Here is a 72,089-nt window from a genome sequence, read left to right as displayed (position 1 = left end):
CCAGTATCCTGTCTGCTGGCAGTGGCCAATGCCAGGTGCCCCAGAGGGAGTGAACCTAACAGGTAATGATCAACAGATCTCTCTCCTGCCATCCATCTCCACCCTCTGACAAACAGAGGCTAGGGACACCATTCCTTACCCATCCTGGCTAATAGCCATTAATGGATTTAACCTCCATGAATTTATCCAGTTCTCTTTTAAACCCGGTTATAGTCCTAGCCTTCACAACCTCCTCAGGCAAGGAGTTCCACAGGTTGACTGTGCGCTGTATGAAGAAGGCCATGCCCTTAATTGCATACTTAACTGAAACTGTCTTGCTTATCCACACTCTTCCAGTGTCCTGTGTGGTGTCTGGCTAACGGAGGTTAAACTATAAAACTGGAAAGCGTTAATGAGAAGAGTAGTTCAGTGGAGTGCAGTGACTGAGAAGCGCATGAGACTCCAGTCTTAACTCTTTCAGTAGAAGAGGTTGCATTTCCACGACTGCCTTATTCTCTTTAGAATGGCTGTCCTGAGACTGGACCACAGTTGTGCTGCTTCTGTTCTCATTTCTCACATGAATGAGGTGTCACAGTTTCAGTGTCTTGCATGCCATGTTCCCACATCCGTAGAAATATCTGCATTTTACTCACATCTCACAAAGAATAAAGATACAGGAAATTAATTCAAAGTATCTTGTATTCTCAAGGCTTTCTGAATTCTTTTCGTATGAAATTGCTGCCCTCTTCGCTTTACTAAAACTCTCCTATAACGAACCGTCCCCGTCCTGAAAATGCAATTTGATCTGTGAAGAGACACCTCGTTGTTCTTAGGGTACATTGACAAGTTGATTAAACAATTTGGAAATTGGTCTTGTTAGAATAAAAAATAACTGAATTGGAATTATTATTATTATTATTATTTTGCTTTATTTATCCTTTGTTTTAAATTAGGGTCTAGTATTGTTATAGATCTCTTACACAATGAAGGCATAAAACTATCTAAGTACTTACATGGCCCGCATCATCACCATAGTGTGGGAACTTCTCCAAATTATTTGCCATTGTAATTTCTGATATTAATCTCTTTTTCCAGAATGAGCAGAAGCTCTGCAAATCATGCTCTTCTTTTGGCTTCTTCTGCAGGAAGGTCAGCAATCTCTATTTCTCTTCTTACTCCTCCCCTCCCCTGCCCAGGGGAGTGGCCATCTCCATTTCGGCTGTCATTTCTATGGCCCAGGTAAATAATAGAAAGACCTTGTTATTAATGTTCTTATTTAAAAATCTGTTATGGTACTTAGAATGATGAGGTCTGACAATAAGTCAAAGGAAGATTAATGATGTGACACTAATAAAAATAGAATGTGACAGTCTTTGGACTCATATGACTAACCATCCCAATAAGTCTGAGCTTGCACAATTGCCATTACAAACTGCGCTCCATGAGCAAGCATTCAAAACCTTCTTCTGTATCCATAAACAGCTACCAGGATGCCACTTAATTACGTCTCCTAGCTAGGCACTATAGAGGGAGGAAAGGAGTTAATTAATCCAGCCTTTCCCAAGGAGAGGGGCACAAGGTAGATCTCCATACAGTAGGAGATTGGGTCAAAAGTCTCTTTCCTTCTTATTTTCTGTTTCCCCTTTTTTTGGTACTGGGAGGAAGATGTTAGCACCCTCTGCTCCTGCCCACAGCTCCTAATCATCAAGGTAGCCACTCCACTTACTCCACCCCATCACGTACTGCCCCTGCCTCCTTCCCTTATATCAGCTGTTGCTCCCAAGAGCTATGCAGTCTTGTTTCTGTAATCTGCACTGGTTGCCTGTGGGGTTTGGGTACTGGTTTTTGACATAAAAAGCTCTGAACAGCCTGTCTGTCCACTTGGAAGACATCCTCTCTCCCAGTGCCATACCGCTGCTGTGGAGATTAGGTAGATGCTCAAGCTTCCTGAGTATATAAGGGCCTGATCCAAAGCCCGTTGAGGTCAACAAGAGTTTTTCCCTTGAATTTGGTTACCTTTGGATTTGGTGTTAAGTGAGGGAACTGCTAGCAGAGCACTCTCTGTGCAGGGCCGCCCAGAGGATTCAGGGGGCCTGGGGCAAAGCAATTTCAGGGGCCCCTTCCCCTTCCCTGTCTCAGACCTCAGACATTCTCGTGGGGGCCCCTATGGGGCCCGGGGCCCTATGGCAAATTGCCCCACTTGCCCCCCCTCCCCGGGGGGGCGGCTCTGTCTCCGCAAGCACCCTCTGCTACGTTGTTCATTTGCATTTCTACCCACAGGTACAAACTAACCAGAGCTAATGAGCTTTGATAGAATAAATCAAGCAACAGTTTAGCTTTTCTTAAGGCTTTAAAAGGTGAGAGCTCAAACTACTCCTCTTCCCCAACTTCCCATGATAAGTGAGGTAAGCATTGAAAATCCATTTTAAAAATAGTCTGAGAAACAGCTGCCTCCGTCTCTGAAGACATCTGAGCATTTGGAAGAGAGAAATTCTTCTCCACAGGTGGAGAAGCACCAAAGATACTCTCCTGCCACTAATGCTGCCTCTGGGCAATGGTAGCTCCCTGATTTCTATCTCTGTCCATCTGCAGGGAGAAATAGCCAGTGGATCGAGGGTTTATATACCCATTGGCTCCCTCCCTCCCCTCTCTCCAGCCCAGTCCTGCACAGCATTCATGGGGCATGCAGGCTTCCCAGTTCTGGCCCTCTGTGCCGGGAACAGGGGGGCACCATTCATTCTTACATGACCAACTGAGTTTCCCCATCTTTCCCCAAAGAAAAATAATAAATGAGCTGACTTGGAGCAGGATGGTTTTTGAATGTGATGCAGGTCACTGAATTTTGAGAATAACCCTCGCGGTGAAAGCTGCTGTTTGTGACAGCGATCTGGAGAGGGTGTAAATCCGATGAGACGGATCCTCTTGGGATCAGTGTGTGTCAGGCCAGGTCTCTGATGTGCCTGAATTGAAGGCAGTGATGAGCTGCCAAAATCTAGGTTCCCTATAAAAAGTTCTGATGTAAGGGATGTGCCCCAGTAAGTATTTTTTGTACCAACAGGGTTACCATACATCTGTATTTTCCCGGCGATTTAAGAACCAAAAAGCCTGACCTGTCCGGGTCAATACGGATGTATGTTAACCCTGCTTAAAGTTCTTTTTTAAAAAGATGGGCCTGAACTAGAAATGAGCTCTGTTTCACATGTGTGGGTCCCCGCCACGCCCTGGGGGTGTGCTAGGGTGACCAGATGTCCCGATTTTATAGGGACAGTCCCGGTTTTGGGGTCTTTTTCTTATATAGGCTCCTATTACCTCCCACCGCCTGTCCTGATTTTTCACACTTGCTGTCTGGTCACCCTAGGGTGTGCACATGTGTGGGTCCCAGCTGCTCCCTGCCCCCCTCATTGAAACAGGTGTGCAGGGTTACTGCCCTGGGAACTGCAGGGCACCAGTGGACGTGGGGCCAGCTGCAGACAGGGGCATGGGGCAGGGCTAGCTGGAGTCAGGGGGTGCAGGGCTGGCTGCGGGCAGGGCACAGGATGCGGAGCTGGCTGAAGACAGGAGGGTGCAGGGGTGGCTGGAGGCAGGGCAGGGGGTGGCTGGAGATGGGGGCTGGCTGCGGGCAGGGAGTGCGGGGGTGGCTGGAGGCAGGGCAGGGGGTGTAGCGGCGGCTGGCTGCAGGCAGGGGGTGTGGGGGTGGCTGCAGGCAGGGCAGGGGTGCGGGGGTGGCTTGAGACAGGGGCTGGCTGCAGGCAGGGGGTGCGGGAGTGGCTGGAGACAGGGCAGGGGGTGCGGGGGTGGCTGCAGGCAGCGGTGGCTGGAGATGGGGCTGGCTGGAAGCAGGGGGTGCGGGGGTGGCTGGAGGCAAGGCAGGGGATGAGGCAGGAGCTGGCTGTGGGCAGGGCGTGTGGGGGTGGCTGGAGACGGGGGCTGGCTGCGGGCAGGGCAGAGGATGCGGGGGTGGCTGGAGGCAGGGCAGGGGGTGCGGGGGTGGCTGTGGGCAGGGGGTGGCTGGAGACGGGGGCTGGCTGCAGGCGGGGGGTGCGGGGGTGGCTGGAGGCAGGGTAGGGGGTGCAGCAGGGGGTGGCTGCGGGCAGGGTGGTGGGTACTCACAGGGAGAGCAGCAGGACGCAGCCCAGGCCCAGCAGAGCATCCGGGGACCCACCAGGCAGATCGGGAGCCCCAGGGCCAGGGGAGCAGCAGCAGCAACAGGGCTCGTGCCCAGGGCCAGGCAGCAGCCCACATGGCTCCCGCAGCGCAGCGCCCCCGACGGCCAGAGGAGGAATTACATCACTTCCCGGCCGGAGTCCATCAAAGCCTCAGCGCCCCCTGCAGGGAAGCGGGTTAACAACCGGTTCTAAAACTGCTTCAAAATTTAACAACCTGTTCGCGCGAACCGGCTCCAGCTCACCACTGATTTTAGTGAATTTTTATTTGAAAAAACCTTCGCTGGAGGAAACAAGAGTGTTCGTTTGTTAGCAGTAATAACGGCCTCACACATCTTGTTCTTGCTTTAACAAAAGAATAGAGGCCCTTAATCAACTCACATATCTACCTAATTGAAAGGTAGAGAATTCGCATTTATCTTCTTAAAAGTAAAATTAACATTACCATTCCTCCTGAAAATTATTCATAGCTGCTAAGAGCAGTCAGAGGAAGTGAGCCTGGCCTAATAAAAGTATTGAACAAATGTGTTTTCTCTTAGAAAGGAGAATGAGAGATGTATCTCTAGGCAAGGAATTCCACCTGGCAGACTTCCAGAGTGACATAAGAGGATGCTGGCAGCACAATTAGGCCTGAATTAGATTACCTTAACTGGAGGCCTGGGCACCAGGATATAGTGACCACTAGGTACAACTGGTTGAAACTTTGATTCGGGGGGGGTGTGGGGGGGTGTTAATGGGGATGGTTGTTTTGTTTTTCATTAAAATGTCAGAAGAAAATGAATAGTGTTTGTTTTCCTTTTGATTTCTTTTTTTCTATTTTTGGGGGTTTAGATGAGAATTCTAAATTTTTTCTCAATAAAACAAAAAGCTCTCTTGCTGTGGGGAAGGGAGTTCTGCCTTTTCAACACTTCTCTTTTAATCTTTCCCCAGTGGGTTGGGGAGGGGGGGAAGGAGGCAAAACTAGAAAACAGAGAGTGGTGGGAATTTGCCCACTATTTCAAAATGAAAAAAAACATGATCAAAGCTGCTTTTTTCTTAATAAAACTCAGTTTCTAGAAACTGCCTCCCCCCCCCCCAAAAAAAACCCCTACTATCAGTCCTATTACTCATTTGTTAGAGAACTTTACAGCATATCATCAGAGGGACTCTATAGGTGAGTGTCCCGAGCACTCCCTTGTGGCCAGGTGTCATTCTGCAGATGGCCTGCCTAAGTTTCTCCTCTTGGACTGCTCAATAATTCTCAAAAGGCTTCTCTCTGTTAAATAATAACTCTCCTTAGAACATAAATAACAAATTAAACACAAAAGGTCTGCTCTCTGGGCATGCCCCCTTCTCCCTCAGGCACTATCTGAAAACTCCTCTGGTGTCTGAGAGTCTTCCCAGCTTCAGCATGCTACTCCCAAGCCTTCCTAGCTGGAGCAACTTCCCTGGTCTTAGGTTCTTTCCTGCAAGAGTCTTTCTCATTCTCTGCAGTTCCTCTACAGCCTGCTGAGTTTCCCCACTCTCCACAGCTTCCTCCTGTTCTTTATAGGAGTATCAGCTCTTCCATACCCCAGCTAATTAACCTGAGAACCTTAAAGAGGCAGGCCACCCCATCACAGTGAAGTAATCTAGTTTTAACTGAGTCCTGGTACCTCTCGTAAGTGCAGGGTTGTTAGCTCTTGTGTGCTGGTCAAATTCCAGCTTTTATCATTGCCTCAAGTTCCGAAGTTATTCATACTATTCATGGAATCCTTGTTGAACACAAGTGACCCAGAGCTTTATTTTGTGACTCATCCAAACAGGGTGAAGCTCGATGTGTGTATTGCACATTCTTTTTTAAGAATAATGTTTTTACTTCCGGAAAGATGTTTAATATGCTCCTTCCTCAATGAGGAAGGTAAAAGTGCTTTTCTTGCTCCTGACAGGTAGTGTAGAGCTGTTGGCTTGTTTGCATGAGTGGACAGGCTGGGTACAAGTGAAATATAAGAAATATAACCTGGTTATGATCACAGCGTTAACAACTTATTATTGTATCTCTCAAGCATACGTGAGAGTTTGCGAATGTATATGACGTGGACCTATAGAAGGGAGATGACAAGACCACAGAAAAGTGAATATACCATACAGCAGTGTTCTGGCAGTGGTAAAATAAGGATTCCTTCCTAGATAAAACATGGATCTTAAAATGGACTCCAGCAAGACACCTATCATTATTGCTCTGCAAGTGTATGTGGTGCTTAAGGCATATGATATGTTGGGGCAGAGTCAACACTGCTTTTGTAAAGACAAACCATTCATCACCAATCTTTTAGAATTCTTTGAGGGTGTCAACAATGTGCATGAGGGTGATCCAGTTGATATAGTGTACCTGAACTTTCAGAAAGGCTTTGACAAAGTCCCTTACCAAAGGCTCTTAAGCAAAGTAAGGAAGGAGTCATGGGAGAAGAGGGAAGGTCCTCTTATGGGTCAGTAACAGGTTAAAAGATAGGAAACAAAGGGTTGGAATAAATGGTCAGTTTTCACAATGTAGAGCCGTAAAGAGTGGCGCCCCTCAGTCTGTACTGGGACCAGTGCTGTTTAACATATTCATAAATGATCTGAAAAACAGGGTAAACAGTGAGGTGGCAAAGTTTTCAGATGATACAAAACTACTCAAGATAGTTAAGTCCAGAGCTGACTGTGAAGAGTTACAAAGGCATCTCACAATACTGGGTGACTGGGCAACAAAATGGTAGCTGAAATTCAATGTTGATAAATGCAAAGTAATGCACATTGCAAAACATAGTCACCACTATATACACAAAATGATGGGGTCTAAATGAGCTGTTACCACTCAAGAAAGAAATCTTAGATCTTGTGGATGCTTCTCTGAAAATAGCTGCTCAGTGTTCAGTGGCAGTCAAAAAAGCGAACAGAATGTTACGAACCACTGGGAAAGGGACAGATAATAAGACAGAAAATATTATAATGCCATTCTATAAATCCATGGTATAGCCACACCTTGAATACTGTGTGCTGTTCTGCTCACTACATCTCATAAAAGATATATTGGAAAAAGTAGAGAGAAGATCAACAAAAATGATAAGGAGGATGGAACAGCTTCCATATGAGGAGAGATTAAAAAGACTGGAACTGTTCATTTTAGAAAAGAGACGACTAAGGGTGGGTATGATAAAGGTCTATAAAATCATGACTGGTGTGGAGAAAGTGAATAAGGATGTATTATTTACCCCTTCACATACCACAAGAATCAGGGGTCACCTGATGAAATTTATAGTCTGTAGGTTTAAAACAAACATAAGGAAGTACTTCTTCACACCTTGCACAGTCAACCTGTGGAACTCATTGTGAGAGGATGTTGTAAGGGCCAAAAGTATAACTGGGTTCAAAAGAGAGAAACTCATGGAGGATAGGTGCATCAACGGCTATTAGCCAAGATGGTCAGGGATGCGACTCCATGTTCTGACTGCTAAAAGCTGGGATTGAACAACAGGGGATGGACCTATGATAGTTGCCCTATTACGTTCATTCCCTCTGAAGCATCTGGCAATGGCCACTGTCAGAAGACAGGATACTGGGCTAGATGAGCATTGGTTTGACCCAGTATGGCCATTCTTATGCTTTTAACAGGACAACATAATGAGCAAGGGCGAAATCTCACCCCATTGAAGTCAATGAAAGTGGCTACAGAATTTCACCTCAAGTTCCTTTTCTGGGTAACTCACCTACAATATATATTCTAAATGTAGATAGCAGGGGAGTGGGAAGCCAGCAGCAAGCAATAGAAGGGGATCATCATCATAATAATTTTGCTAGTAACAAGGCTCTTTCCCAGGGAGAGGAGGTTGTATAATTTGTTTTGTGTTGGATATTTCCAATCTGTTCATGTGGAATCTACTTCATGTGGAGGTTTTTAAGAACAGGTTGGGCAGATACCTGTCTGGAATAATCTATGTTTACTTGGTCCTGCCTTAGTGCTAGACTAGATGACATTCTGAGGTCTCTTCGAGCCCTACATTTCTATTACTGTATAAGTCTATGTTTTTGTTTTATAACAATTACTCTTTTTTTTCTTTCTTTTTGTTAGGTTTCAGAATAGCAGCCGTGTTAGTCCGTATTCGCAAAAAGAAAAGGAGTACTTGTGGCACCTTAGAGACTAACAAATTTATTTGAGCATAAATTTGTTAGTCTCTAAGGTGCCACAAGTACTCCTTTTCTTTTTTCTTTTTTGTGTGACTTGTCATTGCAAGACTTTCATGGAAGAAACATTTTGTTGGTTTGTTAAGTAGAGATGGGCTCTGTCATATTTTGGAGATGACTGAGGCGGTTTTTAGGATAATGTTTTTATTAATGTGAGCAGGATATTGACACTGCTGTAATCTAGCCTGGCTGTATTCTCTTTCTCTGCAATTGGCTCCTATCTGAGTGTGGGAGAGGGTCTGAGAGACAACAGGAAGTGTGAAGCTGCATGGAGTATTGCAAGATCTGTAGGAACTTTTAGTTTTTTGGGAAGCTGAAGTTGAAATCCAGATTAGGGTTCAAGGTTATAATTCAAAGACGATTTAGGGTTGTGCACAACTCTGAAAATGGTATAGAGCTGCTCAAAGGAAGCCATTTGCTCTGCACAACAACAAGGCTTACTGGCCATACAAACTCAGGAAATACGCTACATATACACAAGCACCATCTACTGGCACTCCGTCTAGCCATTAACTAGTATTTACATATATGCAAACACAGAGTATTCTTGTACCAAAAGTAGCAATTAGCTCCATACAAAGTGCTCATCTGGTAAACACGACAGTCTCAATTTCTTTTAGTGATGATGACTAGTGATCACTTTGTGGTAAACTCTTTGGGGCAGGGACATTCCTCCTTGGATGAGGACAGGGTCTACTTCTTTGTGGGCACTACTGGAATACAAATAATAAATAATAGTGGGTGTGTGGGTATGTGTGTGTATAAAATATATCATTTCATCTCAGGTTATTGAGCCATAGGATTTTATAAGCCCTAATTAAAATTTTGTAACACTGCTAGGATGGGACAAAGTGTTCCTATTCCCTTGTTAAAGATGAGTGAACTGAAATGCAGAGATATTAGATGACTTATCCCAAGTCACCTAGTGAAATCTGACCAGCAATAGAACCAGAGTCTAGACTTTAGTCTCCTGCTCAAATCCATAGATACAACCTCTGCTTTATGTTTTCCCCAGGATGCTACTCTTAATGTCTGCTTTCAGGGCAAGAGTGGTTGGAAAAAATTTTCTTCAGCATTTTTTACTGTTAATATTAAGTCTCTCAAAAATCTTTGCATAGAAATTGTAGTATTTTTGTGAGTAGATAAGAACGTAGATGATTAAAAAGCTTTGGTTTCTGTAATAATTTTAGAAGAAAATAAGGGAAAATGCATATTTCATGCATGAAACATTTTAAGCCTCTGAAGTATGCATTTTTCAAAGGGTAGTGTTCAAAAGAACCCTGGTTTGCATTCATCACTTATAGCAAAATTGTAGTTTTGTATCCAAACTCCTGTGGAGATTTCTTTAGTTTTGGCTGTGTCTGCCAGCTTTCATTTTTCATTGCACTCATATATATTACCATTTAATATAATGGGAATACTCTGAAGAAACAATCTGTAGTATTTTTAAAAAACAAAAAAAACACAACAAAACTTGCCCAGCTTTAGAAAGGATTGTTCTTTTGAAACTCAAGCATTTGAATAAACATACTTTTGATTTATCCTTTCCACGTGACTTTAAAAATAGTTTCCTCCTTTTGGAAAAAAAATTAATTCTTTTAGAGTTGTAAGCAATCCAACCCTTGCCTTGTGACTAAAAGGCACCAAGGTCTGGCATAGGTTTGCATAGTCATTCTCTGAGTGTTTTTTAAATCTATCTATATATCTATCTATCATGTGGTGGTTTGGCATTTCTCAATAAAGTCAATTCATGTAGGTCATCTTGGCTGGATAGGGAGCGATATGGATTTTAAGATGTTCCACGCATTTTCAGCTAATGTTGCCTACATGATTTTAACATGGATCTGTTTGAATGTTGAGCAAAGTTGAACTCAACAAAGCACTTGTTTTCCCTGAAGAAAGACAGTTTACACTGTTGTTTCAGTAACCCAACATTTTGTAAAGTGCATGAGAAGTTAGAGGGTGAAATCCTGGCCCTAATTAAGTCAATGAGAGTTTTTTCATTGACTTCAATGGAACCAGGATTTCACCCAGAATATCTACTATATTTCCTCATATATAAGCCGAAGAATGCATACTGGCATTGTAAGTCATTAGGAGCCTGATTCAAAATCCACTTAAATCCATGGAATAGCTCTCATTGACTTCAACGGGCATTGGTTACAGTCTAATTGGAGGTCAGTTACATGCAGGTCAGTGTACAGGGTCAATAGCAAGAAATGCTTTAGCTCCCATCTAATGAGTAAGAGAGATAGAAGTGAGCAAAGGAATGTGACAAAGTCCTGGGAGGCTGGGAAAGAATTGAGAGTTTGTCATCGTGGCGTGAAGCAGCAGTGATGGCGAGACAAGCCAAGGTGAGCTAAAGTCAGGAAAGCCTTTAGGGAAAACATGCAGTGCATGGAGTTTTGAGTAGGTGGGTGAGCTGTAGGGAGTTTTTTTTATATATGAGTATCTTCTGTTTGGGGCAAATTGTCTAAATAGTGATTTTGCAAAAGTGCTAACGTGTATCTCAGGCAATTGTGGTTTATTGAAAACTGTTAAAATTAGAAGCTATCACTTTAAATTCTCCTGGGGTTTCCTGGTGCTGCTTGCAGGCTAGGGGGCTCTGTAGGGAAGTGTATGATCTAGGTCTTCAGCAGTCAGTCAGCAAAAGAGCCAGTCTAAAGCAAGGTGGGGTGAGTGGTGTCTCTCTGCTTTAGGGAGAAGCTTGCTATGTGCCTGACTGTATTTGTTTGTTGTGCGTTAGAGTTTTGGATTCCTAGAAACAGAACAGTGTTATGTTGCAACCTTCCAGGAAGAGTATTTATGTTTTGTTTCTACCTGTGTATATGCCATGAACATAACAGTAATAGCATTGGGCTGGAACCATATCTGACTACATGGTGAACTTTAGACGGAAGACAGATTGAAATATGTATTTGAATCTGAATTTTGCAGATCAGCCCCTTCTGTGTAAGGTGCCTCAGATGTATAAATTAGCAAGAAGTAGAATAATGTTTCTTCAGATTTCCATATTATTTGGCTGATGCTGAACTAATAACTGAAAGCAAAATCCTGTTTGTATGTGGGCTCAGCCAAGAAAGGTCACATTGCCCAAAATGTGTTCTGCTAATCTAAAGCAGCAGTGCTTGGCAAGTAAAGTCCTTCAGTACCCAAGCGGTGCTTGGAGATGACAATCTTATGAACATAAAGGTGCTTTTTGTGGGGTTGGTAGTTATTTTATTTAAATACTGCAGGGAAATAAGGATTGCATATACGGTATAAGCTCTCTGCACACTAATTCCAAGTCCAAATTGACCTTTTTATACCTTCCATTTACTGTTTATCCAGTTTTCTTTATTTTAGGTCTCCTGAGTGCTAGCATTACTGACACCTGCTGGGAAAGATAGGCTGGGGGGGAAAAGCACGTTAACCACTGATTTCTGCCTGTCAAGGTCTGTTCCAGGTCACCTGTGCACATTGGGGACAATAGCAAATGAGGACACATGCCATTTTTCTCTTGCTCAAGGACAGCCATTCATCTTCTCTGAGATTATCAACCCCCTAAACCAGTGCAATCAATATCAGGAAATTCACTGTAATCTCTCCCTGAATGTGAACCCCCTTTGGGACCTGAACTGGTCAATGCGTTTTGATGTATCCCTAGAAGAGTGAGAAGTGACTGCATTGGGCTTTATGACTAAACTACATTGTCTAATCCTTGGCTTGTAGTCAATTTCTTCCATTTAAAGGCCATTTTATACACACTAATCTGCCAGACTTTGAGGTTTGTGAAAAAATTGAAAGCTAGGCAAGCTTCAAAGGGATTTTTCTTAATTCCTTTGCTGATCTGCATAAAACAACAATTAAAATAGGGAAACAATGTATTTTCTAATCTGGGCTAAATGCCTTGTATTTGTTTAAATGTACATGACTCTTGCTATCAATTTTACTTTCATTTGTAACATTTGGTAATGTGATGTAATTCTTTGTCTGGTACATTTAAACTATTGTTCTGGTTATAAAACCAAAGCTAGTTTTATAATGTTGTCCTAGGGGCGGCAGCAGAGTACATAAGAATAAAAAATGCTAACTCACAAATGGGCAAAGTTGTGTCTGATTAGGAGCTCATCTATATAAGACCTAACTAAAAGTCTTCATTGAAACGTAACATTAACTTAAATAGCCAAGAGGGAACGTTGGTGGAGCTTTGAAATCGGTATTGAGGGGCAATAGTATTAGGGTTATTGCATGTTCAGGTCGGGATGAGGTAACCAGACTTAAAAAAATCTTCCCTTGTTGGAGAGCAGTCGGTGGAGCTAACTGCGTTGTACATCACAGATTTAGGGTAAACCTAGACTAAAACAGCCAGTCGAATTGGCAAACTTTAAAACAAGACTGATGCACTGTGACATATTAATTGAAATGTACTTTCCAACGCAACCACTTAGCAATTTATATAAATATGAAAGCTTTTGGTTTTACTGTCAGTCTTTGTTTCGGAACGAGAAATTTATAAGAAACATATGTTTCTAACTGCCATTGAGAGTATGCTCAGAAGATGTGGCCACTGAATTAGATCAAGCTTTCCTCAGTGAAATCACTGAATGAACCCGCTAGGAAGGTTTTCTGTTAATAATGTCTCTTTTCAGTAATAACACATCCCACTTGCTGTACACCAGGTACCGCTATGAAATTAGCAATAGCAGTCGGCAGAAAGGGTACTGCATCACTGTGAGAGGAACAAAGGCTAAAAGCCTGCCCCTGCTGAAGTCAAGGGTAGTCTTGCCATATAGCTTTCTCCCAAAATGACAAATGAAAGGGAATGAGGTCTCTCCAAGAACTCATCTGCAATTAAAAAAAAGTAATAAATCATCTTGCATAAACTCGCTAAAATAAATTTAACTTAGAATTTACTTTGCCACAAACTTCTGAGCTGAATCCAGGATTCCCAATGTTTGGGCTCGTTTAGTTCCAGGGCTTTGATTTCTGTTCTTTTGATGCATATTGAGGTGTTAAAATTGCAAAATAATCTTGTCATTTCCAATCTACAGTATTTCAAAACATTTGAAACTACAGCGTGAGCCTCATTGTGCTAGGGTACACACACACACACACACATGCACATGCTAGGAGACAGACCCTTCCCTAAAGAGCTTACAGCAGGGGTGCTGGAACTAGGGATGCTGGGGTTCAACAGCTAATAACAATCAAATACATGGTTTCCACTTTCAGCACCCCAATATAAAAATTGTTCCAGAACCCCTGGTTTACCATCTAAGTAATCAAGGCAGATAAAGGTTGGGAGAAAGGAAATATCTCTATATTAAAGATGGGGAAACCGAGGCACAGTGTGACTGACTGACCTGCCTGTGGCCTGGGAATTGAACCTATATCTCTTTAGTCCCAATACCGTGTCTTAACCATCCTTCCTCAGTAATTTCAGATATAAAATTCCAAGGAACTCTGAGCCTCACCTATGAAAACTTGAAAGTACCAAATGGGCTCTGGGCTATGGAGTTATTTCCCTAAAATTAGAGATGACAATTAAAGCTCATTGTCTAAGGCAAGGATGTCAGAATACGTTACTGTCGCTCTCTGGTGTCGGTTAATTGCTGATAATTTTATGTCTGCACAGCAACCTGTGACACTGCTGCGAAGGATGCTGTGTACACTGAAACTGCAGTTTCGTAAAGGGATTTGTCTTGTTAAAATGCACAAGGTTCTTACACATTTAACGAAAAATGAACATCAGATTATACTGGCTCTACTAAAATATAGCATCAAATCCTGTAGTCTTTATTTCAGCCGGAGTTTTACCTTGATAAGAACTTAGGGCACTGATCAGTCTAGTGAAATCCATGACTGCTCTCCATGCCATGGAAGAATGGCCTCCATAGAGAATGACATGAGGAGTGGCAATGGGGCTGAACCAGGAGAGGGGAATTTATGGAGATTCAGTGGCCCTATCATGCTGCACCAGGTCATAACTGGAATAGCAACTACAACCTCTATATCTATCTGGTACTTGTATGGCTCAATTACCATAGCATCTGGGCTCCTCACAACACTGCTGTGGGGTGGAGAAGTGCTACTGTCCACATTTTACAGGTGCGGAACTGAGGCACAGAGAGACTAAGTGACTTGCCCAAAGTCACATAAGAAGTCTGTAGTGGAGCAGGGACTTTAAACCAGGTTTCCCAAGTCCTAGGCTAGTGTCCTAACTACTGGATAATCCTTCTCTCATAGGCTGGAATAGCAGCCATGAGGGCTGAATAATACACGTTCATATTTTTAAAACTGTCTGGGGGAAAATGTGCATTTGTCAGAGTTTTAATCTCTGGGTCAGAGTTCTGTATGTACATATGCTTATGTGCAACTATTATTTAACGTCTATTGGACGGTTTGCACATAATGCAGATGCAGTCTTGCAAACAGAATTCTAAAGATATGAGCTTGTATTCAAGCAGCTAATTTTTGCCCATAATGATCTGGCTCACTGAGAGAGACAGCTTATGATGGAAGATGGCCAAGATTTTTGAAAGCGATTAGTGATTCTTGGGTGCCACAACTTTGGGAGTTTAGACAATCTGAACAGACATTGATTTTCAGAAATGCTGGACAGCGGCCCTCTGAAAATCAAGCTCTTTGAAGGGTCTCAAGTTGGGAACTAAAAATTGTGGGACCCAAAGTCACTAGCCATCTTTAGAAATTGTGGCCAATCCATTTTGTGATAATGATAGTCAAATAACTTCCGCTGGAAATTAACATTCTACACAAACATGAGCTATCACACCCCTTCCCTGACTAGCCCCCGATAGAGAGAGACATACTGATTTCCAAATAACACCATCATTTCGTAGGATAATGGCCATGAGCAATTTACAAAACACTAGCCTATAACCAGTTAATATACCGTACCCACGTAGATGCTTCTGGAATATTCTAAAATGTTTTCCTGACTATTAATATATAAATTGCTGGTTGCTTTAGCTGAAAGGCCTAAGCACATAGAAAAACCTGTACAGAAATATTTGTAAACCCCCTCCCCCAAACCTCAGTTGATCAGCCAAGTTCTCTGCCTTTCATTTCCAGGTAGATAGTTCTGCTAAATTTTTTCCAAGGCTTTATGGTTTTCAACAATATATCTTTCATCACCATATCACCAAAAAGCAGTGGCTGACCTGAAGTATCCCTTAGGATTTGGACTGGATATCAAGGATTAGTTTATAACTGGTAACTTATGAGCTGCATAGTGTTGTACAAATGACTTATTTTTCTCAATTTAATGGTAAAAACTATGAAATCTATTACTGAGAACTTATTTCTGAAAGGATATTTGCATGATACTTGAGCAATAGTTTGTACTTTTATACCACAGCAGGGTTGGCCTTTTTAAAAATAAGACATTTTTTCCCCATAGAATGAGCTCTGAGTGACCACAAATCTCTAGCATTTAAATTTCCACTTGAATCCATTTGTACTTGGATTAAAAAACAAAACAAAACCAAGAATGTCTGAGTTAAAATTTTGGCTTTGATGCAGCGAGGATTTGACACTATAGCACAAGTAACCCATTATTTATACAACAAGATTCACAGCACATATTGGCAGAATATTGCTTGGGAAACTCTTGAGGTACATACTTTACTGACACCTGCATCTACTGAAGTGGTATGTGTTGATAATAATCACTTTAAAAAAAGTAAGCTTTTCTTTTCTTTTCTTTTGAGCACATCTGTTTTATTTCACTTCAGTATGATGGCTGTAGGGGGAAGGGGATTTCTGCTAAAGATCATGCATTTTAGTTCCAATTTTTAGTAAACTTGAGTCAAAAGAAGCCATTTCAATTAAAAAAAAGTCTCTCCAAACAGAGCTACATCCAATTTTCTAACCCTTAGCACAGTTTGTTTTCAGGACAGTGGAGAACACCAAAGTAGCAGGTTGTTCCATAATTGCTTCATGTAGACTATATTTAGATTAACCATTCCTTTTATTTGTTCTAGCATAGCTCTCAGAGGTCCCAGGTGAAATGGGGAGGGGGGGGGCTCATTGAGCCAGTCGCTGTATAAACAATAGCAAGAGACGGTCCTTGCCCCCAAACAGTTGCAGTCTAAATAGCCAAGGCAGACAAAGGGTGGAAGCGGGAAGCAGATTTTCCGATGCGTGAAACACCATGGCCAAGCTCACGCAGCAGGTCAGTGGCATTGCTGGAAATAGCTGGCCCGTGATCTTCCCACTTAATGTGGTGCTAATGAGCAGTTATGGATGGAGAGACAAGTGTGTAAAAATGGCACCTTCCTACTAAGCAGATCTGTGTTTAAAGTCACAGCTGCTGACTTTTTAAGGAGCAAAATAAGACTTTTTCCCCCTAGATTTTTTGCTTCTCACAACATTACAGAGCCATCACAGCAATGAGAAAGTGAGCTGGATGGTGTTTTGGCATCATCAGCAGAGTTGTGTGCTCAGTTTTGATTGGACAGCCTTCATTATAGGTTATGAGCACTCCCTCTCCCCCCTCTCCAATAAACCCAGAAAACAGCTCCACCTTGTTGGGTGTTTATATTACAGTAGGGCCTAGAGGTCCCTAACAAGGTCAAGGTCAGACACTGTACAAACCCTTAGTCAGAGACTATCTCTGCTCTGAGGAGCTTGCAATCTAAATAGACACAACAAAAAAAGATGAGAGAAAGGCAGTCTTATTGTTCCTCTTTGTTAAATCTCTCTGAGCTTCTGCACTGGCCTATCTGTGTTCCCACTAATTTAACGGGGAGCACAGTTAGGCCAACATTAAGTGCTTTCAAAAGGTACCCCCTAAGTGACTTGCCCAAGGTCAATACAGAGTGTTTGTGGCAGAGCTAGGAATTGCACCTAGCTCTCCTGAGTCCCCATCCAGTGCCTTGACCACAAGACTGTTTTTCCTCTCCTTAGCCCAGCTTGAGTGGGGAGGGCAGGAAGTTAGAAAAAAAAGTTAGTTTTAAGTTTGGCACATGAGGTAGGGAAATCATTGCATCAATTAACATGGAACCCCAGAACACTACTGATAGCGTACATCATCGGAATAGTAGCACATTTTCATCAAAATATTGTTTATTGCAGTTCTCAGATGTACATAATTCATGGTACTTGTGTTTTCAGCCTTTATGTGTTGGTGAGCGTCGCAGAAGACCTGATCCAACTCCCAGGGAAGTCAGTGGGAATATGATAGGGACCACAGGACAGAAAGTGAAGGGGATTTTGTGCGATACAAGTACTAAGACAGATTTTCAAAAATGGCTTTTAATTATTAGCAAGACTTTTTTTTTTTTTTGCTTGCAAATACAGTTTGACGGTACAAAATGAGTTGTTTGGGACAGGGGCAGAATCTGGGCCAGTTATATTTTAGTGCCCAGGAACATTAGCCTGTCATATTTGCCTGTGTGGGTCAAGGGGTGAACTGTGCCATTATGAGATGCTTGGGCCTCTTCTCTCACCTGTGTCCTCCCAGATCATGTGACCGCAGTAGACAGGAAGGCCTGTTGGGAAAGGGGCCGGCTACCAAACAGTTCCCCTCTTTGCTCATTGTGAGGAGAAGTACTTCTGTTATGATGCTTGGCTTGGAAGGACTCTGCTGAAGGTGTAGGAAATGGCCCTGGGGGAATAACTAAAGCAAGATAACTTGGTCTCTGGGGCAAACAGCTGCTTTGTACCCTACAGGTCTAGAGCTGGTGCCTCCAATGAAGGGATGGTATATGTTCCTCTATGATGCTACACATATGTGGTGTGAAACTCCTGTCACCAAGGGGAAGCTAAAGGAGGACTTGTGGCATCTTAGAGACTAACAAATTTATTTGAGCATAAGCTTTCGTGAGCTACAGCTCACTTCATTGGACGCATTGGTAGTAAAGATCTTTTTGAACCCCTGACATAAAGGAGAACATTACGCAGATGCTAGCACGAGGGCTGTGGCCCAAGGATAGGAAAGGACTTCCTTAGGAAAGCCTCTGTTCAGACTTTCCTTTATGCAGGAGGGGGAGGACCTCTTGGTTTGGCCAAAGAGGCAGGCTGACTCACTGACCAGCATGAAGGAGACTGATCCGTACCGAAGGCCCAGCGGCCAGGCCCAGCTTGGGCAGTTCATGAGGTAAAGAGCTTCTTGCTCTGTGAAAATTTAAAAGGCTGAGGCCATGTTGAGCCAAATCCTAACATCTTCACTCAGGTTGTGGTTATACCCTACAGGAGAAAACATGCAAGGCGGGAGGAGGGGGAATGGAATTCTTGGAGGATTCCTTTATGGAATTTGCTCAAAACTCTTCCATCAGGGGCGGGTCAGATTCCCTGCATAGTAAATACAGAGTTGGCCCCTGAAATTCTTCTTCAGCTCCCTGATGATCTGTCAGTGGGCCATAAGATAGTGACTTGCTGCTGGGTTCCCTACCCCTCTGTTCCCCCCCCACACACACACACATGTGCGTGCACACACATTAAAGGGGTGTGATGGCCCCCAGTTCAGAGGGTTTTCTACTGTGTTACCACCACTTAAGCATTTTCTGCATACTTGATGGGGGAAAAAACACATTCTGCACAGCCCCTATGGTGCTCATGATCACTCAGTACTTAAAGAGCTCACAAGAGCTCTGCTTCATTCCGTGTCTGGTTCCAACTGGCTGTGCAGAACAACAGCCAGAGCTTCACAGAGCCCCCATCCAGACTCTCTGTCTGGGATGCTCAGACCTTAAAGGGACAGTTTCCAGTACCACACCATCCTCCGACAGTCCCACCTGTGAAGCCCTGGTCCAAATGAGATCTGCTGGAGGGTACCACTCTCATGTGGCTCTCAGAGATTAAAATCCCACCCACCGACCCTGACTCAGTTTGTATTGGCAAAAATTCCTATTGACCATCAGTCTGCATTTGGCTCAGTTTACTTCTCTAGTAATCGAAACACTGTGTCTTCTTCCTGCTGCAGGTATAAGCGAAGTGGGAAAGTCCACAGCAGCCTAAAAGTGGCTGTTCTGTATCCCTCTCTTGCTGGCATCCTCCAGCTCTGCTCCAAAGTGAAAACCAAAAACTTTATGATCCAGCCCCTCCGTGCAACAGCTGCACAACAGCCCCCCTGGGAAACTCAATATGGTGACAAACATAGCAACCCCTAGGTCATATGCCAGGGAACTCAGTTTACATCTCATCTATTAAGTGAATATGATGTGAAAATAGTTTCCTGTGTCTTTTAGATGTCAGAGCGCTGAGTGGATGGCAGGTAATGAAAGAGGATTGTCCACACATTTGTTTTTATGGGTTCATCTTGTCATCTCAGTTCAGAGAATAATTGAAATAAATCCTTTTAAAAATACTGTCATTATGCCAGTGCTGCTGAGCATAAGGACAGCAATCATTGCTCGTGTGATCACAAGCAGCAGGTTTCTATTATTATTTTATGATTATCTTCCAAAATAAGCTAATCTTCAGATTGATAAAAGTTTCAAGATGGAGGGGGGGAGAAATCATAAATATTACGCTTGAAAATAGGACTTGGACGTTTATGAAAACTTAACCTTAGACCTTTTAAACCCAGAGTTATGCCGGTGGACCCCCCTCCTCCCCGACGTCAATGGGGACTGTCTGACTGAATGAGGAATCCATGTGTGATGTGAAAAAGGATTTTCAGCAGAACTAGCTGAAAATTCTGCATCAAAACGTTTTTGAATGGAAAACTGGATTGTTGACCAGTTGAATTTTTGGTAGAAAGTGTCTGCTTTCCTCAAAAACTTTCAAGGTACTACCCTCCCCCTCCACTACTTCACCAAGAATATACTGGATTTTCAACAAAAATTTGAAATCTTCCGACCAGCTCTACTTTGTGGGCCCAGGTGTGGGCCTTAAAAGGGGTTGTAGAGGTGGTGGTAAGAGTGCTCCAATTTCTTTGGCACCGACTCCATGGGTGCTCTGGGGCTGGAGCAACCATGGGGAAAAAGTGGTGAGTGCTCAGCACCCACCGGCAGCTGTCCTCCTCCCCCAGCGCCTCCTGTCCTCCAGCGGGCCCTGCCAATCAGCACCTCTCCCTCCCTCCCCATGCCTCCTGCCCGCCGTGATCAGCTGTTTCACAGCATGCAGGAGGCTCTGGGTGGAGGGGGAAGGAGTGAGGATGTGGTACACTCAGGGGAGGGTGCGGAATAGGGCAGGAAGAGGCGGAGTGGGGGCAGGAAGAAGCAAGGTGAGGGTGGGGACTTGGGGAAAGGGGTGGAGTGGAGGCGAGGCCTGGGGCAGAGCCGGACGACAAGCACCCCCTGGAACATTGGAAAGTCAGTGCCTGTGTCCGGTTTCATCCTGGGATCGCTGCGGATCATGGTAAAAATAACAAATCTGTCATTATAAGGTATAATGGCATGGAACCCAGCATTGCTGCATTTCTTATTGATATATATAGATAGATAAAATAAATTGAAACTTGAAGTGAAGTGAGATCTTTAGGGGTGTTGATCTGGTGGGTTAGATATTTTGAACAGAAGTTCTAATGCTTCTTTGTTAATTGGGCCATGACAAATTCTTAGTATTCTGTAGAGCTGAATGGAAAATATACCGGTATGAAACATTTCATTTTTCAAAATTGGAAACTCTTCACAATTCCCTCACCCCTTACCCCAAATGTTCTTTTTTAATTGGCAAAATGAAAATATAGTGGATGTTTTATTTCTCATTTTTTTCTGCCCTCCCGTTTTTTTCAGTGTAGGGGAATACGGGTGGGAGCAGGAGGAAGAAACTGAAAACCGAAAAAATGAAAAACATTGAATTTTTTTTTTCACAACACGGAAAAAATGAAAACCTGTTCAGTTTTGAACTGTGTGGACCAAATAGGATTTCCAAATTATTTGGAAAAATGTATTTTTCCCAGTGTTTTCAACCCATTCTATAGAGATACCAGAAGGCTACTGCACACCTCAGAATATGGGTATCTTTTGAGATGGTGAATATGATGATTGATAATTGGTCTGATTGTAATGCTGAGATGCAGGCATGTCTGTTCCTTCCATAGGGAAATTTGCTCAGCTCAGGAATGCCTACTCAAGCTGCTGTCACACCCAGTGATTGCAGTATAGACATACCCTTTGAGGGTGTTGTAGGACCTGGTCCCAATGGTAGTAATGATTTGAATAAGACCTTAATTAACAGCAGTGGGAGAAAAACAGCATCATAATGCTATGCAATGGGCATGTAAAAGTTTATCAGTAAGAATCCAGAATGCTTGGCTTACTGCTTCCGGTTGGTGCATCTGCACCAATCTATTTTCTTCAGCCTTAGTGCTGGTCACTGTGTACTTAAACTCTCTTTTCAAATAACTGGCTTACATCGCTACATATCTGAAGTAAAGGATTTTTTTTCTATTATTACTTTCTCTTATGCTGGAACAAAGCTGTATGTTTCTCCTGTCTCTCCACGCCATAGTATGGGTGATTTTACAATCTAGGCTAGTGTGTACATGTTCTCAAACAAAAATAACAATAGGCAACCCCCTCTTCATTCCTACATACATTGTGTGTGTGTGTGTATATGTGTATTATATTTAGACAGGTGTATGTGTATTTAAATCAGAAAGGGCAATGTATTTGCCTCCATCAGACATCTGCGTGTGCGTAAATGTATTTATAAAACATAGTGCTTTCCAGTAACTGGTTACACCGTAGGACAGAAATCAAGACGACATCTGCGAAAATAATGTTTTTGCCTACAGAGCCTGCTGTGGTTGCTATTTCAGCTGTTCATTAAAGTTATATAGCTTCCTTTATCTCTTGTGCTCATGGAATACAAGCACCTCCATAACGAGCTTAAATCACCATAAGCTAAGAATAGAAACTTGCTTTCAGATCTTGGGAGGTTGAGCTACTGATGGTGTATGGGTAATCAAGCAATATTAGCTGTATAATGGTGCCAGGACACCCAAGGGCAGGGGTGCTGGAATGCTTTTATGGCAAGAAAGCATGGAAAATATCTGCTTCCCTTTTTTTAATTCTCTCTCCCCCTTGTTTGTACCTTTTGTAAAAGATACTCACTGTTGCCAAATGATCATTTATTTGCCCTTTGTGGAGCTGTCGTTACCATGAACAGCACTGCTTATTGTTCTAAGGATGTAACAATTAGAGAAGTTAGAGATGGAAAAAGATCGACCGCATCATCTCACCCAATTACTGCTGGACAGAGCCCTATGTTCTAGTGTGGTGTCCCGTTCTGTTTTTAACTGTCTTGAATGTGGAGGTGACATCACATATGGATTCTATACATGTAGAAATGTACAGAAAGCCAGTAGCACCCTCCTCTTGGCATACTATACAAAGGCCAGGCATGAACATAATTCATTTCTCTCTCCACAGCATGATGTTAGTGCCCAAAGTATTGCTACCTTCCCCGAAGGAGTAGGGCCTTAGCTCTTGTCCTGCTTTCACCCTGGCCTGGTGCAAGCAAAGCACTCATGCCCTGAAATAGGAGGGCACAGGGGTCATGTTTACCTGAGATGTGACGCCTTCCCAGAAGTCCCTTCACTACTCCTGGGGGAATTCTGCGCCACTGTGCATGCAGAATTTGTGCAGAAATTAATGGGTTTTTGCACAGAATTTCTTTTTTCTCCACAGAAATAGGCTGCAGAGCTGCTGGCTGCCACTAGAGGCCACTGGACCCGGCAGAACTCAGCTCGCAAGTAGAAGACACTGCCAGGGGGAGGGAGCTGGAGGGTTCCTGGCAGCTGCGGTTCTCAGTATGCCCCAAAGGAAAGAGGCAGCAACACATAGGAATTTCCATACAAGCCCAGGACCCAGCATCAGACTGTTTCTCCCTCTGGATCCCTGGGCTCTGAGGGGGAGAGGCTGTGAGTGTCTGGACTGGGGGGGCCTGCAGCTGGGGTCTAGGGTGTGTGTCTGGGCTAGGGGGCGTCCTGTGGCTGGGCTCTGGGAGATGGGGGGTAGGGGGTGTGAGTTTCTGGACTTGGAGGGGACCCCACAGCTGGCCTCTGGTGGGGAGGGGGTGAGTGTCTGTCTCGGGGGCCATGCCTGGGCTCTGGGGAGGGGGGAGGGAGTGTGTGCCAGTGTCTGGGCTGGGGGTCGCCTTGCAGCTGAGCTATGGGAGAAGGGGATGTGGGTGTCTGGCCTGCCTACTGGGCTCTGCTGGGAGGGGCCAGAGAATCAGGAACTGGGTTGTCAAAGGGGTTTCCTTAACTCTCGACTCCTGGAGGAATTTTTTTGTGTGTTTGTATTGTTACAGACATAGTTGCTGATAGTTATTTTTGTAATTTATTTTAAAATAATTGAAACTGGCATCGTTATGTAGGATTATTTTGACAAATAAAATATGCAGATTTTTGCAGAATTTTAAAATATTGTGCACAGAATTTTTAATTTCTTTTGTGCAAAATCCCCCCAGGAGTAAGAGTCTTCTCAGACCCTATCACAGGCCAGTGCCCTCTGGCCCCAAGATAATCCATGGTGAAATTACAGCAGTATGTGATTAGATGGCAGGATATTTTATGTGGGTCCATCCTGACGCTCCTGGGGGTTGGATGCAAAGCCCAGTTCTAATGGCAAAATGTTATGGGAGTAGCTGCTTTGCTCTGCTCCAGGGGGTGGGAGGAACTCCTGGCCTCAGTGAAAACAATGGCAGTGCTGTCACTGAAACCAGGATTTCACCCTCTAGCTTCTGCACAAGATTCTCTTCGAAAGTTTCAGAAGAGGTTAAACCTACCTTTATACTTAGCTAACTCTTTTTTCCACAATTGCACAATCAACATAAGTTCAACTTTGAGCAGTGAATGCCTCCCCCCCCCGCCCAAAAAAAAAAGAGACATCAGTGAACGCAGCAGCTAGATAAACACTTCACAGTGCATACAGCTAATCTGCTTCAGTCCACCGGAGGGCTCGTATAAAGTATGCAGTCTGAGGTGGGAGATTTGCTTACTAACCCTTCAAGGTCAAGTGGAACACTACATAAATACATGCTTCAGCACTCCAAGTGATCTCTCACACCTAAACTGGCCTGCGGACCTCATGTAAACACACCATCCATGAAAATAGTCCTCTGTAGCATTTTGTTCAGAGAAATCCATATATATTTGTACCAAATGACTTCAGATATTTTTCCCCAGACTGTGGACTCTCTCATCTCTCCATGAAGTTGCAGTTCACATTTGTCTTGGAACACCTTCCTTTAAACTCTTTCTAAGGAGTTAAATCCTATCGTCTAAGCATGCCTGAAACCTCCTTTATGAAGCAGGCATTAACCAAAGGCTGTTCCAAATGTGGTCCTGAGGATTTGCCACCTATCATAAAGGCCTGAAGTGTCCTTCCCCTGTATGCTTTGACTTCTAGGCACAACCAGTAATATAGCATTTGTTCACGGGACTCATACACATGGTTACATTTATATGTGACATTAGTGCCTCTCAAGGGAACTGGTACTTGAGATTCTCCACCCGTCTCCTCCTGGATAAGTTCCATCAGTCTAAGCAATGAGAAAGTCTTAGGCTGTTTAAACACGTGTCTTCTGTGCCATAGCATTCACTGCAGCTGCCAAACTGACAAGTAAACCCCCAACCTCTTCTTGAATTATTCAGCTGCTTTTTTTTCCCAGCTAATTACCATATCTTGCTTTTAAACCTGCAAAAATAAATAAATTAAAATAGTAACGTCTAGTCAAGACTACATTGCTCAGTTTTTGGCAAGTTTTAAAGAGTGTTTGCATAAATATGAGCATTCTATTTGCCCACAAGGAAGGCAAATTTATTCACACCAAAGTATGGGTCAAATTGTCTCCTGGCATAACTCAATTGACTTTAGTGGAGTGACACCAGTAGAAAATTTGGCCCTAGTTTTGCAAGACTTGTAGCCAATTAATTGAAGAGCCCAATCATAGGTCAAAAAGAGGAGGTCAAAAGAAGCCATGTCTATTGACAAACTTTGAGATAAAAAGAGCAAAATCAATAGTGAAAGTAGCTAGAAGTCAAGAGGCAGGTTCTCTGCTAGCATACCTCTACTAACATAAATACATCTATGGCAATTAACCCCAGGAGAGATTGTGTCCCAGTATATTTTCCCTCATTCTTGCTATTAGCCTGCACCTAACCAGGTTCCTGAGTAAAATTTTAGTTTGCAGTGCATGCCCTTTGAAGGATATTTATACCACTGAAAGTAAATTCTGGCATCACGAAGGTACAGGTCTCCATTAAAAGCTTCAAAGATGATGGAGGAATCAACAACCTTTTGAGACCACACACATGGAATAGAGGGAAGAAGCACTACCTTGAGGAAACTGAGAAAAGAACTCCCTTTCCAGTTAACTCTTAGGTTATGTCTACACTACCAGTTATGTCAATATAATTTATGTCGCTCAAGGGTGTGAATTAACCAAAGGGACTAATCACAGAGGAAACTACTACTCATCATGGATCATGTTGGTAGAATTGGGCCTATATTGATTAGAAGTTCCAGTTCAATTGTAAGTCATTAAGAGATCTCATTAGCATACATCTAAAAGGGGTCATTGTCCGATATCATCATTAGTAGGGCATCATTAGCAGGTTTAGCAAAAATATGGAGAGAGGGTGAGGGCAGAATGGCAGAGTATAATTTATTCATAACTGATTCAGACAAGGTTGGATTTCTGTCCGTGGGTGTCAAAGCTGACTTGTGATAACCCAAGAAGGAGTCTTGGTATCTTTGATAATGGAAGACCAGAGAAAAGGAAAGGATGCCTCCTTAATTATGGGAACTGAATTTTAGCACTTAGTTCAGGTATCTCAAAAATAATCATGAAAGCCAGATTCAGGATACTAAAGAAACATTCACGTTGATCAATATAGGTCCTAGTATACCTGGATATACAGGTACAGTATACTGGTACACTGAAGCCTTCAGTGTAAAAGACAACTTTTCTGTAAATACATTGCCCAATAATCACTGTATTGGGATAGTTTCCTGACAGCCTAGGTCAGTCTCCACTGGTCTTCTTTTGCTACTGCCTCAAAGCTGATGACAAATAACCTTGGTTGGGATTTTCATAGCAGTCTGAGGGAGTTAGGTGCCCAGCTCTCACTGTATTTCTATAGAATATGGATGCCAACTACCATAGGATCCTTTGAAATTCCTTGTATTCTTGTTTAACCTTATTTGTTCTTTTACGGTTTGCTAAGGAAAAGGAACAATTTGGTCATGGTTTCAAAGGGGGCTACTCAAGACCGGTTGGTTTTCATTCCACTGAAACCATGATCAAATTACTTCCTTTTAGAAATTTTCCAGTGGAATGTTTTTTCCATCAGAAAATGCCAATTCATCGAAAGCAAAACATGTTGTGAAAATATGTCTCCTTAGACAAAAATTCATTTAGAAATGAAAATTGAAAGAAAGCTTTTCAATAAGGTTGAAATGTTTGATTTCAAAGTTTTTTGGAATGGAACATTTTGATTTTTCCACTTCAAAATGAACTTGTTTCAATTTTTATTTTACCTTATAAAATGAAAGAATCAAAATCAGAACAAAATATTTCAGTATGTTGAACCCAAACATTTTACTGAACCAAAAAAAATTTGTTTTTGTTTATGGGGAAAATTAAGTTTTTTGTTTTGTTTTGTTCCTTTCTGGGATGGAAGAAATTCCAAAATCTCAAAATTGCCCCTCAGAATGATAACTCCAATCCCTGCTGCTTGTGCATTGCAAATTGTAAAAGAGCTGTATAGTCAGAGAAGCTATTGGCAAGTAGCTTGGAGGCTGTGCATCTTACATCTGGTTATGCTTGCCAGATCTGCTCTCCTTTCAGAATTGCTGATGACTGCATTTGACTTCTTCCTGGAGGGGAAGTTCACTTAGATGCAATATGGAGAGATCAGATTTTCACTAATATTTATTAACTTTTTAAATGAAGATTGGCTATTAGCAAATAGCATAGTTCAGTTGTGCAATGGAACAGATGGGAAAAGGATAAAATGACTTGTTATCTTGATATGTTTTATCCATGTTTGATCTGTAACATTCATTATAACTATAGGCCCAGTCCTGCAGCACTGCAGGACCAAGTGTTTATTGCTGTGAGTAAAGCAATTTATAGCAATGGGATTGCTCAAAAGTGTGTACTATGCTTGGGAGTGTTTGTGGGGTTGGGTCATAATTTTGTTGCAAATTATTAGGTGCCTACCTTTATCATAGGATAGCAGACTAAAGGGCCCAGCTTTTCAGAGTTGTCTCACATGAAGACCCAACTTCTCTGCTGGTATAAATGTTCCTTTAGCTTCAGGATGGCTGTGCCCACTTAAGCCAGCAGAGAACGTGGCTCCAATGAGGCACAGCGAGACCCGGTTTCATGCATGAAGTCTGCAGTAGAGCAGGAAATTGAATCTGGGTCTTCAGCTAGCATCCTAGTCCCTGACTCATCTTTCCTCGCTGCAAGACTGTGAAAGTTAGACTTTGAGCAGAGGTGGAGCTGGCTTGTATCACATTCAGTTTCACATTCAGCCAACAAAGCCCTAAGATCAAGATCTTCTATGTGAAGGATTTTGAAGCACTGGACAATCCTTCCTCACTAGCATGTGCCTAAATGCTTTCCTGAACTGAGGCCTTAATTTAGAAAATTGTTAATGGAAAATGTAACAAATAAGGGTTTGTTTACACATCCTATTTCTGACAGCTGTTTGAAGTGCCTCTCATGAAATAGGCTTTTACTCGTATTAGTCTCCCTAATAAGGTAAAAAACATTAAAACTAAACAACTGTACAGTGTCTGATCATGCAGTTGACACAAGAAACTGCCCACTCTAGTCAGCGGGCGCCTCCCTGAGTAGGGAGTGCAGGATTGGTCCCTAGAAGACAAATGAACAAAGTAGACCTTTTCAAAGTGATTTTCTAAATGAAACACAGTAAATTCCTCTGTAACGTGATTCATGAGAACAGGAGATCAAAGCATTACAAGAGATTTATCAAAAATAAATCATACTTACATGTAGTATACGGTAACATCAGATAATGTCATGTTTTTCTAATGATCATATGAAAATGATAAAAGAATGGTGCTTGAAAAAAAATTCTGGATCCGTCAAAAATTTAAGAGGAAAAGATGGCATCAGGAATCAATTTGCTCTTTTCTCATGTTTGCCTTAACATTTCAATGCTGATGCCTTCCTGTTAATTCTACACACTTAGTTATACTCTGCATATGAATGTGTATGTAATTCTACTATAAACACTCAAATTTCAAATCGTCTGCCCTATAAATCTGGGAAAACTCAGTGAAGTGTGAATCTGATAGCTGTGATTAGTAGTGATCAGTGGCAAGCCTGAGTTGTGACTGATTAGTCTGACATGCTGAGCATTTCGTTATACATGGCTAAAAGATCACATTCGCATGGTGAAGAATTTATGTTCGTGTTTGTGACTCACTCCTTTCACATCTGGTCCATGGTGACCCTCTGGGAATGACATGGGTAAAGAAAAGGAGGGAAATGTGATTTTTTTTTTCAGCAAAAGCCAAGGCAGAACAAAGACAAGATTTTCTACTCTCTGTACAGCTAAATAGGGACTAGGTTGTCATTATAGAGGAAGCAGAAGGTCAGTAATTACAATCTGGCAATCTATTTATTTATTTTGCAAGGGAATGCCATTTTCTCTTTCACATATTTTCTCTGTTTTTCTCCATACAGCACTTATTACAGTAGATAGCTGTTAAGATGCTTTATATCTGGGGTCTTGAAGAGATGGAAATATTGTCCCATTTCTTTTTGCCTTGTCATTGCAAGAACCCTCCTGCTTGTCATCCTCATAAGCATCCCACTGGACCTAAAGACACAATATAAGAGAAGAGGAATTGAAAAGACGATTGCTTAGAGAGAGAAGAGACAGGAAGTTACAGAGGAAATGATTATTTTGATGTTCAAAGAATTAATGTTGGCAATGGTGCAATATCAAGCCAGTAGAAAATCTTTGGGTAGCGCATACTGTAACATTTTGCAGTTAGTCCTCTTTTAATAATTTAAGGCCTACATAACACCACGGGCCACATTAATCCCTAATACAAAGCACTTAAAATCTATGGCGATACCTCCGGACTGAACTTCACCCAATATATAAATGTTGTATACGTAGTCTGATAGGGAGCCATGTAAATGTGCATGTAATGTATGTACATGTGCTTGAATTCTCTTGCATTTTCAGTCCTCTGCTTTCAGTTTAATATTTCAGTTTGGCCCTGTAGAAATGGGGTGCATGATGCTTGGGAGGACAGCCAAATTCAGCTCAGATGTTAGTGGAAGTAACTTCCTGGAAGAAAACAGAGTTATAGCCATCACTTCTGATGATTTATCTGGCATAGGGGCATTCAGTGTGAAAGGAACCACAGGTATAGTCTTCAGGACTAAAAAGAAAAGGAGTACTTGTGGCACCTTAGAGACTAACCAGTTTATTTGAGCATGAGCTTTCGTGAGCTACAGCTCACTTCGATGAAGTGAGCTGTAGCTCATGAAAGCTCATGCTCAAATAAACTGGTTAGTCTCTAAGGTGCCACAAGTACTCCTTTTCTTTTTACGAATACAGACTAACACGGCTGTTACTCTGAAACCTGTCTTCAGGACTAGAATTTTTAAGAAAGGGGCCTCTATGCGAGATGACCTTTTCTTTTTCCTCTTCTCTCTGAAAAATTATATGAAACAAAGGAAGGTGGTGGGGAATAAAAGTGCCTTCCTGAACCAAGTGGTAACTTCAAAGCTGGTGAAAGTCTTCGGAGCTTGGAGTGGTTTTACTTCCTTGAAGTATGTTGGCTCTTCGTCCTGATTTTTCTTCATCTTGATGACTGAATCTCCCTTGCTTTGAAGAGCTTGCAATATAATCCTGAATCACAATTCAAGAAGTGTGTGCAATAAATAAACAATAGCAGGGGATGCAGGACAGAGGAGCTGGTAACTAGACCATCCAATGATATGGGCTAGTTATATACACAACTTGATGGTTCAAGAGTTTAATAATAATAGAATCCCCAAATGTTGCTCAGGGTAGTCATCATTAGTTGTCTTTTTTTTTTATTTTATTTTACCACAATGTAGTTTTAGTTTAAATATTATTTTCTTTTTTCCCTAGGTTCCGTATTTAATGCAAACAATCTCCACATGTTTCTATTTCATATAATCAGAGAGTCCAGTATGTCAGATTTCCAGCAGAATCAAGGCTGCCCTGAAATTAAAAGTGGTTGCAGAGATAATGATGTTCTGGGTTGCACCTATGTAGATCAGATACATTCTCCCCATTGGAGAGGAATGTGCAGGGCACATGGGCTACTTCAGGATGTAGTAGTTGCAACAGAATAGCCTGGAGTTGGGGAGAAACTCTTCATTTCTTGGAAGATATCCAGTGCCCAGCACAGCCACCCAGGCTGGGTCCAGGATTTGGCCATCTGTGAGTGAATGGGTGTGTATGATCAGCAAGGCTGATGACCCCAGAAGATGTTAATTTCAAACATATCATGATTACTGAAGCAGATGGAATCAGATCCTGTTGAACCAGCTTGTGGCTATGTTCAATACTGAGAAAATTCACAGCTAGAAAATAGGGTTTATACAATTCCTGACCTGTTGAGGATAGCTGACAAAGGTGGGGATGCCCAACCAGCCAGTGTGGTCACTCCCCAGCTGACAGCAAAGATGTAGATTTGGCTTTTATTGGTTATAGGCTTAGCTTTTATCATCAGTTGTAATTTGCTATTTTTTAGGACTATCAATTTATCGCAGTTAACTCAAGCAATAATACAATCATCATCATCATCATCATGTTCCTATTATGCCTCTGCCATTTAGAGCCATGACGAAGCTCCTCCACTCCTGTCTGTTTCTGGCGAGTCTTTCAATGGTTCCTCAGCTGTGCCCCAGGTTTTTCAACTCAGCATCCACAGCTCTTCGCCATGTTGTTTTCGGGCGGCCTTGTTTTCGCTTCCCTTCAGGTGTCCATCTTATTGCTACTCTGGTGATGGAATCAGTTTCCATCCGAAGCACATGACTGATCCATCTCCATCGCCTCCTGGCAATGATGGTGCTCAGATCCTCTTTGATGCACTGTGTCAATAGATCTTGGTTTGAGATTGTTCTGAGCCAAAAGATAAAGAGGATTTTTCTGAGGCAGGTTGTATGGAGTGAAGACAGTTTGGGCATGTCATACTTTCTCATTCCCCAGCATTCTGCCTATAAAACAGTATTGAAAGTACGCAGCTCTGATGAATCTTGAGTTTGGTCTTGGTGTTGTATTTTGATGATTTCCAGACTATATTTAAGCTCCTGAAGGTGTTCCTGGCTTTATTGATTTTGTTCTGGATGTCCTAGCTTGTTCCACCATCCTGGCTGATGGTGCTGCCCAAGTATGTGAATGTTTCTACGTTGGTGAGAACATAATCCTCTATCCGTCTGGTGATGGCGAGGCAATATTAAAGGTCACGAGATATGTCTTATTGCGGTTGATTTTCAGTCCAATTTGCTGGCTGAATGCATTGAGTCGAGTTGTTTTTTCTTGTATATGGTGCTGGATATGTGATAGGAGAGCGACATGACCTGCGAAGTCCAGGTCTTCAGGGGATGAGAAGAGTGTCCATTTAATGCCTCTTGTCTTCCAATTTAAAATTATTATAAATATTTTTGATGTTTCCCTAAATTTTAAAATATATTGATTGCAATTGCAACACAGAATACAAAGTGTACAGTGCTCATTTTATAGTATTATTTTATTACAAATATTTGTACTGTAAAATTGATAAAAATACTATTTCTTTTCTTTAATTCACCTCATACAAGTACTGTTGTGCAATCTCTTTATTGTGAAGTGCAACTTACAAATGTAGATTTTTTGTTGTTGTTACATAACTGCATTCAAAAATAAAACAATGTAAAACTTTAGAGCTTACAAGTCCACTCTGTCCTACTTCTTGTTCAGCCAATTGCTAATTTGTTAACATTTATGGGAGATAATGCTGCCCGCTTCTTATTTAAAATGTCACCCAAAAGTGAGAACAAGCATTCGCATGGCACTGTTGTGAGAAAATGTCAGAGGGAAAGAAACAGGACTCTTCCTTCTGAGAAGATTAAGCAGTTGAGTAATGACTTGAGTACCTAGTTGTGGGGGGCAATAGAGGTGATAATTTCTATTCCCAGTGCGGAAATGGTGGTGGCATGGGGTCAGTATGGTTCTGGGGAGAAGGGGTATGGCCGTGGTATTGTTACCAGTATCTGTTTGTTTATATTGGGCTAGCAGTTCAGAAGACACGCTCCTTTCCCCAAAGAGCTCACAATGTCAATGGCTGTCATAAAAATGCAACAAGGGGGATGGAATGCAAGAAAAGAAGTGATCAAATGGTGAAGTCGAGCACTGATCATGTCTGGTTTTGGATGTTTTGTGCTCATGATTTTCAGGCGTTGGCACCCCACGTTCCTGTGGATAGAACTAGGGTTCAGAAACCTTTTGGAAGAATATCATTGTTTAAGAGGGTCTTGAAGGAGGAGTAAGGGGAGCGAACCATTTGTGATCTTCATATAACCTTGGTATTGCTGCATTAATGTGTCAGGTTACTAGATGGTAGATGGCATTCAGTTGTTGCTTTTGTTTTACTCTGTTGTACCGTTTGGAAGTGCCAGTCTTGTTGTGAAGCAGATGTGCACTTCAAAGCTGTGTCATTATCTAATAAGACTCTCCTTTAGGGCTTAACTCCGATTCAGTACTATAGATAAGAATTCCTCCTAAGAACTCCTCCTTTGTAAGTTGATTCCTTAACTATCTGTGTGTGTGTGTTATGTTTGAAACATTCACAATTTTCATTTGCTTTGCTTCCATGTGTTGGTAACTAGACCTTGTGATTTCCAGCTTCTAGCCCACGTGGCAAGTGTAGAGATCAAATTACACAAACCATTAACCAAGGACTTATCACTCATTGCCTATTCTCCCTTTGTTCTTAATACACATCTCAATTCTCGTTCTCTCAGTTCTTCCTGTGCCTTGAAACAATTCCATTAGTTAGGGAGGTCATCCAAGATAGCCTTGTAACTACCCATCTTCTGGCAATAAAGGTGAGATCTTCCCGTACAAATTGTCTGGCACCTAGAGTAGCAAGAAAAAATAACTTGAACATGAACAATTTACACCATCTTTGGTGTAATTGTTGCACCCAAATCCCTTCAGTTGCAATCTTGTCCAATCTTACAAGGTAAGCAGAGCTTTTTTCTCATCAGTATAAAGATGGGAGACTTTCAAGGAAAACAGGTAAGTCATTTTTTTCTCAACGGCTGCACTGTATTATCTGAACTGGTACTGCATCAAGGCCAGTATACTGTTAGAGGTCTATGGCCTTTGTGTTCTTTAAAAACCATATCACATTTTGCACAGAAGTTCGGTGCCCAGCTCAAATTACAATTTAGTTAAATTGCCTTTTCCCTCCCAGAATTTCCCTTGCAGCTTCCTCTGGATATGCCATTCATCTCTATTTCCTATCTGATACAGCTGGTTTAAAAATCTGAACTTCAACCATTTCTCATTGATGTTTCAAATCTTGATGGAAATAAAAGGATGACATTTCATTCTGTTTTTCAATTTTGCTATTTGAGGCCCTGATGCTACAAGGGATTCTCCTGCATGGATCATTACACATGGAGTTCCATTGGTTTAATTGACACTCCATAAAGGACCATAAGAAGTCTGTGAGGACAAAATTGGCACATGTTTGTTCTGCAGAATTGGAACTCAATCTGTTGTGTAGTGTAACTGCATTCATCAGAAGTTGCTCTAGCCCAGCCCAGAGGTGGTTGCAGTTCAGTCATGGAGGAAGTGATTTGTGTACATGAATATAGAATTTTAAAGGTACATCTTCGTATCCTTTGAGATCTCATACATCTAAAGTGGAGCTAGTTGAAAAATGGAATTTCTTTCCTAAGGAAATTGAGAGATTTCAAAATTGGGTTTCATCCCAAATTGGGACAAAAAGTCAAAATCTTGGATCTTTCTGTGAAACAAAATGTTCTGAAAATATTTTGTTTTGACCTTAGCCAAACTGTCAGATTTTATATTTATACAAGTTGAAATGACAAGATCAAAATGTTTTATTTTGACTTTATCAAAACTCTTTGTTTCAATAATTTCCTGTAAATGTGATACGTTGCTGCAAAACATTCTGATTTTTGTGGAATCAGCAGTTTTTGACAGAAATTGTTCCATGGGAAAATTTTCAACGAGCTCTAATTAAAATTATTTTTTAAAAAAGTCTAGAAAGAATAACTGAAATTATCTAATTAAGAGAAAACCATTGGGCTCTGACTCTGACTTTTGCTGAAATATGATTCACAGAGCTCTCTGAAAGGTTCATACTAAACTTGCAGCCCCATCAGAGTTGATCCTTGCATTCTAGGTTTGATGCATTTAAGACCTTCAGTCCATATTTGCAAAAGTTAAGTAAACACAACTGAGGTCGCTAATAAATCCCCCTTCTTTCCACTGAGTCATTCTTCTGTTCTCCACCATTAATTGTGACCTCTTCTCCCCAAGACTAGGATGTACCTAAGACAATATGTACCACTAGCAATTACCTAAGGTGTGTGGGTGTTGAGTGGAGAGAAGGTTGTAAGCTGGGAAGCTGGTTGGACAAAAGAGTAAGCAGTGGGAGAGAGGAGCCATTTCTAAGATTTTTGGTTGGAGCTTTGTGTTCAGCAAAGCTAAGCCTCCAAGTAAGACTGTGGGGTCTTGTTCCTATCCAACCATTTCAAAATGAAATGAAGCTTGCAAGCCAAACAACAGGGTCATTTCACTTAGTGAACTCTTTTGCAAACCAAATCTTGATGATTTCACACAGCCCTAATTCTACACCCATGTGTATGGCAAACTTTGGAGCAGGTTTCAGAGTAGCAGCCGTGTTAGTCTATATTCACAAAAAGAAAAGGAGTACTTGTGGCACCCTAGAGACTAACAAATTTATTTGAGCATAAGCTTTTGTGAGCTGTAGCTCAAGAAAGCTTATGCTTAAATAAATTTGTTAGTCTCTAGGGTGCCACAAGTACTCCTTTTCTCTTTGGAACAGGAATCCTAGAACTAGTGGCTGAGCTTAACCTTATTAATGCAGGAAACTCAGATGAGATGAAAAAAAGTTACTGGTATATATTTTTCTACTGCTTAAGAAATAACAATCAAAAAGAAAATCAGATGTCATAGCAATGAGGTGAAAACTATAGCAGATTCAAATACTCTTGTATCGTTGACTTTGATCCTCCTGAGACAAATCACTCGGAGAAAAATACTGTTTGATTTATCGTCAAACCCTGTGTATAAATAGCTACCTAGCAGGAACAGTGTTTAAGGAACACTTCCTTGCATTCTTAGAGAATAGTGTCTCAATGGACTCAAGATTGATGGACAAGCTTCTCCAAACACAGAAAGGAAATCTGTTTGACACAGACAACTATTAGGATTAAAGCTATGATAGTATTAATAGTAATGGAAAAGAGCAGAACTCTGTGTGTAAGTCCAGGTGAGTATAAAATAATTGAACTGAGCAATATGTCATGTGTACCCGTTTCAACTTGAATGTAGCTATTAGTTATGCAGCACTCATCACAACCCGCTTTATCTAAGCATTCACTGTCTACCCTGCACTTTTGTCAGTAAAACATTGCTCGGTCAGCGCTGCGAAAAAACCCACACCCCTGATTGACAAAAGTTTTACTGACGAAAAGCACCAGCATGGACAGCACTTTGTTGGTGGGAGACCCTCTCCCGCCAAGAAAGCTATCACTGCTCGTTGGGGGTGGTTTTATTTTGCTGGCAGGAGAGCTCTCTCAAAGAATGGGAGACCTTATAGGGGCACATCTGTGTTGCTGTAAGGTATGCAGTGTAGACATAGCCTAAATTGTCCTCTCCACTGATGATTCCTGGAGCTGCAGGTGGTCTGACTTGCCAATGGATAAATAGAAGAGTATTGGATAGATAACATGAAGATACAGCAAGGCCAGAAAAAGGACTCCAAGGCCTATAAAACAATAGGGAAGGGGAGGGTGGGGAATTATGAAGATGATCAGGGAAGCAAATTGGCTGAAGATTTAAAGGACACTGATGTTGTGCCGTACATTTTGTTATTTGGTAAGACATTCATCTAGACATTAGTTGTGCCAACTACAGATGGACCTAAATCAAAATTTGAACCTGTTCCTTCCCTACCATGAAATTTGGGATGAACCTTGGGTTAGGATTTGGATCCAAGTTTTACGGCTTGGGATCATCTCTAATGCCAATAAACACTTGCAACAGCTCGCTCTTCTATTGCTGCCTTGAAGATTTTTACTGAGTGATGCCACAAGACAACAGAGAAGTGGATTTTCAGAGCTCGCTTGGCCCTGACCAATGAGCCGAGCATATCTTCTTCATCTTAGAATGAAGTTGAATCAAAGGTGGGCCTCGATTTTCTAATTGTTTACTCCTGTCTGGCATCGCAGTTGAGCATTTTTCAACATCTCTGTGAATTCCACAGATATCTGGGCTCCCTTATAATGTGCCTGCTTCAGTAGAACGTGTCCGACAAGGACAAAACTCTGTCAAGAAAGAAGTGTGCCCAGTAGTGATCATTATGGACTAGCACAAGCACTTAGCAACTTGAGTCCTTTCGTGACTGTCTGGACCAAGTATTCTAACAACTTTATTCACATATTTTTGTTACCTCTTTTTGAGAGAAAGGGTGGGGGTGATTGGTGCAATAAGGATGAACGTTACAAAACATGGCTTAACATATCTAACATGATAAGAAGAGGATTGTGTGGAAACCATCCTTCTAGCTTGGTGTATTTTTGCACGTCTTTGAAAGAATTTGCAAAATTGTCCATGGTGAAATCCAACCTGGAACGAATTACAAGGGACCAGAATCTCAGCTGGGGCGTAAATCAAAGAAGCTCTATAGATTGCAATGGAGCTATGTGTCAAATTAGCCTCCTGATTTCTTTGGCACATTTGAAAATGTACCACTTTCCCAGATAAATATCTCCCCACTGGAAACCATTTCTAAGGCTGCTACAGTCAGTTTTTGTAGAAAGTAATAAAAAGAAAATAACTTCTACAAAACCAGCTGCACAAATTGGTTTACACAGCTCTAATAAGGATGAGCTGATATCTGTAAGGGTACACCCAAGGCTTTGTTGGAATACCACGGTTTCCAATGAGGGGGACCTATCTGGGGTGCTTTATTATGGCTGCATCATCAAAGTGCTTAAGGGGAAAAAAAATCTGAAAAATCTCTTGTTCTCATTTACTGAGCCTGACTGTTGACTTGCTTTACTATCTTATTGGATTAGTCACTGCTACAAACCAAGCTTTGCCTCTCTTATGACGATGATGATGATCATAAACTGGTTAAGCACCACTTCTGAATATTATCCAGTGTTTACCATATGCTGGGTAATGACATGAGAGGACTCCATGTTTTTAAAACTAAACTGCCTCTTTATAGACAGAACTATTTACAGAGATGCCGAACTGCAGCTAGCATTCTAGCCATGTGTAAACAGACTAATTCCCTGGTGCTTGCTTCCTCCATCTCCCGCTCCCCCCCACCTCCATCTCTGCTTTTCCATCCAAGTTCTATATGCAGCTATATGTAGGTTGTTACAACCAATAACTCAAAATTAAGTTGGAGAAGTAGTCTACCTCCAGGAGATCCACATAAAATAACAGGGCTACCATTATCAAAATAGGATCTGTTTTCTTGGATATTGTAAATGAAAACATTTACCATTTAAAGTAGCAGATTAAAAAATTGCAATAGCAGTATAGCATGTGCTCATGCTATTGGATTCAGCTGGAACCATTCATCTGGGTGTCATAGACCCTATAGTGCTGAAAGGAGAATCTCATTTAGCTCAAGGACTAGGGGCCTGTGTTTTTAGAATAAGAGATTCCGAGTTCTAAATTTTCTGTTGCTGTGAAATATAGGTACTAGAGTGAAGATTTTTAGATGGCCACAGATATACTACAATATAGCAATAGTGCCTTTTTCCAGGTTACTTATATTGTGCGTGTGCATAATGTAGACATTTGTGCTTCAAATACCTTAATGCAGCCGGAGGCTGAAAGGTCTAGCCCATTGAAAAGCTCAGAAATGTATTTTCAAACCCACTCCCTGTATGACAGAAAGGGGAAATGCATGGGCCCCCATCTCTTAGGCAGGCTCCTTCAACCACTGTCACAGATCTTCTTGCCTTGATCATGGTGTCACAGCTCAGAGCAACTGCACCAGTATTTCTCCTCTGTGGTCCCTCCAGAGCACCCACTTTAGGCTCCTGGTTCCTCAGCCATCACCTTGCTTGGGCAGAGACCCACATTTCTCTCCCCCATGACTAGGATTTTCCAAGCTGTGCATTTTCATGCCCACACTGTGTTATTCTCAGCAAGCCAGACTGTCCTAGACCTTTAACTAATACGATAATCCCCTGCCAACTAACTATTGATAGCTAGGTGGTGCAGTGAGGCAGAGTGGCCTCCCTCCAAGGCTGACCAGGAGGAACCACTTGACGCGACTACAGGGCTATAAACAGTGTAATTACCAGACAGCTTTTTCTAAGCAAGCACATTTATTCTTAAGGTGAAAGCATTACAGAGAAAACGTACTAAAAACAATAAAAGATCTGCATGCATGCTAATATGCTCTCCAACGGTCATCCTCTTCTCTCAGCTCCAGCAGAGTCTCTAGTAGGAGTCTGTCCTTGTTGCACCAAGGGTGTTTCTGTGGTTGCAAGTTCATAACAGCTTTAGCTCAGAACAAGCACGCCCATTACTGGGTTAAGTCTTTTCTTTACACAGCTTGCACCTTTGATCTTCAAATTCTGGGAACAGGTAACCAGTAGACAATGGTCCTCTCCTCAGGGTGTAGCTTCAAAAGGCTGTGTGTTTGCATAACCAGAGGGGGACATTTGCATTCACCTCCCCTAGAGATTCTTCAGGAAAAGTCCCTGACACAGTCCAAAGGTCCATTCTTGTCTGGCCTGTTGTTCAACATATTCCTCTGAAGTTCATAACACTTCCCAAGGCTCACAGTAACACAATCTTTGCATTGAATACAACGGGTTCCAAAGGTACTTAAAATTAATTCAGTAAGGATTTTCAGGATATTGCAGGAAATTGCCACATCTGTCGCACACAGAACTAGGGTATTGCCCTTTATCCTAATTGCCATTTGGTTTTGAAGAAGCAGAAGGGTAAAACTCTTCAGACTGATGAACCCCTCTTGTGCTCCCCGATTGCACTCCAGAATGAGGCTGCTAAATGGCGTTCAGAACACGTGTCACCTTTTAATAGGCTTCCTTGGCTGATTTAAAAAGTAGTCATAAACACTTACTAAATTGCAGTTGATGCTCCACATTAGGGATGTCAGAACCTGCACGCACAGTGCTCCCTCTGGCATTGTTTCCGAGAGCTAAACTGACAGCCCAAATGGGCAGGACCTGTGAGTCTGCCCTTGGGAAGGAGGTAGTGTTTGATGGGTGTGGAAGCATCCCAGGACTAGCACTGAGGTGGAGATGGTTCACTTAAAACTGGGAGTGGTCACAGCAGTTAATTGGTTCTGGAAGTGGTGCATAGATGCTAGCACAGTTCACTACTAATACATAAATCTAAAAATGGAGCTATATTTTGCTTACCCTTTTTCACCATTGATTTTATTCCCCTGGATGAAGAAAGGGAACAGGATATGGCCCACCACTACTAATCTACATACATTAGTAAATAAGAATTCCATTTTTTGCTTAACGTTTGGAAAATGAAAGACTATCTACAGCACCCATTATCCTTCTCCTAAATCCCTCTCATGGAAAACGCCACAAGTATGCACAGACCCCGAGCACTGCACTATCATTTCGAAATCCTTTCATTGGAAGATGACACATGGGGTTAGATCCTCAGCTGGTAACTCCAGTGAAGTCAATGGTGCAATATGGATTCACACCAGCTGAGATGCTCATAAGTCCACTGTTTATAAATAGCTGAAAAAAAGAGGTGTTCCACTGTCTTTTAGAAAGAGGCTAGTTTTGTGAAGTTAAGGTTGGGGGAAAGCAGAGATTTCTGTTGAATTGGGTAGTACATCTTCTATTTTTGGACCTCCATATGGTGTGTAAGTGTTTAGAAAATAGAGATTTTTGTTAGGTGTAATTAATTTAATTTGCAAGGAAGTTACTAATTTCACTGAAAAGTAAAGATCCTCCAAGCACATGATTCATCATAACTCCACCTCAGCTTTAGGCCGCAGGGATAACTAACTCCTTTGGTGAGAAGATAATTTTATTTTAATTCTCATGCAATCATTGAACAACTTCAAGACAAATGCCAGCTATCAATCTTTGAGTAAATTATTGTTCTTACTATTAGGGTGTGGTGGAATAAAGGTTGTCATACTTTAGTACCTATAAAGCTTTTTGGATATAATTTTGTGCATAAGCCATAATAAAGATAAAAATCATATTTTATGACTTACATGAACAATATGTTTCAGAAGACCAAAATTAGAGACTTTGAAAAGTACAGAAGATTTTTTCTGATTTAAAAAAAAATTATTTTTCCTGGCACTTCAATTGCAATTAATAACAGTATATTTTCTGTACTTTTAGCTATTTTCCTGTTTTTGCAAGTTAGTCTTTTTGATCCCTCCATTCCTATCTTCCTGGTAGCAATCACAGAAGATAAAAAAAATAGAGAGAGAGCGATCAGGTTTCGTAATTTGTATTTCATGTTTTAATGAATTGATACAGGCAGCTTCAAAGATACTGGGGACTTTAGTGGGAGTACTGAGTGTGAAAGGAATGAAGGATTAGACAGCAAAGTGTACAGTCTTAACTGCATAGTAGAGAGAAATAATTTGTGGATTTTGCTAGCATATAAAATGTGTCATACACTCATAATAAAAAATTACTCAGCGCCCAGTCTTGCCAGATCCACATAGGCAGACACTTACACCCACACAGAGTTCCATAAATGTTAATGGGGCTCCATGTTTGTACAGGTGTCTGCCTATATTGCATAAGAGCCACTGGAAATGACCAGGTTAAGGTGTGCAAACAATTCACCGCTGCCACGAAATAAGTGACCATTCACTATCACTCAATCAATTTCCACCTATCACTCAAGCTTAACTTGTGCCTTTGATTGGTCAGTTGAACTATGGTATTGGTTGCATGGTCGTCTATAAAAATATCTGTTGGTGATGGAATTTCGCAAAGCACTCGGCATAGGCCTAACTACAGTCCTATTCAAGTCAGTGGTAAAACTCCCATTGACTTGAACGGGAGCAGAGTTGGGCCAACACTTATTGCATTTAAAAATGCCACCTTATATATTTTAAAAATTGTAGGGTCTCATAATTCAGTAACAAGTTTTATTACAAAATAATGGAAGGGACAATTATTATTCAAAATAGAACATCAGGGTTTGGCTTCAGTGGAGTTATGCCACCTGAGGATCTGGAGCACTTGAATGAGTTTGAGGAAAGGTGGGGGTTGCATGAGTAACTGTTTGTGTGCAGTAGGTATCTGATATTCTCTGCTGAGGTTGACTATTTGAACTTGGAACTATTGAGTATATGCATTACATGTATACATTGAGCCATACCAAATAATTCCAAGTATCATGTTATTGCATGTATGTTGTTATATTCACAAACATATTTCACGGAAAATGTCTTTGTTCCAATACTAGCTTCCTATGTTTGTTTAACTTTTGAAGATTCCAACGGGGTGATGGGCAGTGGAAAGAAATTGGTTGATGGGAAAATGATTGGTTAGTTATTACCTGGCAGTGAAGAATTTGCTGTGAATTTCCAGATTTTCTCCGTTCTAGGTTTTGTTTTTTAAAAGTGTATAGGAACATTTATTGCAGTTAATCCACGTAACATCTTCCCAACATTAATGCTCTCTTAACAAAATATTTTGTATTGGAATCATATGGCTGCTCCTTCAAATCTTAACTCTTTCAAGTAGTCTTTAATCACACTTGTAGTCCCAGAGAAATCAACATGTATATTTGTCTAAGTGAGGACTAGTGTGAATAAAAATAAAATAATGGACTTTTTGTTCTGGGTTAATTCCTGAAATTCTTCATTATTCAACACTCTTATTGACTATATCTAAATTTAAGCATATCATGTATGTTTGTGAGTTTCATTTTGTAGATATCTTCTGGAGTGTCTTAGGGATAGTTTCCAGGTTTAAGTGATGTGCAGCAACAAAACCATAATTTGCTTATTTTTCTAATCTTTTTGCTTGGGAGCTATGATGTTGGCCAGCCATCGTGTATCAATGATTCTAGATGAACACTGCAAAAAATTTTACTCAAATAACCAACTGACTTTTAAAACAAGTTTGGTTTGGCTATGTTTCCATCCCATTGTTTACTTTGTGTGAGTGTTACAGAGAAAAAGGTTTATTAGTGCAAATATACATGAAAAGTGATTTTTAAGGTAGAAAGCTTGGAAGAGTGCTGAGAGCCAGCACAACACAAATTGTGAATGTTCAATTGCACATGCTATATTTGAATGTGACACTGAATTTATGTTGTGGTTCATCAGTTATGTCGGGCAGCTAACCAAGGAATGCAAACAATAGCACATGACTATGACATTAGCTAACTAAGAAAACCTGCATTCCTCTTGTATTTTGAATATTCATGGCAAACTGATAAAAGGTGAGCTGCAGACCAAGAGTCTTTTGCTAACAAAGCTTGCTGATAATTTCAAATAATAAATACACCTGACAATTCCACAATTTTTCAGATAACTTGCGAACAGAAGAAGATGAGAAACTCGTATAGATTGTCTGTTACACATTATTTGTCCAGTTCTAGTTCTGAGATACATTCCTGGTGTCTTAATAGTTTACTGTCATTTAATATATGGGAACTTTTTGTTACTAAGGTCCAGGTTTTCAATTGGTATAAACTGACATCATTCATGTAGGCTAATGGGGCTGCAGTGATTTACACTGATCTTGTCCAAGGAGTCTCAGATTGGCTACTCCAAAACTGAAAGAGACAAAATTAATCAACACTTCTGAAAACGCTGTCCTTAAACTCCAACTACTCTCACTCTTATTGCAAATGCAGGGACTGGAGCTGAAAGAGGCTGCACATGGTCCCTGCTCCAGGTTAGATCCCTAGAGTTGGGGGTTGTTGGACAATCAGCACCCCTTCTCCACTAACTGGCCAATGCCAGAGACTCCAAGGGTGAAGGGGAGGGAGGAGCTATCAGGTGTCCCTCAGCAAATGTCTCACTCTCTCACTCATGGGGCTGGCCCCTTTCACCGCTGGCCTGATCAAGTTCCCCCACCCACTAGGTGGGTGTTTGGCACTGTTTGTCCTTATTTACAGATATAGATATTGGCTGTCTTTTCTTTTAAATGCTCAGTATTGTAGGAAGAGCTTTCCCCCACCCGCCCAGTTAAATCCTTGAATCTTAAAAATTCCAGCTTGAAATTACTTATGCTACATACTTTCCTTATCACTTTTACTGAGACTGCCATTTAGCCACACGTGCACCTTGGTGTTTCTTTGCATTTGCTTTTTTATTTAACAAGCATTTTGTACCATATTGTTCATTCTTTGTCTCTGGCTTTATATGATTGCAGGTGGCCTTTCTCATAGGTGATGGTAGCTTGACAAATAAAATTATATATAGCAATGGGACAAACTCACATTTGGTGTAAGGACATACAACTGCACCCACAGAATGAAGTTCAATGGGGCTATGACCCTTCACACCAGCTGAGGCTCTGGCCCCATATTTGTATTTGGCCCTAATTATCCAAAAGGTGCATATGAATTCATTGTTCACAACTATTTTAAAACCCTGTCAGCACTTGAACAAAATAAGAGACAGATTCTGATATCCTTACTCACAGTATCTTCCTCCACAAATAGTCCCAACAAAATCAATAGGACTATTTCAGTTTTAAGGTGCTAGTCAGTATATGTAAGATTATCAGCAATTAGCCCCAAATGAACAGATAATTCCCTTTAATTTTCAAGATTCAATTTCATTGCTTTTTCACTTAATTAAGAAAATATTTTAATAAATATGAACCACAGAGGTAGGAATGAGCACTGTGAAAAATGTGAGCCAGATCTCAAATGCGTGAAACTGAGCACTCTTCATATTTCATATTAAACACCCTGCAATTTTTTTAAAAGAAAAAGTAATATTTCAGACAAACTAAGCATAATGCTTATACCACAGATTCTGTAAAAAATGAACTGCATACACTATTAGCAACTGTATGCGTCATAAACACCTTAGGCTAGAAAATCAGATTCTCATGCCAAATGCAGCTCGGCTCCATCAGTCTACATGGAGCTATACTTCTGCAATTTTATAAGATAAATGTCCGTGCTGTTTTATATGATGAAACTACAGCTGGGGCGAATCTTCCTATTTTTCACCAGTGATTTAATAATGGCAAGCTCAGTGTAAATATTGAAAGGCCACTAGTATTGAAAATATTTTTTTCTCTGGTAGCTGAAATATGTGAGAGCTTTCTTTTTTATATATTGATCATGCACAAAAAAGCTAAGATTTGTCTACCCAGAACGTGGGAATATTTAGTAAATAGTGGACTCTAAACATTTCACATCACATATTACGCTTTATGTAGCATTTGCAGAGGAAAGCTTTGTTGAGCTATGCTTTATCTCAGCTGCTGGGAACCTCAAAGGCCACTTTAATCTCAGATGAAACAGCCAGTGAATGCAAAACTCCTATCACTTGTTAGAGACTATAGAGTAAAAAAAGGAAGAAATGTTGCGAACTGTACTCCACTGCACCTATTTTCATGACACAAATGCCTGTGGTAACACAACAGAGGACCTGCATTTAATTAATTTTTTCCAGAATTCATAAGCTAAAATACATAGGTTATTCATAAATCCCCATTTGCTCGCTCTAATCCACAAGACACTGGAAGATACAGTACATAGAGCAGTGTCTATTGTAAGTGACCCAGGATGCCACTTGAAAAGATTTGCCTGGATCTGAACCTTTACTAGAATACAAGACTAAGCATTAATTTAATCATTAAAAGCACTAAGAAGATAAAGAGTGATGAAAATGTAATCAATATAGCCAGTTAACACTTAAAGAAGTTTCCTTTTTGTGACAGTTTAAAATATCTCCTGATCTGCCCTTCCCTGTGTTTCAGAAGTAAACCTACTTTAATTATTTCCTGTTAGAACTTTCCTGTTGCCTTGGTTTTAGTAGGAGTTTACCTAGCAAAAACCAATGCTGTTCATTTCCTCAATGGATTAACTGGGCAATGATGAAACAGAAGCTTCTGTCTGCTTCATTCTTTACACAACCTGGTGTTAAAGAGTGACCTTTCACCCTCAGAGGTTTTAAGGATTAAGGATACTTTTAAATCTCGGTCTGGTTACTAATCCACCACTTTCACTTGATGTTAAATAAGCACTTCCTGATTTACCCTTTAAATCCTGTAAACATAATAAAACCGAGTTTAACCTTTACCTTAGGATTTTACCACTATCTTATGCTCTGTCAAATAAACCTTTATAACAGGCAGGGAAGAGAAAGCTAATAAGCGATATCCTGAATTTTTTTACCTTGGGATATGTAACAAAACATTACAATATTTTTAATATATTCAGGTCAAACACTTGTCAGGAAGCATCAAGGCCTTATGCTGTGCAAATAATGGAATTTTTAAAAAGCATTATAAGCTATCTGAGATAAAGAAATAGATGTTTCGTCCACATTCAAACTGCTGTGAGAAAATGAGATTGGAACGAATCAAAATGGATGTATATTGAGACAGATTTCATAAACCAAGGCTTCATAATTTCCAGTGATTGTCCTCCAGTGATTCCTTTGTAAGGCCAGACCTTCATCTGGTGTAAATGGCATGACTCCACTGAAATTAATGAAACTATGTTGATTTACACCAGTTAAGCATGTGGCCCTGTATATTTTACTTTTCTTACTTTTTTCTTAGATTAAGGAACATATTATTTGTATTGAGAATATTCAGTTCCGGTTATTTCTCGTATCTATACCTGATAAATACCCTCATTTATAGGCACAAAGTTATTAATAGTCTTCCTCAGAACATTTCTTCCAATGTCATGTTCAGAGAGAATATGGGTTTCTCCTTATATGAGTTTTCCATAATCAACTTCAATAGAGTGACCACGATTTAAGGTTTGAGCCAATGCCCATCGGAGTCAATAGAAAGCCTGCCAATTAACTTAGTGTGTTTCGGTTCAGGTCCTTACACTGAGATAAATGAGTGGAGAACCAGGCCTGATATGTCTCCAATGAGTGAATTTTTAATTTCTTGAGAAGAGAGATACAGCTGTAAATTGAAATGGACATTAGATTAATGAACCACCATTATATTAAATTTGCTTATGGAAAATGTCACCTATTATTCGGATCTACTGATTTAAGATCTAGATATTATTATTCTACAGTAATAGTCTAAACCACTGCAGCTTTCTATAGTGTTACTGAAGTAATTAATGACAGGTTTCAAAGTAACAGCCGTGTTAGTCTGTATTCGCAAAAAGAAAAGGAGTACTTGTGGCACCTTAGAGACGAACCAATTTATTTGAGCATAAGCTTTCGTGAGCTACAGCTCACTTCATCGGATGCATTGGATGCATGCGTGCTGTAGCTCATGAAAGCTTATGCTCAAATAAATTGGTTCGTCTCTAAGGTGCCACAAGTACTCCTTTTCTTTTTGAAGTAATTAATGTAATTAGTATGGGGTACTCCAGTATATTTTTACAAGTTTTATTTTTAGTGAATTTCCAACATAACTTTTTTTTAGAAATTTTACGCCCTGCACTATGAGATAAATCTTTATATCTCATCCTCATTTTTCATTACTTACCACTCTTCAGTTAACTAGGATAAGAAGTTAATTCCCTCTGTAGGGATCTTAAATTATGGGCCTTATTATCAAAGGAATAGAGTTGTCTTATTTTGATGAGGAACCTGCTTGGCTTTTGGTGTCTATTTTGGAATATTTTATTTTTATTGAATATTTAACATGTACCTTACAAATATTTGCTTGTCTTTGTATCAACTACTGCAGAAGAGGAAATATAGATGGGATAATCACTTATACTTGTGACTGTCTTAATATGATCAGCAGTCCTTTGTCTTCTGCCTTAACAATTTGAAGTAGTCTCTGCTTCTTCTGTGCTTTGATAACGCCATCCACAGTGGTGTGAATGATTCAAGTGCAGTCATTTATCAAGAAGTTTGAGTAAATTTCCATCTGAGCCTTAGAAGTCATCTTGTCCAAACAAATTAGGGAGTTTAAAACTCTCTCCATAAATTTGGTTGTAATGGGGGCAGCCAATTTGCTTGGGGTCTGTTGCGGAAAAAGAGAATATAGCTAAATTTTAAAAAGCATATTGGAATTATGGAGCAAGGATTATTCTCAACTTCCTTTCAAAAATATTGAGTTTAATGAATAGGGCCACTTTTGAGAGGCTAATAGTCCCAAAATAGCATATTGTTATAAAAAAAGACCCATATATAATTTCTGCACTACGAATTGTGCCAGAGTGTGTCAATGTATATAAACAGAGCATGTCATGAGACTTGGATGGAGGGAAGAGGAGGAATTGCAATAAGGGAAACTTAATTTCTTTTTCTCATTGAAATTTAATTTTTTGTTGAAGATTATCCATTCAACTCAGACACTAAGAAAGCCTGGTCCACAGGCTCTCATGCAAAGGCAGTCGTCTTGGAGAGAAAGTGTCAGCAAGCAGCAAACTGAAGCACAAAGAACTAAGAACATGTACTTGAAAAATAGGGAATCAATTGAAATTATATAACCTTGAGTAGTCAACAAGAAAATAAATAATAGTCATTCCTTCACATGAAACAAACATGTGGCCAAATTAAATGTGAGGCCAAATTAATCTCTGGCATGACCCATTTAATTTCAATGGAGCTACCCCAGTGATGAATTTGGCCTATTAGACCAGTGTTTTGTTTTTTAACAGGGAAACAATCCCTGATTATGTTTGTTACTGAAAATTTAAGAGCAGAAAAGATTGTCTGCCTTCACCTTCATCACCTTTAGAACCTAAATCTTGCTATGGAGAGTTCATCTGCTGGGATAGAATGAAACTGATAAGAGAGGTGTTGAAACTAGCTCCCAAAATCTTGTTGGCTTGATTAGATTGTGAGCAAGCCAGAAGTTTGGAGTCATCTTGGTGTACTGCTTGAAAATCTGATGGCAGAATGAAGTACAGACTGGCATTTATCATAAAGGGAAACTTATGTCTTTAAGCTGAGCTGGCTTTGTGGTAGTGGCAGCCTGCCTCCAGGATCCCTCTCCTACAAGTCAAGACAACTGTTCTTTCTGACCCTGAATCAGTAATACCCCATGGCTGCGGTCACCTTCCATGGGCATGCAGGTGAGGCATGATGTCTTGCTCTGTGCTCATCAGCAGGCACTTCCAAAATCCGAAACTGGATCTCTGCCGGAGCAGTGCATTTACCTGTGTTTCCTCTGAGTCAATGTTTGTCACCCCAGGAGCAAAGCCATGGAAATCCTGAAGAGACGATATAGTTCAAGCTCCAGATATGCACTAGATAGACCGTACTACTTCCCCATAATTATTGTCTTGTGGAAAATACCCTATGAATTAGCGCCATTAGATATGTGTTGAAAGCTCTTGACAATCTCTCATTTTCACTCTAAAAATACTTAGAACTCCAAGTATCTGAAGCTGTATACTTTCATTTCGGATGACCACAAACAAGGGGAAAAGCCACCTTTTTACCAAATTCTGATTGACAGCCACAGTTCCAGATGTGCAGGCCCAGTTTGGCTTACATCTGCTCGTACACTACTATGAATCGGTTTCTGCTCTCCTTACTCAGTGAGGTTACTCTCTGGGCTGTTGAGTATATTCTCTCTGGTTCAGGGTGGGAGAATCTAGTGTTATGAATTCTGGAATTTCTGCAGATCTGTGTGGTTTATAATGGTGAAGAGGGAGAAAGTGGATTGGGGATTTTAAAGTAAATATATGGTTAGGCATTTGCTTGCTTGCTTTCTTCACTTTCCTGTTCTTCTTTTACTGTTGTTAATGCTTTGAAAAACAGTGCACGTCAGCCACACATTGTTCGATTGCTTTGGCATATTTCACACTTTGTCATTTCCTGCTGCCATCCTACGAATGAACATCGGCGTCCAACTTCTTAGAGGGACAAGTGGCGTTCAGCCACCCCAGGTTGAGCAATTACTAGAAATGAGTTTCTCTGTGTTCTAGAACAATGTAAAGTAGTTCAGGTCTGTTAATCTGTAGCAAGTTTGTTGCCAAAGCTTCATGCTTGGTGAGGGAACTCCCCTGCCCCCTTTGGGCTTATGCTTAATTAATGATAAGGTAATAGTACCTACCTCCTATACAGCAATTTTCATCATTAGATCTCTAAGTGCTTTAAAAGGAAGTCAGTGTGATTATCCCCATTTTTACAGATGGGGAAACTCAGGCACAGAGGTGAGGCGAATAGTTTAAAGTCTCCCAGCAAAGAGTGGTAGAGCTGGGAATAGAATCCAGGTCTCCTGGTCTATTGCTCTAGCTATTATTTCTCACTGCCTCCATTAATTAGGATGCACAAACCAGTTTGTTTTAAGAAAAAAATAAAGAAGCCTGAATCTTGAAGGAGCCCTATCCCAAAACTGCACCAAACTTAGCCTTTTTAATAGTCTGAGACAGGTTCCCTTTCTACTGGTCCATAACAGGACCTGGTCACATGCTTACTGAGCTCCTTTCTTCTGCATGACCTCCTAATTGCCTCTTGGTTCTTTTATCCTCTGCATAAGCCTGCAGTAGTGGAACAGGGAGCCAAATTTGTTGCTGGTATATCTCCATTGACAACAATGGATTTATGCCAGCAGAGAATTTGGCCCAGGAAGTTTTATAAGGTTCATTTAATTTCCTGTCTTGCACCATTGAAGTCAATGAGAGTTTTGCCATTGAGTTCAATAGGAACAGGATCAGTCTTTTCTTTTGTGTATGTTGGGCCTACCTATCCTCTCACTTACACCAGTGTAATTCCATTGACTTCAAGGGGTTTACTCCTGACTTACACCAGGTCAAGTAAGATGAGAATCAGGCCCTTCTGGTTTAAACATCCAGATTTGAACCAACCCTCTGAATCAGTTGAAGGTTTTTCCCATCAATCAAACACAAATCCCAAAAAATAATCACAAAAAAACAAGAACTAAAAGAGAAATGAAAACTGTATTAAACAAGACACGTACAGTACATTTTAATTTAACAATACCCTTGCCTGACACAACTACCATTATACAGTGTTAATTAACATCATTTTTTAAAAAACAAAACGTCTTTTATTGAGTGGTTAGCATTCAGACAGGTTATGACATTTGTAGAGTAATTAGCAACTGTAAATTATGACTAACCAAATCATTATTTTAACTAAAAAATAGGCGCCTGCATTCTTATGTATGAAACAATGTTTATAAGCTGTACATGACCAAGGAATATTTTATGACAGATCCCAAGAGACTGAAAATACTAACAAAGATTTAAGATATCTGTAGTTATAAGCTTGTAAATATTCTTGTCTGTTCAGAATTAAATTAATGCCTTACAACCAAACTGGTGATGCAATGCTGTCAGTGGGTAGGCTGCAAACTTTAAAAAAAGAAGTTAAGAAAATCCACTTGAGAATGGCTTTGTTCCACTCTTCCTTATACCAGAGTGTAATTTTAAATGGCTAGTTCCTTTGCAAATTCCAAACACCAGCATTATCTGCTTCTGTGTATTTCCCCCTCCAGCACCAGTCATGGAGGCTTTCCTCCCCTCCTTACCAGGACGCCAGGGTCACTCACCTGGTTGCATATCAAACCCAGAAATGTTTAAATAATTTTAATGCTAAACCACCAGACTGTGTCCAGGTCCCTCCAATTGCTCCTGAAATTCAGAGAAGCTGCTGATAAACTGAGTGTCAAGTCAGCAAGGTGTGAAAATCTTGTGATTTTGTGGTTCACAAAACTCTAGTTGTGAGGCTCAATTAATTGACCTTCGTAAGGAGCTTTGAAAGCCTCAGATGAAAGACTCTGCAATGGTCACCACTTGTACTCCTGTACATCACTTGTATACTTTACTGCTCTTTTGTAACATCCTGTTGGCTTCGTTTCTTTTATGTTCATGAAGTGTAGTGCCTTGTAACTCGTGCACATACTAAACATTTCTCAAGCTAGTGGTTTAAAAAAAAATACGGTTAAGTATCAGTGCAACTTTGCCTGCAGCCATATCACCCCAAGCTGTGATCTTGTCAGACTTCATAAGTTAAAGAAGTTTGGTCTCGGGGAATGCAAAGATGGGAAAACACAAGAAAAGTACATGCAGTGATGCTGGCAATTAAGAAAATAACACCCTCTGAGTCAGAGGTTCTCTCAGCAACAATGCTCTTGCAGGGCATTAGGGGGCCCTGTGCTCCTGGAAGTGACATCTCTCAAACAGGCTAAAGCTCGGGTCTTGCCTCGTTGTCATTTAGAATCTCATAACACTTTGTGCAAGAATATTATTAATTAAGTATAGCACCCAAAAGTGTGATTAGGACTTCACAGCAGACAAAGAAATCTACCCCAGAGAGCATTCAAACTGAATATTAAACACGACACAATGCATGTGGTTGAAGAACAGTAGGTAGAGTTTGGAACAATGAATGCTGCTGCAATACAATTACAAGACTACTCAGTTTAGATATGCCTGACATTTTCCCCCAGTACCTCATGAATTTTTTTGGCCCAGGTTTTCTCAGCAGTGGTAGATTTTCACAACTCCCTGTTTTGCAGGCAGATCCTTTTCTTCAGCCACTCAAGCACAGGATGGTTTTAATTCATAGGGTGATTTCCACAAGACAATAATTATGGGGCAGTAGCATGGTCTATCTAGTGCATAACACTCTATGCTGGGAGTCAGGAGACTTGAGTTCTTTCTGTTCCTAGCTCTGCCATTGACTTGCTGAGTGACGTTGGGAAGTCACTTAAATCTCTCTGTGGCTATGTATACACAAGAATTGGCAGGGTATTTACCAGCACTGGTAGAAAGATATGCACGAGTTAGTGTGTGCCTGTCTTCCTGTGCTGAGGAAGCACCCTCCCCACTGCTGTGCAGACACACTCTGAGCATCCAAATTCCCATTTGCAAGGGGGGGATAATACTTCCTGTCTTCCACCTTTATGTGTACTCTCTACTCAGAGTGTAAACTCTATGGGGCAAGGATTGACTGTTATACGTTTGTCCAGAGCCTGGCCCAATCCTGACTGAGACCTGTAGGTGTTAGTGGAATACAAATAATAATAATTTAGAAACACTGGGGTTAGTCTGGATCTCTACAAGGTAGCCAGTGCGGAAATATATTAATGACACATTAAATGTAGAGATTAATGCTGAGGTACCAAGTTCCCAAGCTGAGGCTTCATGCTGATCTTGCAACTGATGACCGATATTTGCATTTAAGACATGTTAGTGGTGAGTAACGGGAGAGTTGCAGTGGATCAGGGTGCTGGAGGGAATAGGGGAAGGGAGCATTGGGGAAATAGGTGGAAACAGAGGTGGTGTTTAGCTGTCAGGATTGCGAAGTGATAGTCCAAAGAATCATTGCTCATATGCTCACAAGAACTTACAGACCGCTGCAAATTATGGAAATCCACAGCTAAAGTGCACTATACAGTAGAGCTAGTGGGGAATTTTTCGACAAAATGTTTTTTATTGGAAACAGCTGATTTGTCCAAATCAAAACTTTTTGCAGAAACACACCTGTTTCGATGGAACGTTGATTAGGAAGGTTTCTTAGCTCCAGGATGAAATTTAGATAAAGCAAATAAGATCCTGTCAATAGTGCAGTACTTAGGCCACTCACCTGAAATGTAGGTGACCCAGGATCTCCTGCATCTCATATGAGTGCCCTAATTTCCAGGCTATTGGCTATTCTGGAGTCAATCTGACTTGCTACACACACACACACACCTTTTTTCATGAAAAATGTTGACAGGTTCCAGTGCAGAACAAAAACAAATTCTGAAATCTAATTTTTTTTTTCAAAAAGGAATTCTTGTTTGCTAGCCAAGTCTCACCCCAAGCTTAGCACACCATTAATTAGCACGCACCCACATAAAAGAATTCTGTCCGTGCAACACCCAAATGACCCTCTCCCTGTACTGACACTACCCTTTGATCTTCCTATACTAACTTCTTTCTGACCTAGGGACATCCCACACCTCTGCAATAAGTGATTTAAGCTGGCTGGAGCATTTGTAAGCATAACTTTTGCTGCTGATATACTAGAGTGATGGGTGCCAGAGAGAATGCTAAGGTCACTGGGGAATGGGGACTGATTCAGAGAGTCTGGACTTGGACTGGGGCTGTCATTCTCAGTGTGAGGTGACATACCTGGGCTAGCTCTGATTGATCTAGCATGCTAAAAATAGAGTGTGACTGCAGTCGTGGGGAGAAGCTAGTCACCCCAAGTGAGTGCCCCACTGAGCTGCTAGACACATACTGGGGATAGTGACCTCCTCCCTTCTGTGTCTTGCGTCACTGTGGCTATACTCTGTTTCTAGCATGGCAGCTCAATCAGAGCTAGCGTGACTAGGTCTCCGCAGACTGGGAATTACACCCCCAGCTCGAAGGGTAGACAAATCCTCAGTTAGTCCATTCCTGTGCTCAGGGCAGAAGGGCAGGGACAGAGGAGGAAAAATGGCTTTAAACCTTCCATGTGCTCCCTACATACTGGGGAAGATGAGAGCTAGGCAGGCCCCAGACTAGGTCTCTTCTAATTTACACTCTGCTTCCCATGTCCTCCCGCTGACCCATAGAGCAGTGCTTCTGTCATGCCCCTTACTCAGTCCTTGCTCGCTGCTCCCTATCCCATCCCATCCCCAATACACTCCCTACAGCGCTGGCTGGGAACCATTTCAGTAGTTCAATGCCAGATGGAGAGGCCCCCTACATCTAGGTTATTTACATTTCTACTCCCTCTGAGCTCCCCTCGCACAAAAGAGTCTCATGTCCATGGACTCTTTAATAAAGGAAGGCGAATGAAGACCGTCCGTACGCAAGAACATCCAGGATGTTGTGAAACAGCCATTAATTGACAGAAAACAAATATACTAAAGCAGTAATAGTCCACAAGGGAGCTTTGAGAACCACAGAGCTTTCCCCATGGCATTCAAAGGTGTGAACCTCTGTTTTAGACTCCAAGATGAAACCAACTGATTCTTTGCATATTGTAGCTGGGCTTACCTAGCCTTCCACAGCCTTACTCTGAGAATAATAATAATTAGAGAAGGTCAGAAAATTGGGGTGTTTTTTCTTGATGGAAAATCTTTTAATTTTCATGGGACCCTCTCCATAAAAACTGGGGAGGTTTCTGATTAAAATTTAAAATTTAGTGAAGAAAGTAGACACTCTTCATGATTATTTTTGTTTCATTTCGTTTTCAACCAGCTCTAATAATAATATATTTATATGACGTCTCCATATATTTTCTTCACATGCCATACTCACAAAAGAACTTTAACTGTGAATATCACTTGTTTGGGTTTCTTATCAGTTTAACCCCTTAATTCCAAATTTCCTGGCTTCTCAATGGTTAACTATTTTGGGTCTGGGAATTTTTGGAGAACCATCAATTTCTTTTTAAATTATGGTTTAACTGTACATTGCTGTAGAATTACCATCACATCACAATGCCCAGGCACTACACTCCTGAGGCTTAGTGGATCCAGTTGGACTTAGAGTTGGTCAGGAATTTTTTACAAAAAGTTTTTTCATTGGAAAACGCTGACTCAGGTTTCAAAACTGAAACTTTTGGCAGAAATGTATCCTTTTCAAAGAAATCTTTGTCAAAAAGGTCCAGGATGGAACTTGTGGTCAAAATGAGTTCAACCCCACAATAACCAGTAACTTGGTGGTTTGAGCGCTCCCATGGGATGTGGGACACTCAAGTTCAAGTCCTTGCTCTGAGTCGGGAAGAGCAAGGACTTAAACCTGGGTCTTCCACATCTCTCATGAGTGCTCTAATCATTAAAATGTAGTGTCTCTCTCTTTGGCCCAAAGACTTAATTTCCTATACAAAGTGGAACAGCTCCAACTTGAGAGCTTGAGAGACACCCATCCCAGAATATCTAGGGAATTAGGGCACTCACCTGGGATGTTGGAGACTTAAATTCAAGTGCCTGCTCCAAATCTGGCAAAGTAAAGACTTGAACCCAGGTTTTGCACAACCCAGATGAGTGTCCTAACCTCTGCATTACTTTTACTCATCCCAGTGTGGAATAAAACCAAATGCCCAAACACACAAATTTTTGGTGAAACAGAATTCTTATTTCCTGGCCAGTCCTAAGTAGGAGAGATGTCAAGGTTGTATCACCTATGTAGCTTTCACTTCCTTCTAGAAGAAAGTTCAGTAAAAAGTTAAACTTACTTCATTTTAATTAAACAATGTTGTCTCAAGGCCAAGTAGCTCAAATGTTCGTTTTGATCAAACAGTAATTTCGTTCACACTTTCAAAATATACTTTGTGCAAAGGTCTCATGAAAAGAAATTTCCATTTCTTTTATTAATTTATTTATTTAATTATTTATCCCTCCTCATAAAACAAGTATGGTATTTGAAAGATTTTGGTATTTGAGATGGAAATGATCCAGTAGAATTTCCATGGTGTTGAGAATATAGCCCAATTGCTTCTTAAAGGAAATGAAATAACTTCTTTAACAACATTAGTTTTTATATATTAATAAGCAGTCATTTTCGCTATCAATAAAATAAAGAAAGTAGGCTACATGTAAACATGAGTAACAAGTTATTGCCTTATGAAAATAGGTTTGGGCAAGTAGCATTTGGTCAGGTATACACAGGTTAAACACTTTAAGTTTGTAGCAATCTCATAAAAATCAAGTCAATTATTGTTTGGAAAAGTACAGTACTGTAAAATTTATAATACGTCAGTATAGTTGGAAGTCTAGACCGTATATCATAAGACATAAAACAGGCACTGATATTTAAGAAGTGGTGAGTAAGTGCTTGACAGAACACAGTGGTTCTGAAATTTAAGGTGAAATAGTGATTCTTGCCTACAGTTATACAGTTTTGTTTAGTGATCATGTGAATCAGTAGCACACAAATATTTTATGATTGCATTTATTCTTCATAACAATATGAATGTGCCACTGAATAATAGCAAAATCCCTGGTGAGCACGGAAGAAGGGTGATTAAATTATAATCACACTGGATTAATTAATCTATAATATTTGCTCTTTATATGAAAGAGGAAAATCAGCCTTCAACATAAAGGTTATGTACTCTTGAGGTCTGTGTCTTAATAAAGAAAAGGCTTTGGGAAAAGCTTGACAAGCCCCGCAGATATGATATGTTGTAAATGTAGACAGAAGGTTATTACTGATATAAAATACATTCAATGTAATTATCAGCCACAACAAATAATCAGAAAGATGATAATGAATAATTAACATTTTTATATTTCTGTAGTAATGTGTCTAACAGATAAGTGCACAACATTGAATTAATTTATTATGCTATAGCATTTTAGTAATGAAAACTGTATCATCAAAATATCTCTTCCATGGTAGTGCAAGATATTGGCTTAAATAACTGATAAGGTTTATTTCTTTGGTTTTTTCATCTCATTGTAGTGGAGATGCACTGAATGTGTGTAACTAGCAACAAGAGCCATAGTAAGCTTGAGACTAAACTATATCGCACATTAAAGGTAAAAGATGGCAAGCATAGAACCTGAATGCTGAAAGTCCCTGCTCAGGCAAAATTCCCACTGAAGCCATAACGAGTTGTGTTTGAATAAAAACTCCGGGATTAAGTCTGACATGAATCCCACTTTATGCTTAGGCATACTTATAAGAAATCTAGGACCAGACACCTGACTTAAAATATTCTGTATACTGCCTAGAACGGCAGTTTTGGCCAAATCCTTTACTCTTTCCTTATTCAAAACCCTTATTGAAGTCAACAGTAATCTAGCTTGTGTTCCAGCAGCATCAAAATAAAATAAGGGCTTCAAGATTTGGCCCAACACATACTACCACCAAACATACATAGAAAATTAAATACATACAATCTATAACAGACATTACCTCTGGGTTCAAGCTTTTAAAAACCTAATAGCAGAGAAAGCACTTAAAGAATTTTCACCCAATCATATATTCCTTGAACATTTACAAATGATGGAGGAAAAACTAAAGCCTACTGCAAAATATATCTGTAGATTTTAAAAACATATGGGAAGATTATTTCAGAGAATTACATAGGACTACACTTCCTATCTATTTTAAGGATACATATTTAGTGTTGCATGATGGCTCTATGCCACATCTTATATTTTTTGTTTTATTTTGTCTTTTAATAGCAGGAGCTATTTGTTGTTTTCAAGTTAAAATCCTTTCAAACCTTTTGGTGACAAGAGAAACCCTAAATATAAATGACAGAACAATGTTAATGCTAGAGAGGACATGAATGAGAACCCCAGTTCAGTATCCCTTTGAACTCTGAGAAAGGTTGAATTCTGCTGCTGAACTTCACAGCTACTGATCCTCTCTCTGTAATGAGCCCCAAATCGCAGTCCAGTACCTGAACACCCCTGAACCTGTGGTTTAGTTCAGGTCCAAGGCCATAGTCCGTAGCTGAGGCCCATTGCTATCTTAATACTCAGGATTAATCATGAGGCACTTTAAAGGTGATTGATCACTTTATTAATATTGCTTTAATTAAATGCATTTATGGAAAATAAAATTTAATAACAAATAGTAATCTGTATGTCAGGTGTGCCTAATGGCCCCAATTATGGATTGCAACACCATGGCTAGGCACTATGCAAACACATTTAAGACTGTCTATGTTGCAACAACTAAAACTAAGGGGTTCAGCATGAATGTCCTAGACCGAGCTATTGACAGTCCCAAAACAATGGCGCCTGCTAAAGGGAGGATACTAGGCAAGAGAGGATACTACTGCAAATCTCATGTTCGGGTTGTGAATCCCTCTTGTCTATGTTACATGTTTTGTCCTTATATGACTTGTAGTATGCTCCCACGGACATCCGTGGAGAGGAGAAGAGGTTGCATGAGTGGAATATGTAGTGGAGATACATACTCTGACTGAGAGGAGAGGAAGATTTTGCCAATAGTTAGTAACAGAGCTCTGAAATCCATTAAGAAGAAAGCGGATATAAATGTGAGATAGTATTAATATCTGTTCTGACATAACCAAATTGTGGTGACTCCAAATCTGTGGGCCAATCTTGCAAGCCATTAGACACATGAATAATCCTTGTTACGGAAACAGTCACACCTTTCAATGGGATTACAAGTGAAAGTTAACACTACTCATGTGACTAAGGAATTGCATGATCCAGTCCCTTAAAAAGAACATAAGAATGGCCATACTGTGTCAGACCAATGTTCCATCTAGCCCAGTATCCTGTCTTTGACAGAGGCCAGGGCAAGATGCTTCAGAGGGAATGAACAGAACAAGGCAATTATTGAATGATCCATCCCCTGTGGTCCAGTCCCAGCTTGAGGTAGTTAGAGTCTTAGGACACCCAGAAAATTGGGTTGCATCCATGACCATCTTGGCTAATAGCCATTGATGTACCTACCCTCCATGAAGTTATCTCATTCTTTTTTGAACCCAGTTATATTTTGGCCTTCACAACATCCCCTTGCAATGAGTTCCACAGGTTGACTGTGCGTTGTATGAAGAAGTACCTCTTTCTGTTTGTTTTAAACCTGTTGCCTTTTAATTTCGTTGGGTGACCCCTGATTCTTGTGGTATGTGAAGGGGTAAATAACACTTCCTTATTCACTTTCTCCACGCCATTCATGATTTTATAGACCTCCAGCTTATCCCCTCTTAGTCATCTCTTGTCCAAGATGAAAAGTCCCAGTCTTTTTAATTTCTCCTCATATGGAAGCTGTTGCCCATTTTTGTTGCCTTTCTCTGCACTGTTTCTAAGTCTAATATATCTTTTTTTGAGATAGGACAACCAGAACTGCACGCAGTATTCAAGGTGTGGGTGTACCATGGATTTATACAGTGGCATTATTATCTACCTCTTTCATAATGGTTCCTAATATTCTGTTAGGTTTTCCTCATATGGAAACTATTCCATACCCTTTATCATTTTTGTTGATCATCTCTGTACTTTTTCCAATATACTTTTTTTGAGATGGACTGACCAGAACTGAACCAATATTGAAAGTGTGGGCATACCACAGATTTATAGAGTGGAATTATATATTTTCTGTCTTATTATCTGTCCCTTTCCCACTGGTTCCTAACTTTGTTAGCTTTTCTAACTGTTTCTGCACATTGAGCCGATGTTTTCAGAGAACTATACACAGTGACTCCAAGATCTGTTTCTTAGATAGTAACAGCTAATTTAGCCTGCATCATTTTGTCTATATAATTGGGATTATGTTTTCCACTGTGCATTATTTAGCATTTATCAACACTGAATTTCATCTGCCATTTTGCTGCCCAGTCACCCAGTTTTGTGGGAACCCTTTATAACTCCTCTCAGGCTACTTTGGGGTTAACTCTCTTGAGTAATTTTGTATCATCTGCAAATTGTGCCAACTCTTTACCCTTTTCCAGATCAGTAATAAACAGCACTGGTGCCAGTACAGGTCCCTGGGTGAACTGCTAGTAACTCTCACCATTTTGAAAACTGACCATTTAATTCTACCCTTTGTTTCTTGTCTTTTAACCAGTTACTGATCCATGAGAGGACCTTCCCTCTTTTCCCTTTACTGCTTGCTTTGCTTAAGAGCCTTTGGTGAGGGATCTTGTCAAAGGCTTTCTGAAAGTCCAAGTACACTATAACCACTGGATCATCCTTGTCCACATTTGCTGACCTCCTCAAAAAATTATAAAAGATTGGTGAGGCAGGCTACTTTGCTACCCTGCTACCTAAATTAATAGTGGTGTTCATGTTAAAAAATAAAATTACACAGCAGGAATAATGGAACAAACTTGTCTTTTCTTATATTTAAGTTACAGCTTTCCTCAGAGGTGGGTCACAACTGAAATATTGACTGCCAGGGGCTTGGCATAGGCATTCTCTCAGAAATGTACACCATCAGCGGGACTCACAACACAGCTGTCATTCCCAGAGGAAACTGGCCAGTTCCAAAAGAAGTGTCAAAAATACCAAAAGTCAGGGAATTGGGAAGTTAGGAAATACTTCGCTTATAAGGGAGAATTTAAGGGCCTTCATCTTTGGAATTGCCTGCTATTTGTCTGAACCAGGTCAGCCCATGTTAAGAAAGACCTACTGTCTTCTGTCTGTGTCATTCTTTAGATTTCCCAGGCTGATTCTTCCTGAACAGCTCCATCGGTTTCTTTTTCAGAGCAATATTTTAGCATTTCTGTTTCTCTGTCTCTCCTTCTATTCTTATTCTCCAAGGTCTACTTATTAAATTATTATATAACCATGATACTAAATCTTATCTTTCGACTATAATGCTCATATGCGAACAGAAGAGAAGCAGCTAAGACTTGGGGGAAACCATTCATCTATCAATGGACCCTGAGAAACAGGAGAAAGCGAAGATGAGGAAGATGATGGTGTTGATGAATATATGTAGCTGAGTGAGATGGTGCAGTAAATAAAGATTTATTTTTTCTCTTTTTAGCATTGGAATGTGCTTGGATCTCTAAAAGGGAAAGTCTTTTACAAGCCTCTAAATCAAATCTGAAGTAAAAAAGGATTTATAACTCTGCCTCCAGCAAATAACCTATTCCCTGCTACCTAAATTCATCTCTTGTTTACTTTATTGAGTACAGTATAGTCCTTAGTTAGGGAAAATCTTCAGTCTTCTTATTAAGCCACATCATCAGCAACAGCCCAAGGTAGTTTGAAGAAAGTGATTTTATGTCTTTCTTCCTCACTGTTTGTTTGGATGCACATATCTAGGAGACTGTTTACAAGGCTGCGTGCCCAACGCTCATGGAAGATGAGGGCAGATACTGAAGATTCATAAAAAAGCTACTTTTAAAATCTGTAATTTCTTCAAAAGCTACAAAATAAATAAAATAAAATCCTGGACAAAGTTTCATATTTCATAAAATGTGGAAGCTCTGTACACTGCTGTCTAAGCTAAAATAAAAATAATAATAACAAATCTTAGGGTCTCCTGATAGTGATCTAATGGTACAGTGTTTTATACCCCCACTAATCCTCTATATTTAATATTGATCACCTAGTAAAATACCTAATTATATACATAGGGGAGATGGGGCTTTTTCAAGGTGTGATTCATTAGCTCTTATGAGTGCTGACATCTCAGTCTTCTTAGATGTCCAATAAGCAAATATTATTGATCATTCTCCAATATTAGACAAGGATAATAAATATTACAGTTTGGGGCTCCAATGTCAGCTGCAAGGGAAGAATTCTCATAACCCTCCTGTAATGAGATTATAATCTCTGACCCCTCCCTCACTAATGCCAGATATGTTCAGTTTTCAGTCATTATTGAGCTCTCTGTCATATCAGAATTAGAAAATCCAAGGGATCGTCACAATTTACAACTTGAAGGTCCAAAGGAAAATCTTAACTGCGCCAACAATGACTACATTCAAACTACCCAGGTCTAGAGAAAACAAAATTCATAAAGAAAACAAAAGTATTTTAGCAGTGGGGAAAAATTAAGAAACAAAAATACTAGGAATACAGAGATGCAGGGTAATCTATCATAAGCACAAGCATAAGAAAAACCCTTGTGAGAATTCAAGAGGGTACTGCCATGTTAATTCTCCATGTCTACATGTGACTAAATGGTAAACAAGTGGCTGTTAGCTCAGTGTAGCTATCTAACATCTGACCATCTATAGATAGTACATTAAATAAGGCAGGGTTCTAAAAAAGCTGGTGTTGCCTACTAGCTGCAAGATAGTTATTGAGCTGTATATCCATGAGTACCGAATGTAAGGATTTAGGATACCTAGTAGGAAACCTACGGGGCACAGTTAAGATTTGTCCTCTCGGTATTTATTCTGTCCATGCTCTTTCAGTTCTCTCATCATTATTTCGGTGGTACATAATCTCTGTATTACAGTGGCTGTGCTAAATCAGCCCGGATTCAAAATGCTTCATGTGTGTTAAAAAGAAGCTATTTGGAAAATGCAATCCGCTAGCCCTTCTGTCTCTAGTAATACAGCATCGCTCCAGTCTCAACCAGCTGTATAACCCTTTCCAAAACACCTTGCCTCAATAAACGGTCTTGTGAATGTTTTCTTCTGGGGATTAGCGGATTTGCCTGCAGCCTGCTTTCTTGGCTGAAATGACAGACTTTCCAGTACAAACACTGCATCTCGTTATCTCCATATCCTCACCACCCCTTATGTGTTGTATGTTTCATAAAAATCTGTCGCAAATAGTACTGGAGATTAATGCCACTAGCCTTTAGTCTCTAGTTTGAAAGCTGTCCTAGGTCACCAACGAAATGTTTATGGCATTACAGGCTCCAGCAGGCCTTTGTTTGTGTGACACAAAGCCCACCATCAAGTTCAGCACTCTCTGGTGCAGTTGGCAAACTACGCTCAGGAAAGGTCTAGTCCTCGATGAACACCAGGAGTGCAGCAAGGCAGGGCTGAGGTACGTTGGAGGTGCTGTACTTGTGAAGCCTGGGTAGCACCTGCTCACACCATGCCTGGCACCAACCAGTGCTATTTTCTCTCTTGCTGCACCTGCAGGATCACCAGATTCAATGTTCCCTTCCCACCCCGTGCTCCTCTGCAAGTACCTTTTAACACTTCTTCTCTATTCTGTTTCAGCTGGGTTTTTCAGACTGTGCCTCTCACCATGGTATTTGAGCACCTCGTAGTTTGCCATATAGATACCGGGCCAAACACGGCACCAACTTACACGCAATGTTTTCATCGCCTCTTTTCATCGCTGCAACTTCCTGCTCTTCTCTAGCCTACACAACCCTCTCCAACCCATATATAAGGTAGCCACTAATATCCTCTTTCCACATCAACCCGCTTCCTTCAAATCTCTTCAGTGACTCTTCCCACTTGTCCACCACATTAAGGTTAAACTATTTACCCGAGAGTTTCACAAGTGACTAATAATTTTTGTGTACCCATTTGTGACACCTTAAAGGGGCTGCTTTTTGAATGGTGAATGTTCAGCTCAGCTGTCTCTGAAAAATCAGACTCCCTTCGGGTGCTTAAAGTTGGGTCCCCTAAAACAAGACACCTAAATCACCAGTCATTTTGAAAAAATTGGCTGTTGTCCTTGCCTGTAAGACTGTCTATGTAATTCAACACTTATTTGACTTCGATTGACTCTTATCAGGGCACATGACCCTCTTTTCTCCCACCCACCCCAGATCTATCATGCAACTCATCTTCGTTGCAAAGAACCACTCTCTGGCTTAGACTCTCTCAAGCTGTTTTTCCTTTTTATTTGGCATTTCAAAGGCAAACTGTGATCAAAAAGTGGGTTATCCTCTCCCTAATTACATATATAGCTATAGATATATTCAAAAACAAAAGAGCATTGGAATATGCCTACATATTTCCCAGTTGCTAGAGCTGTTCAGAGAAAAGGTAATTCCATTTTGCAGAGGATTTCCATATTTTGAAATTTGGTTTTGCTCCAATTTGCAATGAAAATTCAGTGAAAGGGAATGGAGCCTCGGTAATGGAGCAAGCTGCCGCAGAGCCACAGACCCTGGAAGAGCTACAGAGCTTGGGAGCTGTCACTCTTAGGGTTTCCAGGCCTCTGGCTCTCTGTCAAACCATGTGATAGGTTGCAGGGTAACCAGGATCCTGGGAAACCTGGGAACCTACTCCGGAGCAACTTGCCAGGTAAGCTATGGAGTAGCCTGGGAGCTTTATGTTAAAGGCAGATAACCCAAGTTCCCACTATCACTTTGAGAAAAGCTAACATAAGAGATGTGGGTTCAATTCCCATCTCAACCAGAGAATGCCTGTGTGACCTTGGGCAAATCACTTAATCTACCTTGTGCCTCAGTTCCCATCTCTACAGAGGAGATGGTACTTTTCTACTTTTCAAGAGTGTTGTGAGGACAAAACCCATTAATGATTGTGATGAGGGTGGTATAAGTACCTGCCTAGGCAATGATAGTGAAATGGGAACACAATGGCTCCTTTGAGGTATACAGTTGACACATACATAGAGGATTGTCTTACGGCAGCCCTGAAAGACAATAGGTTAGATCCTCAGTTGATGTACAAGTTGGCAAAGCTGCACTGAAGTCAATGGAACTACTTACACCAACCAAACATCTGGGCCCACAAATTTTTTTTTTTGGCTCTGATATTATTTCCCAGCTCTGATGCTATTTGTGTTCCCCCTGCTCCACATCTGATTTACAAAATATAGATCAGTACAAACAATACAGATCTGCATGGATAAAATAAACTACTTCAAAAGGCCCTGGCCTGTCAGCTTTTGCCCACATCCTGCCAGCTCACACACTTTCTGGGGAAAAAATTGCACAACTTTTATTCTCGTGTTCACTGTGAAGCTTTGCCAATCTGACAGGGAAGTGCAGTGCAAAGATTTTCCCCCTGTCATGAAAACTACCTGGACCTAATTTATTGTGCCCTTTAAATTGCGTGAATGTGAAGGTAACTGTGCCAATGGCAAATTCACATAAGTATAGGCAAGACCACCACTGGAAGGGGAGGCCACTTAGGGCTTCTCTACATGGGGAAATTGACTAGTATATCTTTAGTGGAATACGCTGTTTTGCTATACCTGTTGTGGAATAGCTTCCTATTTGGACACTCCATTCTGGAATAAAAGTAACTTTTATTCCAGAATAAGTACACCGCTAAGTTATGTTGGTCAAGTTCCCCATGTAGGTAAGCCCTTAGGGAGCAGGCTTTGTCCTGAGGTCAAAGAGCAAGACTGGGAATTAGAAGATCAGGTTACTTTTCCTGGCTCTGCACTGACTTGCTGTATGACCTTGAACAAGTGACTAATTTTCACAAGTGCTGGGTACTCACAGCTGCAGTTGAAATCAATGGGAGATACAGATGCAGAACCTCTGAAAAATCAGGCCCTGAGAATTTTTTCTGTGCCTCAGTTTACCCTTCCGCAATACCTGTTTCACAAAGGGCATCATGAGGTTTAAATAACATTTGTAAAGTGCTTTGAGGTAACCCAGGGAGAAGGATCTTTGTTAAACAACTGGGGAACATGACATGTCCTCTTATCTGAACAGTGTCTTTTTTTACTATCAATAGAAAGGAAAACTACCTAAAGGGATTCACATCTTAAACACCAATGCAATGCCTCAAACTATACATTTAGATACCAGCTTTTCAGATAATTTTCCTTTCTGTCTAGATTCACTGTGGATGTTACCAGGTGCAGCTCCATTTTTCCTGCTTAGTTCAGCATGTGAACTTGGATCTCTGACAGTGAAAGCAGAGGGTGTGTTACCATTGGGTCCTTAAGGCTCTTTATTAAAGATGTTTAGATATGAAATACCTGACTACCTGTTGTAACTAATGACCGCAGGTGTGAACAAGGAGCGTCAAGTAGCTAACGAAACATCATTCCACCCCCAAAGTTACTGAACGGTTTTGAAGACTGAACACGGAATAGCCACTAGCCCTACAGAAGCAGCTACCTTCTTGAGCTCCTGCCAAAGTCTTCCGTCCTTCCCTAAACGAAACCCTTTGTTTTGTAAATATTGTTTGAAAATTAGTGCAGAGTCTGAATGAAGCAACATGATGGAACATGCATTGAAGATGCAACAGACGATGCATGTCAGCTTGACAGAGTTAGAAATGGGTGTTAATTTTGTGAGCTCCTTGAGATATTATCATCTTTTACCTACAATTCAACCACGCCCAAATATTTAAGTCTAAAAGGGATTTTTAACTTGACCAAAGGTGGAATAGCAGCTATATTATTTCATTTCATTCTTTTTTAAACCGTCACTCCCCACCACACATAGGCATGCACTAAGCACCTGAAAAGTACTGAATGAAATCTATGCTTTTCTAGAACTTCACAGTTTTCATACTGCAGTATACCAAAGCTTCATGGTATAAGTGGGGATAGGACCCCTACCTTCCTGCTCCCACAGCCTGAATCGTGAATTTTGCATCCTTGGGGTTAGCGATACTGGGAACTTTTATTTTAGATTCATGTGGCTAATTTTAGACCTCCAGGCTTTTCTGAGCCTCAGTTTGACCATATTTTAAATGGAGATGAGTACTGTGCGGATTTATTCATTAATGTGAGAGAATTGTGTAGCGGAGTTAAGCTGTGTCTGTCAGCAAAGAGAAGCTAATATACACCTTGAAAAGACAGGTATTTATCATAAGACTAGACCTCCCAACAGTCCTGGGTTTTGCAGGACTGTCCTGCTTTGACCTCCAAAACCCCTTGTTTGTTGAAGGGAACAGTTCCCACATTTAGGGACATCGGGACGGGGGGCAGTTTAAGAGGTCCCCCAAACCAAGAGCAATCTGGTCCATGGGTTCACAGCATCTCTCAGGTCTGGGCTGACCACCTCTCTGTCCTCCCATCTCCATCTACCGAGGGGAGAACAGGCCAAGCTTGGATGGCATTGTGACCCCATGTGCTAGGTCATAACACCAATCAAATTTGGCCCATCTGCCCCTCCATCTCCATCTATGACGTGATGGATGGGCCAAACCTGAGTGGCACTGTGTCATGCTTTAGCCATTGAAATGTTGGGCTGTATGTAAGACTGAAGTGTATATTCTAATGGAGGTGCTTTCGATGTTTAACAAAGGTAAGTGTGGATGTGTGTGGCCGGGGAGGGAGGATTTTGGCACAGATAGAATTCAGCAGGAATTCATAATAATTATTGACTGCTGTGGTGCTAAGAAATCAGTTTGGCTTGCAAATGGTGCTACCACGGTGCTTGCTATATCAGAAAGGCAGATATAGCAGTTCTTTTTCTCTTTGAGGAAAATGCATAGCACCCATATTTGGTTTTTGTTAATAGAAATGTCTGAGAGATGATGATTTGTTGTATGGACACATATTTACTTACACTATCCATTATTGGTTATTCTTCTGTTCTAAAAATGTTCAGTCCAATCAGGGAACAGAAAAAAAACCCATATGACCAATCACACATGAGAAATTAAGGAGTAGTTGAAAACCCATATGCTGGAGGTTCATTTGCATAAACTGTTCATTGACCAGCTGTGAATAAAAGAGTAGATTTGTGAAAATCAAATGCAAGGGTAATTCACAAACAGAAAGGAAGTCTACATTTCCTGGATAAATTATTATTAATGAATAATTCAATCAGTGCTACTGATTCTACAAGGAGAATGTGTCGTCTATAAAACTTATACTTGACAAGGTTTAGGAAATAAATATATAGGAAAAAAACTGATCACAATGTAATGAATTTTTGTGAAATATTGCTGTATTGTGTGCACAGAGAAGCGGCTTTTTTGGCCCAAAGAACTGAAGCTTAGAAAATGGCCTGAACCATAGCTTCAGATATGAATGAACTCAAATTCAGGGAATGCTTAGATCCAGACGCCAACCTTGCATTTTGACCCAATCGCAGATTAAAATATTGGAGGTTTTAGACCTAAAAAATCACCATATGGAATAATTCCTGCTCTTGTATGTGTCTAAGGAAGAAGTTTAATGAACTACAAAGGCCAGGCCAAGTCAGATTAAACAGATTACAGTATTTATGAATGAAGCACTTAATCCTTTGCATCATAGAATCATAGAATCATAGAATATCAGGGTTGGAAGGGACCTCAGGAGGTCATCTAGTCCAACCCCCTGCTCAAAGCAGGACCAATCCCCAATCAAATCATCCCAGCCAAGGCTTTGTCAAGCCTGACCTTAAAAACTTCCAAGGAAGGAGATTCTACCACCTCCCTAGGTAACGCATTCCAGTGTTTCACCACCCTCCTAGTGAAAAAGTTTTTCCTAATATCCAACCTAAACCTCCCCCATTGCAACTTGAGACCATTACTCCTTGTCCTGTCCTCTTCTACCACTGAGAATAGTCTAGAACCATCCTCTCTGGAACCACCTCTCAGGTAGTTGAAAGCAGCTATCAAATCCTCCCTCATTCTTCTCTTCTGCAGACTAAACAATCCCAGTTCCCTCAGCCTCTCCTCATAAGTCATGTGTTCCAGACCCCTAATCATTTTTGTTGCCCTTCGCTGGACTCTCTCCAATTTATCCACATCCTTCTTGTAGTGTGGGGCCCAAAACTGGACACAGTACTCCAGATGAGGCCTCACCAATGTCGAATAGAGGGGAACGATCACGTCCCTCGATCTGCTCGCTATGCCCCTACTTATACATCCCAAAATGCCATTGGCCTTCTTGGCAACAAGGGCACACTGCTGACTCATATCCAGCTTCTCGTCCACTGTAACCCCTAGGTCCTTTTCCGCAGAACTGCTGCCTAGCCATTCGGTCCCTAGTCTGTAGCTGTGCATTGGGTTCTTCCGTCCTAAGTGCAGGACCCTGCACTTATCCTTATTGAACCGCATCAGGTTTCTTTTGGCCCAATCCTCCAATTTGTCTAGGTCCCTCTGTATCCTATCCCTGCCCTCCAGCGTATCTACCACTCCTCCCAGTTTAGTATCATCTGCAAATTTGCTGAGAGTGCAATCCACACCATCCTCCAGATCATTTATGAAGATATTGAACAAAACCGGCCCCAGGACTGACCCCTGGGGCACTCCACTTGACACCGGCTCCCAACTAGACATGGAGCCATTGATCACTACCCGTTGAGCCCGACAATCTAGCCAACTTTCTACCCACCTTATAGTGCATTCATCCAGCCCATACTTCTTTAACTTGCTGACAAAAATACTGTGGGAGACCGTGTCAAAAGCTTTGCTAAAGTCAAGAAACAATACATCCACTGCTTTCCCTTCATCCACAGAATCAGTAATCTCATCATAGAAGGCTATTAGATTAGTCAGGCATGACCTACCCTTGGTGAATCCATGCTGACTGTTCCTGATCACTTTCCTCTCGTGTAAGTGCTTCAGGATTGATTCCTTGAGGACCTGCTCCATGATTTTTCCGGGGACTGAGGTGAGGGTGACTGGCCTGTAGTTCCCAGGATCCTCCTTCTTCCCTTTTTAAAGATTGGCACTACATTAGCCTTTTTCCAGTCATCTGGGACTTCCCCCGTTCGCCATGAGTTTTCAAAGATAATGGCCAATGGCTCTGCAATCACATCCGCCAATTCCTTTAGCACTCTCGGATGCAACTCGTCCGGCCCCATGGACTTGTGCACGTCCAGCTTTTCTAAATAGTCCCTAACCACCTCTTGCTCCACAGAGGGCTGGCCATCTACTCCCCATGTTGCGATGCCCAGCACAGCAGTCTGGGAGCTGTCCTTGTTAGTGAAGACAGAGGCAAAAAAAGCATTGAGTACATTAGCTTTTTCCACATCCTCTGTCACTAGGTTGCCTCCCTCATTCAGTAAGGGGCCCACACTTTCCTTGGCTTTCTTCTTGTTGCCAACATACCTGAAGAAACCCTTCTTGTTACTCTTGACATCTCTTGCTAGCTGCAGCTCCAGGTGCGATTTGGCCCTCCTGATTTCATTCCTACATGCCCGAGCAATATTTTTATACTCTTCCCTGGTCATATGTCCAAACTTCCACTTCTTGTAAGCTTCTTTTTATGTTTAAGATCCGCTAGGATTTCACCGTTAAGCCAAGCTGGTCGCCTGCCATATTTACTATTCTTTCGACTCATCGGGATGGTTTGTCCCTGTAACCTCAACAGGGATTCCTTGAAATACAGCCAGCTCTCCTGGACTCCTTTCCCCTTCATGTTAGTCCCCCAGGGGATCCTACCCATCCGCTCCCTGAGGGAGTCGAAGTCTGCTTTCCTGAAGTCCAGGGTCCGTATCCTGCTGCTTACCTTTCTTCCCTGCGTCAGGATCCTGAACTCAACCAACTCATGGTCACTGCCTCCCAGATTCCCGTCCACTTTTGCTTCCCCCACTAATTCTTCCCTGTTTGTGAGCAGCAGGTCAAGAAAAGCTCCCCCCCAGTTGGCTCGTCTAGCACTTGCACCAGGAAATTGTCCCCTACGCTTTCCAAAAACTTCCTGGATTGTCTATGCACCGCTGTATTGCTCTCCCAGCAAATATCAGGAAAATTAAAGTCACCCATGAGAACCAGGGCGTGCGATCTAGTAGCTTCTGCGAGTTGCCGGAAGAAAGCCTCATCCACCTCATCCCCCTGGTCCGGTGGTTTATAGCAGACTCCCACCACTACATCACTCTTGTTGCTCACACTTCTAAACTTAATCCATAGACACTCAGGTTTTTCTGCAGTTTCGTACCGGAGCTCTGAGCAGTCATACTGCCCCCTTACATACAGTGCTACTCCACCACCTTTTCTGCCCTGCCTGTCCTTCCTGAACAGTTTATAACCATCCATGACAGTACTCCAGTCATGTGAGTTATCCCACCAAGTCTCTGTTATTCCAATCACGTCATAATTCCTTGACATCACCAGGACCTCCAGTTCTCCCTGCTTGTTTCCAAGGCTTTGTGCATTTGTATATAAGCACTTGAGATAACCTGCTGATTGCCCCTCCTTCTCAGTATGAGGCAGGAGCCCGCCCCTCACAGACGTTCCTGCCTGTGTTTCCTCCCGGTATCCCGCTTTCCCACTTACCTCAGGGCTTTGGTCTCCTTCCCCCGGTGAACCTAGTTTAAAGCCCTCCTCACTAGGTTAGCCAGCCTGCTCGCAAAGATGCTCTTCCCTCTCTTCGTAAGATGGAGCCCGTCTCTGCCCAGCACTCCTCCTTCATGGAACACCATCCCATGGTCAAAGAATCCAAAGCCTTCTCTCCGACACCACCTGCGTAGCCATTCGTTGACTTCCACGATCCGACGGTCCCTGCCCTGTACCATCGGGCTGGTACATACATCTGTTATACAAATTGTCAACTGATGTAAACTGGCATAGCGCCATTAACTACAATAAGGCTATACCAATTTATGGCAATCTGGTCCAAACACTTAAGATTCAAATATAACCTAAACCCTTCTAATTCCCCTGTTCAGCAGCAACACAAAAGGAATATCTCCATAGAGTGAACCTGTGTTTCTCTACATTTGGTCTTACACTGTATTCGCTGACTTGACAGGCTGTTATGCTATTGGGAAGGGGTGTATATTTACCCTGACTTCTGTCCTTTGGCATTCAAGGCGAAGGTACCTGTGGCCAGGGCACTAATTCTACAGATGCTTTAAAGTCTGGACAATTTTGGGAGCAACTGATTGAGACTAGAGGAGACAGAATGAGATAAAATCAAGACTAGAAGTCCCATCTTCTGTTTAAAAACTATGTTCCCACATCTCACATGATTGCAACTGGCCAATGCTCTGAGACAGGTAAATGTCCTTGGGAGTGGGTTGTGCATCTTGCACTGCCAAACACAAAGCCAATTTAACTGGTCAAAGAGCTACTGACTTATCCTAAGTGTTATCCAATTCTCTTCAAAATGAAAGAGAATATATTGCATAGAAGACCTGGTCTGTCTTCTGCTGAATAATGCCTATAACTTACATGAAAATATCCGGTTTCAGAGTAGCAGCCGTGTTAGTCTGTATTCGCAAAAAGAAAAGGAGTACTTGTGGCACCTTAGAGACTAACAAATTTATTTGAGCATAAGCTTTCGTGAGCTACAGCTCCTTATGTTAATATTGGCATGTGTCTAACGACC

The sequence above is a fragment of the Chelonia mydas genome, chromosome 11, assembly GCF_015237465.2.
Source record: "Chelonia mydas isolate rCheMyd1 chromosome 11, rCheMyd1.pri.v2, whole genome shotgun sequence".
Lineage (NCBI taxonomy): Eukaryota > Metazoa > Chordata > Testudines > Cheloniidae > Chelonia > Chelonia mydas.
Note: the sequence above shows the minus strand (reverse complement) of the source record.